This window comes from Dioscorea cayenensis, unplaced genomic scaffold, assembly GCF_009730915.1.
Source record: "Dioscorea cayenensis subsp. rotundata cultivar TDr96_F1 unplaced genomic scaffold, TDr96_F1_v2_PseudoChromosome.rev07_lg8_w22 25.fasta BLBR01000893.1, whole genome shotgun sequence".
NCBI classification, from domain to species: Eukaryota; Viridiplantae; Streptophyta; class Magnoliopsida; order Dioscoreales; family Dioscoreaceae; genus Dioscorea; species Dioscorea cayenensis.
Genome location: NW_024087284.1, coordinates 1 through 72089, shown reverse-complemented (window position 1 = coordinate 72089; position 72089 = coordinate 1). Strand labels below are relative to the sequence as shown.

Sequence of the window (72089 nt, the reverse complement as noted above, 5' to 3'; positions counted from 1 at the left end):
ATGAATTAATAGAAGGAATTAATCAATGCCCTATCAATGGGCGCATGCAATCCCAGACTTTGAGATGTTAGAAACACATTTGCTTTGGTCTTTTGTTCGACAGTGCTGGTTTTAAGTAAGTTGAGGTTGACCATAAGATAATTGTTATGGCTAATCATATAACATCATATGACATTAAAATATATATCTTCTTATTTTTTATTTAAAAAATAATGTTGATAAGGAGATGGAGCATCCTCACGGAGGGCTCTTTAGCGGCAGTATGGGCGGAGCTCAGGGCGGCGTGCCCGGGGAAGGCAAGGACAGCGCCTTTTAAATAATTTTTGGTTTATGATTTAATATATACTAAGAAATTTGGACATTTTAAATAATTTTAATTTTGTATGTCACTTTTACTATTATGCCCAATGACTATATTTTATTATCTATAAAGTCCTCAATAATCAAATTGAATCATTTCAAGCGGACCTACTCTCATAATCATTCTGTAAATCATGAAAAGTGGAAGGATTTTAGTACAATTTTCTTGAACTAATGAAAATTTAAAAAAAAAAGGCATAAATTAATTCAATCACTTGAATTGAATAAAATAAAAAGCATTTTGAGATTGAGTCATGATATCCGGAGACAGTGGGCCTCATGAGAACCATGATATATTCTATTAATTTTAGAAAAATTTAAAACCAAATTTATAACACAAATACATTCTTATCATAATTTCTTTTCAAGTTAATAAATTTTATTAACTTTAAATAATCTAGAAAATTTGCATATACACCCTGTGAAGTATATATTTACATTGCTATAAAAAAATGCTATTTGTTTATAGTGAAAATTGCCAAAAAAACCCTTTAAGTTTGCAATATTACCAAAAACACCCTGTTAGTTTTGCAATCCCTAAAAACCCCTTCTTTTTAAACTCTATATTTTTCAAACCCTGGGAGAATGGTGGTCGTTTGGATCAACAGGTGGTTACTACCAAGCTTGCAGAGGAAAAAGAGAAGTGGGAGACGGTGCCAAAAAAGGGGTAGGAAGGAAGCTCGTAAATCGGAGAGAATCATGATACCAAACCATGCTGCTTTGACTGGGAGGAAGAGATCCAGGGGTTCACCGGTGTTGGCGAAGCAATGCTTGAAGTGTCTCCGTCATACCCACCGAACAGAGGAGTGTCGTCATCTCTTGACTTGTAGGAGATGTGAAGGTGCGGGGCACTTGGCGGCTTCATGTCCAATGCCACGACCTGAACTCCATTGTAGAAGGAAAACACGTTCAAGGACGACATTGCAGCGAACCCAGGTGACGGAAGAAGGGCAAGGAATGATGGAACTTGATGGATTTCACAATGGGAATAACCCCTATGAAAAGCCAGGATCTTTTTCTTGATTGGAAATTATTTAGGAACAACATAAATTTAGCGGAAGCGTACCTACACTTGAATCCATTAATGATGATGATTGGGCCTTGTGATTCTTCTAACTGCTTAACGCAGTGAGGGGAGATGGGAACCCTAATTCAGAAAAACCTAATTCTGAATCTCAGATCATTACGTGCTCAGTCAGGACCACACCTTGTTTATAAGAAATCTATATGGGGCTAATTACAAGTCTGCCCATCATGGACTTGACAATTTTGCCCTCAGGAATTCTACACAACATATGATTAATATGTAAATCCACACATTTAAAAATAGATAATTAGGATCCTATCCAAACTTTAATTAGATCACCACAATTGGGTCCATTCAAAATTAAATATGATAAGATATATACAATTATAAATGTTAGTTATGTACGTCTACACAACTTGTGCACATATATCCTTATATCCCTATATGATATGTGGTCCACATCCCAACAATCTCCCACTTGGACCATACAATCATATACCTTCGGGAATTCAAAATCGTGTATAAATTACCATCAACAACCAAAATGTGATCACAACTGAAAAATTACCTAAATCAATCTCGTCCATCAGCCTCATCTATACATGGAACAAAAGGGGCAGTCGTCGCTAGTATAATGTAACTAAACCCACACTGATCACATATACCGACTTAACTAACGACATAGATCAAGTGTGGATGTAGCATGGAAATGACAAGCCAATGTGATCTATGCTTGTCTATTTCCAACTGGTCCAACTTTAAAAACTTTATGAGATCATAGTTCAGAGTAAAACAATGAATAATCTAGAAATTCCATAAAATCTGTTAGAAATGTCATGACATTAATACAAATATTAAGCTAACTAAATATAAACTCCCACTAATTAAAGCATCTTTACTAATACCAACCATATAAGCAACATGCTTGTTGAAAACTATAGGCGCTAATGCAAGTGGATCCACAATAATGGAGTTTATCCCTATAAGCTAAATATTCACAGAACCACTCTAAACTCTCTCTTCTTTGGTGGCTCGATTTTCAAGCCCTTTAATTTCTCAGCTAGATGACACATATAGAGGACTACTCATGTATATTCCTCACCCTTAAACCTCATAGGGACTAGCTTCCTTAGGGTAGTATTTGTTTTCGCCTTATCACTTCTTACAAAGCGCTCTTTCAGGGTGTCAAGGAATTACTATGTTTTTTTTTTCTTCAGACGTAGTGTCCTGAAAAACCCCTGGGATTGTATTCTTCATGATCATTAGACTGATACGGTTAGACTTCTCCCACCTCTCAAAGGCTCTCTTGTAATGAATGGAGCTTTGATCTATTAGAGGTGCAGGACATGATTAGCTTAACGCATGTCGAGATCCACACATCCCAAAACGAGTGTTACTTTATTTTTCCAAACTTTGAAATTTGTATCATTAAGCATGGGAATGCCATTGAGTGGCAAACACATTATTAACACTCATGATGTCAACTATAAAGAGAGCAATAATTGATAATTAGCTCATAATTAATTGACTAGAGGTCTAATAATCAAAACATACAAATAACAACAACCCATCTTCAAGTTAATCGAGTGACATCAAATCTAGTCTTTGGACAGAGATTCAATTCACTAGTGATTAGCTTGTTGTAGTAATCAAGTTTTATAGTAAAATCTAGTCAAGTACAAAGTCTTCCTTTGGGCCGACTAAATACTCACAATAGACACTTTATAACTATAAACAACTTATTACTACATGTGCAAACAAATCTCTGCCAGATAACAGTCTTTCTTTGGGCCGACGTGTTGTCTGCATGAGAATAAGTATGTACTAACACCATGGTTATTCACAAACAAAAAGTTTCCACAACAGAGGTCACTTTGGTGACGATGCTGTTTCTACCAATTGCAGTAAATATCCAAGAAATTTAATAAAAGCATCTTTAAGTTGTTATTTTTTCTAATGATTATTAAAACAACTTTATAATTATGAACAAAAATTAAATTCATAATAATCTAAAATAAACTTTAACAATTAAATTAGAATCCAAATATTATCCTAATCCAAATCAAAGTAAAATTTAAATTAATATTAAATTATTAATTGTCCTCCTGCACCTTGATTTTGGTAATAATGGATATTAACTTTATAAAATTAAATATAAGCATGTATTGAAATCCGTGAATAGCATGATCTATTAAGGAATTCATGATATTCTATATATATATATATATATAGAAAACACATTAACATGATTTCTCATAGAACTCAACTCAACAGAAACAATATACATTAATTAAATATGTATATATATAGCTTTATCTAACAGATTCTCAAAAAACTTGAAGATTTCTCTGGAGAATAAAAATTAAATCCAGTATATATGTATATAAATGAATATTAAATTCATCACACACATCACATATAGATGTTAATGGAGTCAAACGATTTCTACATTGAGATCGCCATATATATATATATATATATATATTATTTAATTTAATTTTATATTAGCATGCAAACCAGTCCAAACATCCGAACCAAATTATATATATATATATATAAATATAAATCAATAAATTCAAGTATTAAGATTTAATCCAAAAGATCTAATTAATCCTAAATCCCAAATAATTCCAAAGCAAGATGGCTCTTGTGCCACTTGATGGAACTTGATAGATTTCACAATGGAAATAACCCCTATGAAAAACCAGGATCTTCTCCTTGATTGGAAATTATTTAGGAACAACATAAATTTAGCGGAAGCGTACCTGCACTTGAATCCATTGATGATGATGATTGGGCCTTGTGATTCTTCTAACTGATCACATGCAGTGAGGGGAGATGGGAACCCTAATTCAGAAAAACCTAATTCTGAATCTTATATCATTACGTGCTCAGTCAGGGACCACACCTTATTTATAAGAAATATTTATGGGGCTAATTACAAGTCTGTCCATTATGGACTTGACAATTTTGCCCCCAGGAATTCTACACAACATATAATTAATATGTAAATCCACACATTTAAAAATAGATAATTAGGACCTTATCCAAACTTTAATTAGATCACCACAATTGGGTCCATTCAAAATTAAATATGATAAGATATACACAATTATAAATGTTATTTGTGTACGTCTCTACACTACTTGTGCACATATATCCTTATATCCCTATATGATGTGTGGTCCACATCCCAACAAAGAAACCAAGATAGGGGGTAGATTCGATGTTTTGTCATCTCTACCTCAATAACACCAGCGGTGCTAAAGCTAAAGGATGAGCTCGAAAAACTCCTGGTTGTCTCCATTAACAGAGGATACATCTCCCAAAGTGCACTCCAAGAGGAATTGGAGATCATGTTCGGCGCGGATAAGGTGGGTTCTCTATCTTGTTTCAGAGGGGATGAATACGTAGTTACAATGGCATCAGAGATTGAGGTGGAGAAGGCTTGCAACATAGGAGAGGTTGATATCTCTTCGAGGTGTGGACGTTGCTAGGTGGGCTTCACACAATGGCCTAGCGATTTTGGTTCCATTGGTGCAGCTAGAGGACGGGAAAGTGGGTGAATCTTTGGAACTTACCACTACATTGCTGGAGTTGGGAAATTGTTGCCGATGTCCTCCGGCCCGTCGGAGAGCTGGTGGCTATCTCCAAAAGTGTGCAGACGAACAAAAGGTATCTTGGCGCTCTTGTACGGCTAAGGATGAGAGCTGTGTTGCCGCACGAGGTTGAACTCAACATAGGTATGAGAAGGTATGTTGTGCTGTTAACCGACGGTAAGGAGCCATGGCCGGTCTTTTGAAGAGATTTACAGAGTTTTGTAGTGACTAAACAAGGTCCGGCAATGAGCACGGTGGAGGCTAATAACTCCCGTGTCCAGACCTCGATCTTTCACTCATAAGTTTCCCTCCTCCGCCAAAGGCAAGGGGATGCAAGGAGAGCCATCTGAAGAGGGAAATCTCGAGGTTTGGTGATGTCTACATGCCATGCTGCGCAAGATCGCCGGGAAGAAAAGGTACCAAAAATCATTACAGTGGTAGAGGCTAATAATTAACTCCCACAAAACACCGCGAACAGCCGAGCAAGTCTCGCTGGCGTCAGTTCCAAGTTGTTCCACAAAGTAAGCCTGCGATTTGTCCGATGGTTGCTAGCCGACAGACCATTAGTTCATGCAATGACGAGGCAAGAGTCCAAGATGAGGGTGCAACAGGTGTTGTCGATCGGGCATTGGAAGGACAAACTGCACAAACAATGCAGGCGAATCAAGAGGCGCCACATGTTACTACTATTACTTCTATAGGCAGTGCTACGAACTCGTTGCTGCATGATTCTCATCCCACTTTGGTTGAAGATATGGGGGCCCACTTGGTTGGCAAGAATGGAAGGTTGTCTCATTTGGTGGAGAACGAGAAACTAGTGGCCACTTCTCTTGATAAGAGAGAAAATTTAAATGAAGTGGGCCCCATAGCCCAATCAGTTAATGTTCTTTGTGAGTTAGCTAAAGGAAGGGATGAGAAGATTTCCATAGCCCAAAACTCAAAAGCCCATGAAAGTGATCCAATACTTATTTGCTCTAGGCCCTGACACATGAATGATGGCCCAATATTAATCTCACCAACTCATGTGTTGGATAAAGAAAGTGAAATTTTGCCGGAGGCTTGCTTTGATGCCACTAAACCTCCCTTGATAGGACCCTTAATCTCAGGATACACTTGGTATTTTCCTTGTGGGGCATGGTGTTTGATTCTGAAGAATCATTCCTTGCATTCGGATGATAATCAACATATTGGAGATGCATCAGATGATTTGGAAGATGAGGAGGTTGGAGACAAAAATTTAGAGGAAGTTTTGGGAGGAGATGATTTTGTTCCAAATTCTCAATTAAATCTAGATATTCTAAGCTCTAATAAAGATGGGTCGAATGACTCAAGTTCAGGTTTCGAGGAAAAAATTAGGAGGATGTTCCTAGACTCTAACAGTGAGGCGGCAACCACTGAACACACAAAGTATGGAAAGACTCCAAGTGAAGGCACCAGAAGAAGTGAAAGACAAAAGAAGCAGTCTTCGAGATGGACGGAGGAAGCAGGGTACCTAGCACAGCCACACAAATCAGCAAGGAAAAAAGGAACAGGGTCAAACACCCTTTCACCTGAAGGTATGGCCAATGCCCCTCTTTACATTTTTGATTGGTCAAATGTTCAATTCGATAAATTCTGCAATGCATGTGGTGTTGAACTAGTTGATCAAAATGGCCATAAGGTGGCATGTTTTGAACATATTAAAAACTTAGAAAACAGTCGTGTGGCTCCAGCTGTGAGCCCAGCTGAGACAACTTAGGTGGTTGTCTCATTAGGTTTCTCTCTGTTGTCATGAATTTGAACATCATATCGTTTAACGTTAGGGGGCTCGGGAGACCGGCCAAGAAATTTTTAGTTAAGGATTTTTTTGGACTTACACTTTGCGGATGTAGTTTGCATCCAAGAATCAAAAGTCGAGGATATTAACCAAGCTTGTTGGAGAGCCATTGGTGGCGCGAGGTTAGATCAATTTGCTTTTGTGCCTAAAATTGCCTCTTCTAATGGGATTATAATAGGGTGGAATGGGACACTTAGAAAGGAGAAGGTGCTCTTCACTGGGTATTTTTGCCTTTTTGTGGAATTTACCAATGTCTCTGATAAATCCCATTAGGTGTGCACAACGGCGTACGAACCCAACTATAGACACCTGAAGGAAGTTTTTTGGGAAGAAATAAGATTATGCCAAACTGATTTACCTTGGGTTATTTGTGACAACTTTAACACTATTTTTTCAGTTAGTGACAAGAATGGGGGTGTCCCCAACCTAGTAGATATTAACTCCGCATAGAACCTTCTAAATGATCTAAGTCTATGTGAACCACCTTTGGTTGGGAGAAAATCCACTTGGACCAACTGTCAAACTGACCCAACTTGGGTTCGCCTTGATCGTTTTCTTGTCAATCTGGCTTGGATCTCTCTTTTTCCTAGAGTTCATCAAACAAGCCTGCCAAGATTAGGATCTGATCATGTTCCTTTAAGATTGGAAGCTGGTTTTTTCTTTCAAAGGTCAAGCGCTTCAGATTTGAGCAGGCGTGGTTCTTGGAAAATAATTTGGGGGAACTTATTCAAGAATGGTGGTTGGAGAATGCTCCGGAAGGTTGCGGGGATTTCATCCTAGCTAAAAAACTCAAGAGACTCAAAGGAAAACTAAGGGAGTGGGCCAAAGTTAGCTTTAGTTCAATAAAATTGAAAAAGCTTGGCATTCTTAATGAACTGGACGGTTTTGATCTCACAAAGGAACTTAGGAGTCTAACTCTTGAGGAGAAACGAAGAGAAAACGAGTTGCTTACTTCTCTTAACACCTTGCTCAAACAAGAGGAGATATACTGGCGTCAAAGATCTAGAGTCAAATGGGTCAAAGAAAGAGATGAAAACACTAAATTCTTCCATGCTTTTGTGAATGGAAGCCGCAACAGGAATTACATCCCATGACTACTAGTTAACAACAATTTGGTAGAAGGAACAAAGGAGTTAGGGCAAACCTTTGCTAATCATTTTCGATCCTATTTTGGAACAAACAAGGGGTTCCGCTTCATATTCTCTTGGAACACAATCTTAAGAGGAAAACAGAGGGTAGACCTCACACCCCTAGAATTTCCATTCTCAAGAGAAGAGATCAAACAAGCCACATTCGATCTAAGAGCAGACAAAGCTCTGGGACCAGATGGTTTCCCGATTTTTTCTTCCAAAAATATTGGTCCATCATAGAAAGCGACATTCTCAATCTTTGTGCTGGGTTTTACAATGGAACGGCTAACCTGGAAAGAATCAATTGGGTGAGCATTACGCTAATCCCTAAACTTGATAACCCGGAAAGCCCAAGTGATTTTCTTCCGATTAATCTTATAAATTCTGTTCTTAAAATCCTCTCCAAAATTTTGGCAACTAGACTAAGCAATATCATCGACTCCATCATTGATTGTTCCCAGTCCGCTTTCATCAAAGGAAGATGCATTCTTGACAACATCATGGCAGCGGAAGAGCTCATCTTTAGCCTACAAAAGCGACGCAGCAAAGGGCATATAGTTAAAGTTAACTTTGCTAAAGCTTTTGACATGGTAAATTGTGAATTTTTAATGAAACTTTTACATGCTTACAGTTTTGGATCAAAGTGGATTGGGTGGGTCAAAGCAATTCTCCTGTCCTCGAAAGCTAACTTTATTATAAATGGAGAACATAATGGGTATGTAAGGTACCTTCGGGGGCTGAGACAGGGAGATCCGCTTTCACCTCTTCTTTTTGCCCTAGTTACTGACATCCTAAGCCTTATGTTCAATCATGCTTTAAACTCAGGGGTTCTGTATGGAGTACCTATCGGGAATTAGGGCAAAATGTGCAATTTGCAATACGCAGATGACCTGCTAATTGTGACAGCAGGTGGTGTCGAGGACTTGAGAATCATTAAACTCATTCTGTTGCTTTTTCAAGGCATGTCTGGGCTGGCGAAGACTTCCATAAAACATGTTTATTTGACTCTACAGGTTTTCAATTACCTGATGACCATCTGGCAATGACACTCAACTGTACAAGGGGTACTCTCCCGGTATTTTACCTCGGTGTGCCCATCTCTGGCAAAAGACCTCATAGGCAAGACTGGGAGATTCTAATTACAAAAATTCATTCTAAATTAACTTCCTGGAAATCCAAGTTTTTATCTCTAGGAGGACGACTAACACTTGTCAAACTCTGTTCTCTCTGCAATCCCGACCTATTGGATGTCCATTTTTAGACTTCCTTCTTGGGTTATCAGAGCGATTGATAGGATCAGGAGGGATTTCCTTTAGTCAGGTTCAGAAATTGATAAACCCAAGATGCGATTAGTCAGTTGGAAACATATCTGCAGATCCAGAGAACATAGGGGTTGGGGAATTCTAAATTTAGATGACTTCAATCTTGCACTCTTAGGGAAATGGTGGTGAAAAGTTACCACCGGAGTACCATGGTATGGAAGGGAGATAATTCTTTATAATTATATCCAAAATTCCCCACATTGGAATCTCCATAATCGCCCCCCCCCCCACAAAGAAGGTCGTTTATCTGGAATGGCCTTTAACAATGTCTTCCTACCTTTAGAAATTATATTTCTTCAATTGTGCACAATGGGGACTCCACTCATTTTTGGCTTGATAAATGGGTGGAGAATTGTGCGCCAATATACCTTTGGCCAGAGCAGTTCACCATCTCCAATCGCCCCTTTGATACAGTTCAAAATCTGGCTCATTTGTTACAATCTCCTTGGTTCATAGATAGGACTCACTCTACAATTGTTCTCTCAAGTAGCAGTGTCCCAAACACACATGGTTTGAGAGATAGCAAAAAGTGGAATCTTACGGCAAATGGAAAATACACAGTCAAATCGCTCTACGGTTTTCTTAGACATGGGGGGGCCATGTGTAAGACCACCAATTTGATTTGGAAGAGCCCCTATCCAAAAAAAAAATATGTGTGTTTAGTTGGCTAGCTTAGGAAAATAGTATCTTTACACTAGATAAGTTGGCAGCACGAGGATGTAACAGACTCCCCACTGCAACATGTGTCATGTGTAACGCAGGCATTGAAACTGTTGATCACTTATTCTTTTCCTACCCATTTGCCATGATTATTTGGAATTCTCTCATTCCAATTTTTCGATTACCGACACCTCCACAGTCGGTTCATGCTCTTTGGGGATCATGGAGGCCCAAATTCTCTTCTCATGTGAGAGATGCGGGGGACCTCATTAGCCGTGCTTTAATGTGGAACATTTGGCTAGAAATAAATGCACACATTTTTAAAGATACATACTCTGCATGTAACTCTATCCTATGCAAATGTATTCATATGTTTCTACTTTGGTTGAATGCAGTACCAGACAAAAAGAAGCCAAGATTGGAGGATTCAGCTGTGTCTGCTAAACGCAGTCTGGACTTCTTGAATGACTAGCCAGGATCCGGCGAAGAAGACAAAGCTGAGTAGTCAGTGTTTATTTCGACCCTAACCTTCGTGTGGGTTATCCACTTTTTTTAAAAAAAAAATAATAATGTTGGTGATGCAAGTAAGATGTGCCACATCAGCTAGTCATGATATTGTGTATGTTCTCAACTACGCTCCTTAACCCTTGGTAATTTTATAATGTTTTTAAACTAGCCACCTGTATTTAAGTATTGTGTAATTCCTTAGGCAAAATAAAAATAGTAATAATAAATAAGAACAAAAAATTTAGCGATAACTTCATAAATAGAAATGTAAATATAACAATTTTATAAATTTACATGCTAGAAAAAAAAATATAGTACTTGATTTTCAAATATGCAAAGAAAAATCTCCTTTAGAACTCTTTGAAATTTTCTTGAAAAAATACTTTTTTAATCTACAATAATTATAATTTAATTTTTGCTTATAATTATTGATTTATACTATGCAAAATTTTTAAAAGATAAAAAACACTAGAAATAGAAGCAATTCATTTTAAAAAAAAAGGCCTTTTATTATCATAAATAGAATAACTTATTTAAATTAGTACATCAGATTGCTCATATAATAAAAAAGCTCACTAAATCTTAAGGATCAAAATTTCACTAAGGGTCCATTTGGATCACGGAATAGGAATGGTAATGGTAATGAGAAAAGTAATGATAATAGTAATGGGAAGAGTAATGGTAATGGTAATGGAAAAGGTGTTTGGTTGAAAAGAATAAATATTGGGAATGGGAATAGTGGGATAGAAAATTGTATGTAAATTATTTTAATGCCCTTAATATAAGTAATGATATGTTAATATATAAAGTAATTACATATAAATAAATATCTAGTCTTTGTAATTATTATAATTAAATCTTTAGAATAAATAATTTCTTCTTACTATCAACCAATTAAATAATTTACATTAATTATCCTCTTTAATTTATTTGGAAGATAGTAAATTTGTTCTAATCATTTAAATTAATAATTTTATTTAATTAAATATCTACTGGGTAAAAGTGGCATTTCACTTTAATTACCATAATTAAAAACTTTTATTAACTATTTTATTTAATTAAATCTATGTAGAGGCAAAAATATCATTTCACTTTAATTATTATAATATAATATGTATATTAAACAGTTCTTATTAATTATTATTTATTTTAAATATTATAATATTTAAATGACTCAATTTTCATTCAATATAATTTACTTTAATTATTATAATTAGTTATTTCAATTAATGATTATTATTTAATTAAATCTCAACTAGGGGAATAATTATCATTTCACTATCAATAGTTTATTTAATTAAATATCTACAAGGTAATCATGTCATTTCACTTTAATTGCCATAATGAAGTATTTTTATTAACTATTTTATTTAATTAAATCTACATAGGGCAAAATTATCATTTCACTTTAATTATTATAATGTAATATGTCTATTAAATAATTCTTGTTAGTTATTATTTATTTTAATTATTATAATATTTAAATGACTCAATTTATGTTTATTATAATTTACTTTAATTATTATAATTAATTATTTAAATTAATAATTATAATTTAATTAATTCTTAACTAGGGGCAAAAATGTCAATTCAATGTCAACAGTTTTTATGAGTGGTTTTATAAAGTGACACGACAATTATGTCATGTCAATTATTAGTTGCTTAGGGGTTAAGTCTTAGAGCCTATATAAAGCCCCTTAGTTTGTAAGGAGTGGGCATCCTTATCACTCACCCACATCCTAATTCCATATCCCTCATCCCTCATCCTTTATCTGTCATCCCTTGTACTCTTATCTTCATGAAATAAAGAGGTCCTTTTGTGAATATATATATATATATATATATATATATATATATATATATATATATATATATATATATATATATCTTTTGTTTATGAATCACTCTCCTCCTACTACTCTCTCATCTTAGGTAGCTTCCACCCTAACCTTTACTTCACTCAGATGACCCCGGCGTCAAATTAAGTTGAAAGACATCCCCAACCTCCTCGTCGTCATCCCCGGCCCGACTATGTGGATCTAGTGGTATCAGGGGTAAAACCCTTAACGGGGTGAGTGATAGGGATATGTATATGATACCACTAGATCCACACCGTCGGGCCAGGGATGACGACGAGGACGTTGGGGGCGTTGGGGATGCCTTTCAACTTACTTGGACGCCGGGGTCATTCGAGTGAAGTAAAGGTTAGGGCGGAAGCTACCTAAGATGAGAGAGTAGTAGGAGGAGAGGGATTCATAATCAAAGGAGATATATATATATATATATTCACAAAAGGACCTCTTTATTTCATGAAGATAAGAGTACAAGGGAGGGATATGGAATTAAGATGTGGGTGAGTGATAGGGATGCCCACTCGTTACAAACTAAGGGGCCTTATATAGGCTCCAAGACTTAACCCCTAAGCAACTAATAATTAGCATGACATAATTGTCATGTCATTTTACAAAACCACTCATAAAACCATGGGCAAGCCCAAGGTTTTGCAACAGCAAAATCACTATTGCTACAGTAACATTGAGTCTATATTACTATTCCCAATTAAAAAAAAACTAACACAAGTTTGTTTTGCAGATGATCAAACCAAAAACCTCTTCAGTTCACGAAAAAATCCCATTAAAGTTTTCCTGTCTCCCAGTCTTTCCACCAAAATCCAATACTAAATCCTGCACCACTAATATCCTAGACCACCAGCAACAAACTATCCTTGATAATCTTTGGGTCAAAAGAAACAATTCTCATTTCCTCCAGACAATGAAAACACTTAGCCAATATTTCCAAGACCAAAATGAATCCACTAAAATCATTCCATATAACTCTACATCATATCAACCACAATCAAAAGTTTATTCACCACCAGCTGTTGAACTCAAGACCGAAAGATCAAATTATTAGAAACAGAAATTAAAGTCAAGAAAAAAGAAATAGAATAGCTCAATAAAAAATTTCAAAAAATGACTGAAGATTACAAAGAGATGTCCCAACATGTGATCTAAGATCAAAAACAAAAAGAAGAAAAGCTTGAAAGGTTCCCTTCAACTGTTAGTGAAATACAACAAATTATCTTACAGAAGGTTTTGAAGACATCATATGAAGACTTTGTTCAGAGTCAGATACTTCTTAGAGAAATGGCTAAAGATAATATACATCCTCATGGTATGGCACTCTTTGTTGACTTATATCAAGATGTTGCACACCGCCATCAAGACTGCCAATGTGAAAAAGGTTTCTTCATCGTTAAAGCATCATTCGAACTATCTTCCTAGACTGATAAAGAAGTAAAAGTTATTAGTGTTGAAAAATTACTACAATATGGCATGATTAGCAGATTAGTACTCACAAGACCAAAACAAGTCAAGTTCCTTCAGAAGCATTGGAAACTCTCATATTTATTAGCCAAAATATTCAAGAAACTGAAGTTACATGTAGTTATAAATTTATCAATCAGATCTATTCCACCAACCTATGAAGAAGGATACTTACAAGACGCAAGACATCAAATTACTATGGAACTATTCATGAAGTTTGTTCCTTATCAGATACATGTTCCCACTGAAGTATTCACAGAAGAACTACAATTATTCACTACTCCAATTACCGAACAACTTTCCTTATGGTGAGCATTCACCTTCATCTCCATCAGACAATCTTATTATTATCCCTTAGCAATGAAGGATTCTACCATGAAAGTCTATGCAAGAAAAGAGGTACTTCCTATAGATATTCCATTTGCAAATCTCAAGTACAATAATCCCCCAGCAGTACAACACTTCAAAGACATCAATGCTACTATTTCACTCCAACGCTTGGGAGATTATTCTTCAAGCTACCTCCCAATAATTGAAGATCCAGGTGAAGACCTTCCTTTGGGTGTTCCTCGAGGCCAACCATCCAATCTTTATGATTCAGATGAATCCAATCAAAGAGATGATATAACCATTGCTCATCTTTTGGTGAACTGAAGCAGTATTGTTTGTTTTTAATATTTAAAAAGTCAGTAGTTGGTTTTTTAGTGTGTAAAATAAGTTTGTCACTGTAGCAACAGTGATTTTACTGTTGCAAAACATTTGGCTTGCCCATGGTTTTATGAGTGGCTTTGTAAAGTGACATGACAATTACGTCATGTCAATTATTAGTTGCTTAGGGGTTAAGTCTTGGAGACTATATAAGGCCCCTTAGTTTGTAAGGAGTGGGCATCCCTATCACTCACCCACATCCTAATTCCATATCCTTCATCCCTCATCCTTTATTCCTCATCACTTGTTCTCTTATCTTCATGAAATAAAGAGGTCCCTTTGTGAATATATATCTCTCTCCTTTGTTTATGAGTCCCTCTCTTAATACTACTCTCTCATCTTAGGAAGCTCCCGCCCTAACCTTTACTTCACTCGGATGACCCCAGCGTTCAAGTAAGTTGAAAGGCATCCCCAACATCCTCATCATCGTCCCCGGCCCGACGGTGTGGATCTAGATGGTACCAATTCCAAGTTAATAGTAATATACCCAAACATGGTTATATATTACTACTTATAATCAATCCCATTCCAACAATGTTCTAACCCTCAATCTAAAAGCCTCCTAAATGCAACTTGATAGACTGTATAATATATCTAATAGAATTTTAATTTAAAAAAAAAAGAGTTACAAGCTAGCATTATTAAGTAACGGAGAAAGAAAATTTAAGCTACAGTAGAAGAGATACACAAAAGGAAGAAAAAAGCTTAACAAATTACAAACTCATTGTAAATCCATATATATATTGAGAAATGTGGATAAACCAAAACTTTATTTAAAAAGAAAGAGGAAGGTACATGACAAATACACAAAAGAGTACAGACGTTACAAAGAAAGAAAGAAGAACAGTTTGAGGCTCTCACCAGCGGTGAGGCACTTAATAAGAAAAAGTGCAAGAAGAAAAGAAAGAGGAGACAGAATAAAAGAGAGATAGTTGGACCGAAGAAGACTACTATCTGGAATCACAAGCCTGCCCGAAATGCTAGGAGGAGATGACTACTCCTGAGTTTTAGTAGGATCTTAATTGTCAGTACTGTTCACAACTCTTGAGCTCATGAAGTTGAGGGAGCGCTTTATCTTCTAAGAAGCTTCATTGAGATTTTGCTGTTGAGGATCAAAAGCTGTGGAAAACCAAGAAAGAAGCATATTAGCAATTTTAAAAATAGTATGAAAAGTAAATCAAGCAATTGTAAAATGTGATTATTTCATTCCAGCCATATATTCCAAACAATGGCTCTGGAGATAAGATCCCACAAAGTCCTTTGATTAGAATTTAATGAGGGTAGCCAGGATGTCCAAATTCTAGTAACTAAAAGAGTGAGTAATTGTAATTCGAGAAGTTGGTTAAAAAAGGACCAAATTAGCTCTAAGTATTCACATTCGATAAAAGGGTGTTCCACTGTTTTAGAAACTTTGTGGCATAGTACGCATGTATTTGTTGTGTTTTGATTACAACCTTTTTTAAACAGGTTTGAGAGAGTTAAAATTTTGTCATCCCAAACCAGCCAACAGAATAAAGTGATTTTACTTGGGCAATGGGTTTTCCAAAATTTGGAGTATAACAGACTGTGCATGCCCCCATCTTTTAGAAATTTATAGAAGGACTTAACAGAGAAGGTTCCACTTTTTCTAGTGCCCAACTATTGAAGTTTTCTTGGTAATTAGAGCAATCTGGAATTAAATTCAGGAGTAGGGTTAAGTCTTCTATTATTGCAGTATGGAATAGGTTCTTTGGGGAATTGAGAGGTTGAATGTATTGTCTTAGAGAAATCTAGGGATAAGTGCAATCATTGAAGATGGTTGGCTAGATATCTTTAAGAGTTCGCTCCTTATTCCATTTATCAAGCCAAAAGATAATATTATTGCCACTTCTAACAGATTTATAGATGCAAGTTTGGAAAGGTGGTAAAGTGGTAATGATTCCTACCTAGAAGAATGATTTATTTCTTGGAGGGTTTTGAAACAGGGCCCCAGGCGGAGATCTTGTGGAGTAGTTGGCATTGATTATTTTGGCCCAGCAACTATTAGGATTGGTGGAAATCTTCCACCACCATTTCCCTAGTAAGGCTTTATTGAACACCTGGAGGTTAAGAATTCCCTAGCTTCCCATAGTACGAGGCCGACAGAAACTTTTCCATGTAACTAGTCAGATACCTTTAGATCCTAGATCTAGTCCTTTCCAAAGGAAGTCTCTTCTAATCTTACCAATTTAATGTATTACCCAGGCTGGTAGTTTGAATACCGACATCCAATAGACTGGGATTATAGATAAGACTGAGTTTATTAGAGTTAGGCGACCTCCTAGGGATAGGTAAATTGTTTTCCAAGGTGAAAGTCGAGATCAGACCATTCCAATAGGTTTCGTTTAGTCTTGACATCTTGGACGCCTTCCAGAGAGTGGAACTCCTAAGTAAGTAATAGGAAGGTAATTTCTGAGGCAGTTCAAGGTCACTAAAGAGGTAAAATTTGGTTGGTATCCATAATTTGTGGAATACAGGAAGCTCTTCAAGAAGTTGATAGATAAACCGGAAGACCCTTCAAAGAGGTAGAGAGTTGGTTTGATTATTTGAAGGTCTTCTTGTCCTCCTACTAAGAAGATGATGAGATCATCTGCGTACTAAAAGTGACAAATGCTTTCATTTGATTCATTTGAATACATATCAAGGTTTTGGATCTTAGAGCATGATGGAACATTGCACTCAGAATGTCTGCTGATAGAGCAAAAAGGATAGGTGAAAATGGATCTCCTTGTCTTAGACCTTTTTTGCAGCGAATATAAACCTAGGTTATTCTATTGATGAGAATCTGGGTCATAGCGGTTTTGAGGATGGTGTGCACTGAGGTTAACCATCGATGGCTAAAACCCCTAGAAGCTAAGATCTCAAGAAGAAAGTTCCAATCTAAAGAATCAAATGCTTTTGCAAAATTGATGGACTCCTAATGAGTGTGTAAATTATGCAAATATATAAACATGTAAGTATGCAATTAATACTACAATTGGTCCGCAATACCGCAAGTGTACAGGTCATCAAGTAATACCTCATTGGTAAACACGAAGGTCGTGTTTCCCCAGGAATGGTGAGAGGTTTCTATTAGTTCCTTTTCACTTAATCAATAGCCTAATTGTTTACGCTCTTTTTTTAGTTTACTTATACAACACTATTGAATAATGCAATTGGAGATGTCGTTAAACACACTTGGAAGGAGTTGGGAATATATATGATAGTTATCTTGATTATCAATTATGATAGGCTTTAAGTATCAATTGTCTTCTAGGATCGAAGAGGGAGAATTCAAAGGCCTACTAGCCCCAAAACCCTTGGCGACTAGGTCTAAACCACTAGGAACTTAATATGGAATCTCTTCTACCCCAATCTCTTATATTTGCCTTAAGTGCGGGAATCCTACGAGAAGAGATCAGTCAAACCCTAAGCCTAAGGGGCAATCAATCTTTAATCCGGAAATCTAGTTATGCCTAACCTCTTAGAACATGCATGGATCCATCATGGCATGGGTGTCATCAACATTGGGGCATAACCTCCTCATCCACATTAACAAGTAATAATCGATTAAGGACATGCAATAATTAAGAAAACTAGAATGATATATATATATATATATATATATATATATATATATATATATATATATATATTAATCAATCAAGATTCATAAATAATAACCTAGGGACCTAGACATACAATTCCCTTTGAATTAGGTTCTTATGGATCATAAAAAGCAAAACATCAAAAACAAGAGAGCCACAAGACCAAATAAAGAATAAATAAGCATTCAATGTATTCCTAAACTAACTTCCTCCAATAGATCTCTGAAGGATGGGGATTAGAGGATCCCAAGACTGTCTGGATGATGTGTATCACTCGCACCACTTTGATGATGATCCTTGAAGATGCCTGTCACGCGTGATCTTCTCCAATAATGCTCATTGATATACTTTTGAGAAATCTGCCATAATCCACTGGAATATGGAAGAAAACCCATCTCTCGCAGCTTAGATCTTCGGAAACTTAGTCACCCTATCTTATTATGCAAAAGTGTCTCCCCTTGATAAAAAAAACCCTAGGGTATTTATAATATCTGGTCTACCATGGCCTCACCATAGGCGTTATGATGCCCGTGGTGAGTAAGTTGTTGCTTAGGCTCCAAGTAATGTCTTGGTATGGTCTTTCCGGGTGTTCTAACAAGCTGTTGTGATCACCACGGCCATTGTAAGCTTTTGAATCTCCAAATCTCTGGCATATGCTTCCAATGAGTGTAGTTTCATGCCTGTTGTGTTCACAACAGCCTCACCACGGCCGTGGTGATGCTCATTGTGAAGCTAATTACTCTCTGCCACGATCGGAACACATTCATTGTGACTGAAATTTACTATTACAGTAATTTGTTATAGTACTCTCGTTGCAGTTTCATCGCTACAGTGATTGGTAACTTGAAAGGCTCATATGTGTGTGAGCTTCGACAAATCTTCTGAATATTGCCAAAATAGAGCTCACTCGCACTGTATGCGATTCTCTGCTGTCCAGCGAGGTTCTAAAACTTGTATTTTGGTCCGATCAAATCACCTTAATATTTGTTTTTTTTTCCTGAAACATAATTTGACCCATTATAAACAAAAGAATGAAATTATGTACTAATTTATTACTAAACATGTCAAATTCCATGCTGAATGCAGTGTAAATGATATGAAAAATATGAACTTTTTAGCACTTATCAGAAATCCACTTTGAAAGCATGTCCAGGTAGTTTCCAATTTTGGAGATTAAAAATTACTTCTTATGCTGTAATGATATCATTAGCAATACATCTTCCCTTGATGAAGACTGACTGAGATTCATCAACTAAGTCATTGTTGACTTGACTTAGCCTAGTAGCAAGAATCTTAGAAATAATTTTGCAGGCTTAGTTGATTAGGCTAATTGGGCGAAAGTTAGAAACTTCTATCAGTGGATTTTTCTTCGTTATAAGTGCAATATGAACCCAGTTTAAACGTTTATAATTGATCGATCATTCATAAAAATCTTGACAAAGTTTCACGAATGTTTCTTGCAAAGGGCTCCAACGTTTTTGAAAAAAAGAATATTGGGAAACAATTTGGGCCTGGAGATTTATCTGCGTTTAGATCAAAGACTGCTTGTTTTATCTCCTTAGTAGAGAATGGCAGTTCTAGAGTTGAAAGATCAATTTGAGCCTTATAATTAAATAAATTTTGCTAATCTAGAAGGAATCTATGAGAAATGGGTGTTCCCAGTTGAAGTTGGAAGTTATTAGTAAAAATTCTACCGATTTCTTGATCTCTCTCAACCCATTGTCCATTATTTCGAATTCGAGGTATGTAGTTTTTGTTTCTTCTTCCATTCACCAGTAAGTGAAAGAACTTTGTATTTGAGTCACCTTCTTTCAGCTAGGTGATCCTAGATCTTTGTTTCTAGTAAAATTTTCTTGTTTTAGAATGGAGTAGTGTTCGAGACAAATTTGAGAGATGCGATTGGTTTCAACTTCTGAAAAAGGTCTTTTTTCACTTGCCAAATCCAGGGATTTTAATTCCACAAGTAAGCTTTTGTTATGAAGATTAGAAGCTCCAAAGGTATCTTTGGCCCAGCTGCAAAGTTTAGCTTTCACATTTGCTACTTTTTTTGGAAAGAATATAAGCTCCACATCCTTCGTGATTTGGCTCAAACCACCAGTCTTGGATTAGATTTCCTAGCTGATCATTGGAATACCAGGATTTTTCTAACCTAAAGATTTGGGGTTGTAGGTAGTGATCCTTGAATTCTTGATAGATAGGAGAGTGAACAAATCCAAATATAGGAAGAGCATATTAATAAGATCTGAGATTTAACAAAGACCAGTTATGGGAATATAGAAAGTGGTCTAAATGAAGCCAAATCAAATCATATTGTCAATTTGTCCAGGTAAATCAGCGTCCATATAAAGGAGGATCTAAAAGATTAAGCTCATCGAGGAGAATTTGAGCGGTGATTAAGTCTCTTGAATTTATATCTCTTTTGTTTTTATCTTCTAGGTTGAATGTGGTGTTGAAATCTCCACAGATCACCTAGGGTATGGAAAGAAGGTTTCTTATTGTTCGAAGTTTGTTCCAGAACTCAATTTTGATGGATCGAGCATTAGGGCCATAGATACTGGTACATGCCCACTCTGAGTTATTTTCTTTATTTGTGAATTTTATTGTAATTGAAAAGGTTCCTTTGAAAATTAACTTGAAATTGATCCCATGCAATAATGATACCCCAGCTTTGCCTACAGCTAGTAGAAGATCAAAGGTATCAAGGTGTGGACGCCCTATCAATCTCCAAATTGAGCTGTGGAGATCTTAAAGTTTGGATTCTTGTAGGCAAACTATATTTGTCTACAAATAAAGAATGACATCTTTAACTAAATGGCATTTTGGAAGGTTTTCCAAGACCTCTAACACTCCAACTTAGTATTTTCATGACAACAATAGGGGCATCTAGCTATCGGATCTAGTAGAAGATCATGGCTTTTTAGAGAAGTTTGCATCTCTATAAGATTCTATATTGTAAATCAAATCTAGAATTTTATTCTTATGATTAGGGGAACCCAGAAATTTAACACCACATGCTTTGCTATAATTAAAGAATTGAGCATCTGACCTGGTAGTAAAAACAGTATTAAGAAGGATTGGCATACCTTATCTCGGATCCTCAGTATTTTATTCTTTTTAAATCAAGGAGGGTGTGGAAAAACCTCGCTTCTATGTTCCATCAACTTGATGGTTTCTTGGGTCTTTCACTCCTTCTAATTTGATTTTGAGCTTTGAATTGCATTAAAGGATCGGGTTATTGCATTTCTATCTGAGGTAAATCAAGGTTGGTCTCCTCAACACTTGCCTCTTCCCTAGGTAGACTAGGGGTAGGATTAATTGATTAATCATCAATCAAATCAGCTAATTGTTAATCAATCTCCATTTGTGAGAAATTCTCATCGATAAGAAATTGATCATTCTCTACTAGCTCATCAGCAAAATAATCATCCTCTTCTTCCTAGTAGACAAGTTCTTCGTTAGTGGGATCTTCTAGGGGAGTACCTTGAGGAGAAAGCTCTTGTGAGAAAATTTTTCAAAATTATTGCTTGGGATTAAGGTCCATCCACTATGAGTAAAGATCCATTTATATCCTTTAGGGATTGCAATTGTCGGGGGAAGTAATTGTAGATGAGTAGGTAAAGTTCCTTTTTTGGAGAAGTTGTCAAATTATTTGAAGGGTGCTCCTTACTGATGGAGTGATGATCAAGGCCTGTTGAATGAGTATCAAGATTAATAGCCAGCTTATAGGAATTATTTTGATTAGGAATTGAGTCTATTAAGTAAATTTGGTTTGCATCAAGGGAAATTTGCTTATCTTGAAGCATTATCTCTTCACTGGAAAAAGATAGATAGATATCAAGAGTGACCTCATCCCAAGGTAGGGTTGGATTTTGAAAGTAGTTTTGGATTCCACTTCTGTAGTCTAATCTCGAGGAAAAAGGATCAAAGGATTATAATTGTCATCAATTAGTTTGTCTCTTGGTAAGATAAAGGGTTCAGATTGAGTTAAAGATTTTGATTTGAATTATTGAGAGAATTTTGTGAATGTGAATTGCGAGGCAGAGTGGACGTCTACATGGTTCCAAGATGATCGTCTGAAGACTTATTTCGAGGAAAGGCAATGGTTGTTGTGGGATTGGCAGTCATGCTGTGCTGTTGCCGGGGGACCTCAACCATGCTGTGTCACCATTCACTAGAGATTTGGTTCTCTTCGGTTGTGAGATTATTGCCATGGATCTTTAACATCTTTGAAGAGGTATTGCTCATCAGAGAGTTTCTATTCCCCATCGAACGCCATGACTGGAGCTTGGCTCAACAGTCTTGCCATGAGAATTGATGGGAGGATTCTGAAGAAGATGATCTTTGCCTTTGGCTTCTCAGGATATTTGGTGAATGTTGCAATTCGGAGGCTTAGGTGGATGTTGCACTTGAGGTCTCTAAGAGTCCACACCTATTGAAGTCTTTTGTGTTGAGGCTTGCATTACCGGTCCTTGCACTATTTTGGATCTTAAAACCGAAATGCCGCCATCTTCTAAATGGACTTTGAAGCTTCTGAAGCCCATATCAACGATCATCTCTATCAGAAATACTGTTTGAGATTTAAGTCTTACTAGAGCCCTGAGATTTTCCAATGAGATGTTTTCCTTCTTCTGCATATAAATGAGCTCCCCTAGCGGCCGGAGAACCTCGACAATGGAATCCCAATTCTAGTAGTGTAGAGGGAGGTTAGACATCCTTACTCAGTTGTAGTTCCCCGCCGCAATGGAGTGAGATCCGAATTTTGGTGTCTAGTGAGAGAAAGCATTGGAATACTGGCCCAGCGATGTGTTAAGGGTCATCAGGCTCTTCTTTACCACTACTACTGTTGCTCTCACAGATGACATTTATAAGATAAAATCATTAGCAAATGGAGTTATGTTTTGACACTGATTGGAGTGTAGGTATTGTGGAAGAGCTGCGTGGAGGGATCTGGCGTTGTCAGAAAGAACTCTGATTATGACCATCTTTTTGGATACAAGGATTGATCCCCAAGGATTGGGGATCAATCCTTGTGGCATGTGCATGCCCATGTTTGGGCATGCACCAAGGGATATGGGAAGGGATTGAGGGGGGATTGCATGCCCCTCAACTCCTTCATGCTCATCCCCCTCATTTTGGGGGGATTGAGCATGTCTTCACCTTATTGTTGCCACTGTCACCACGATCTCTATCTCTACAGCTTCCACCACGATCTCTACCGTTGCCGTTGCGATCTCTACCACTGCCGCCACAGTCACCAGAGGATCAAGTCTTCCTGGTTAGTTAGGATTCTGGCTAAATTTTTTTTTTTTAATTATTTTTTAAGAATCGTGGAGATCTGAAAGGGATAATCGGCTGGATCCTTGGTCAAGAGGATTTTTCTCAACGATTTAGTTTTATTTCTTATTTTGGATAATTATGAATTATGTTTATTTTTTTAAAATAAAATTCGGAGAAATTTTTGAAAGATCTGAATTTATATTTAGTATTTTATATGCATTCTTTTTAATTTCTTATGAATTGTGGTTATCATTGTTGTAGTCTTAGGATATAAATTTTTTTGAAATTCTTTAAAGATCCCTGACTTAAGCTTTTTTTTATTTTTATATATTTTTATTTTTTTTATGAGCAATTAAATCAAATTTTAAATCAAAATTTTTTTTTTGTATCATTTTTTTTAATCCATTTTGTTATATGACTTGTGTGAATTTTAATACACTTTTTTTAATATCACGGGATGATTAAAAGAATGTATTATAATTATGTTTAATAAAATGTCCATTATGCTCAAGGATGAATGACAAACTTTACCTAGCCTTAAATATGAGGATTTTTAGTTAACAAATAAAAATTATGTTTTAATTTAATTTAAATTCTTATGAAGATTCTCCTGATTAATAGTAATTCAAACACACACACACACACACATATTCCTCATTCGAGTTATATACTTATATTAGGTCGAGTAAATAGTCTAATTAATTTAGTGGTAATCCTTTTTAATAAATTATAAAAAATATATGAAATTTAAAAATATTCATATTTAAAAGTTTCCATAATACCAGTGAAAGTTGGATAATTTAGAATAATTTGGGACACCTCAAACTTATCCAATGTTATCCCCATAGAAGAATAATGCGAACTTTAGGTAAAATGACCAATATATATGAGGTACAAAGAACAAGAAATAACCACAGAACCAAACATCAAACATGCAAAGTTGAACAACTCTATGATTTCCTCCCATTTATTCTGTAATCCTCCAAACAAATACAAATATATGAGAAGTAAATTGGAGCAATTGGATGTAAAATAAAAAAGATGGAAAGAAAATCAATGACTTTTGTAATGGCCTAAAACAATGAGATACTTCTTGCCAGTAAGAGGCAAGTTGCTTCTAATGGATGTAAAATAATATGTATCTTTTGATTTTGATCATGCCTTTAGATCTCATTGTTTATTCTTCAGGACTGTGTAAAATTTAATGCATTATTTATTCTTGTTTTTCCTATATTATGAATTAGTCATGCTTTTACACAATGTTTACTCTTGCTCAATTTAATGCAATGTTAAATTTCATTTTAGAAATGGACATCAATGAAATGGACGAGTTGGAAGAGCTTCAACTATATGCAATGTATATGTGCTACTTTTTTGTAGTGAACGTTATAATCATGGCATGTGCGATAAGGCACCGTGCTCTTAGAAATGGTGTGATTGAACATGTGATTGACTCAACATCTACTAGGTGACATAAACAACTTGACTATCTCCAACGTGTAATTTATGAAAGTGATGTAAAATGCATTGATAAACTACACATGGATTGACATAGTTTTCATCATTATGTCAACTACTAAGTACAACTGGTGAGCTACGAGGCACGAAAAATGTCATGGTGGAAGAAATGGTTGCAATGTTTCTGAACATTCTAGCATACCATATAAAAAATAGGATAATCAAATTTGATTTCATCAGATCTGGTGAGACAATTAGCAGACATTTTCATGCCATCTTGAAGTCAACCATACTCTTCCATAGTGTCTTGTTAAAAAAACCAGAACCCATCCTAGAAAATTCAACTAATCATACATGGAAGTGGTTTAAGGTATTTATTGAAGTCCAATATTTTTTTAAATAAATAATAATTATTTTTTTAGATGGTAACATTTTATTTTTTATTTAATATAGAATTGCTTTGGAGCATTGGATGGAACTCATATCAGAGTAAATGTGCCAAAAGCTGATTAAGCAAGATATCGATCTAGAAAATCTAAAATAACTACTAATGTACTTGTTATCTATAGTCAAGATATGCAATTTATATATGTCTTATCTAGCAAGGAGGGTTCAACTCATGATGGCCGAGTTCTTAGGGATGCGATAACAAAGCATAAATGATTAAAGGTTCCAAATGGTAAATAAATTATAATTACATTGTTCTTTAGATGCTAATAGTTAGTCCTTAAAACAAATTTCTGATAATAATTATTTGTTTGTTAGGATTTTACTATTTGGTGGATTCTGAATATGCAAATTGCCCTGGATTTCTTGCGTCTTTTCGAGGACAACGGTATCATTTGAGTTCTTAGGATGATGGACGTCAACCACATACACCTCAAGAGTTCTTTAATATGAAACATGTAAGTGCTAAGAATGTAATTAAGAGGACCTTCGGTCCTCTCAAAATTCGTTGGAAAATTCTATCGAGCCCAAGTTTTTATAATATAGCAACCTAGCGACGTATCATTAATGCATGTTGCTTATTGCATAACTTTATTAAAAAAAAGATGACTGAAGATCCTGCAGAAAATGAACTTGAGCTTATACATTCAGAGGAGGACATGCAAGATGATATTGAGAATATTACAGTTGTTGATCCAACAGATGAGTGGACCCAATTTAGAGTTGACATGGCTACAAATATGTTTAATAGTTGGAGATCAAACTAATTAATTGATAGTTTGTTAGGCATGTGAGTGTTTCTATAACCAAACATTTTAATGTTGGTGTTGTGAACATGTGTTTAACTCAGTTTGTTTTTTGTGGTCCTATTTGAAGGATGATATGTGGAAGCACTTTTCTTATCATATTATGATGTGTGGTGTGTTATTTGATTGTCTTTTTGTGTATATCTGTGTTATTTAAATTTCTTGGTGTTATGCGAATTCTCAAAAGTATGTTATGTGAATTCTAAATACTAGTTTTGCATCCAAAGTTTATATGTACTATATGCAAAGTTTATATTTTGCAGCTTTCTACTGATGTCTAAATGCTAGTTTTATTGATATGATTTTTCTCAAAGAAAGTAACCCTTTTGAAATGGTTGTTTTTCCATGTCTTGATTTAAACTTGGCTGATGGTTATTTATTTATTTTTTTTATTTAGTATGGATTCAGATTCACAAGTAAGCCATAGAGTACAAAGCAAACACTATTGGACAACAGATGAAGATAAGGCACTTATTGATGCTTTAGTGGAACTATCAACAAATCCAATGTGGTAGGCAGAGAATGGATTTCGCAATGGCTACCTCGTTCAATAAGAAAGAATGATAAAAGAAAAACTTCCACAAAGCATGATAAAAGCTTCACCTAATATCAAGTCTAGTGTGAAGCTGTTAAGGAAACAGACTACTGCAATAAGTGATATCTTACAAATTAGTGGGTTCATTTGGAACTATGAAAGATGCATTATTGAGTGTGAGAAAAGTTCATATGATGAATATGTTAAGGTACGTATCTCTGCATTTCGTGGTTAATTGATAATTTAATGGATATATTTTACTTATGTCACTGATTTTCTTATTTGATGCAATGTAGAACCATAAAGAAGCAGCTGGTCTTTACGGGGAGTGTTTTCCATTTTTCAATGATCTTGCTCCAGTGTTTACAAAAGATAGAGTACAGGGAACTGCACAGGGTGACATTGGAGATGATGCAGAACAATATGCTCAGGGAAACATTAGTTTGGATGAGGATATGGGTTTCTCTTAGTTACCAACTGATGAGTTTTCCACGCCTATGCAAGAACCTGCATCACATCAATCACCTGTGGCTTCAGTAGGTACTAGTACCGTCAAATCCCGCCGAAAATGAAAAAATATTGGTCGGGACCCTTCCATGGACACACTGAATGAATATTTCCGCAACTTTGTGGAAACAGTTGGACTAGGATTTAGGTCAATGGCCGATGCAGGTGCTAAAAAGGATGCTAATCGTGAAGAGCATAAAAAAAAGGAGGAAATTACTATAGTTTATTAAAAGCCTACCTATAAACTATAGTTTGTAGGTAGGATGTTAATAAGAAAAACTATAGTTTTAAAATTCTCCCCTCTGAAACTTAATAGAATGCCGTCCAAATGACATGAAAATCTCATACACCAAGCTATGACATAAACTAGTTGTATCTTGAGAATATATTTGACTTGGATGCCTGATAACTCCTTTGATTGATTAAATAATATTTTCACAGAATGTTACAATTACAATAGATTAGCAATCACAATCAGTTACTGATACCATACTAAGCATTAGGAATTGAAACAGAGAAAGCGATTTAATTTATAAGAAAAATTATTGGTGTAAAATTATCAATAAATATTGATTAAAACTTGCATTTGAAAATTCAATAGTCCAAAAAGTTAACTGCTACCAACTCACCTAATCTAGATCTGGCTAGGTTCCTCCACTATATAAATACTTAATTCCCATGCAAAAACAACTCATTTATCAACACTATCTTTAACATCAAGTGATTAACAACCTTAAGCTTTTGTTCTCAATTATATATACACATATACACACAATCAAATTTAGGAACATGCTTCCTTTCTTAACCATATATATATATATATACAATTAGGTTTTTAAAACAAAGGAAGGGTTTGTCTTGACCTTCTTTAACCATCTTTTTACTTTACTTTCTCTCCTTAAATTTGAACACATTATTTAGATGAGGTGTAGTAAGAGTTCATAAAGCAAGGTAAGGAAGAGAAATAAAGGGTTCAACCCACACTTTATTTGGGACATAGGTGAAGTAAAGAAATATTATAACCTTTTTGTGCTTGTTTGAATTAGGGATGGCAATGAGTCAGATCGGAGGCGAGTTTTGCTTAATTTTCCAGTGCCCCACCTCCGCCTCACCCCCAGCTGCCCCACACCCGAACTCTCACAGGGAGTTGAGTAACCACCGGGATGCCGCCCCTGCCTCCACCTAAAATAATAATAAAAATAATGTTATAAAGCCATTATAATTATATATTTTTTTTATAAAGCACCTACATATAAAAAATAAAAATTGAAAAGTCAAAGAAACCCTAAAACAATGTGTATATGTGGGTGTATTTAACTATATATATATATATATGAACATACACATATTTTATAATTTCACTTTTCGGGACAAGTTCAGGATGGGTTTTGGTCAAGTATCAAGATCCCCATATCTGCCCCTGCCCCACCCCAGCTTCATGGTTATCAGGTTATGCTTGAACCCAACCCAAAACTTGGTCAAAGCGAATTTTCCCTGTTAAACTCTTATAGTAAATTTGAAGGTTAAAGAAAGTAAAGTTATGCACTAATATAATTATCGAAATACCCTTATAGTGTCAAATATTATAAAATGAAGTTTATGTTTGAAAATGTGACAATGCATATAAAAGATGTCTTAGGTTATTGCAATATTAGAGCCGGATAGATTTCGATATAATAGTGATGATATGCATGCTTGATCTGCTTTTCAAAACTAACAAATTAAGCTAAAACTTTAATCATCTGTTGCTCCAAAACCAAAATGAAAACCAAACCAAAAAGCAAAAAATCAAGAAAACAAATTGCGGATGCATCAAAGAAGAGAAGAGCAAAGAGATAAAACATGAAATAAGAAACGATTAACTCACCAAAAGTTTGACGGCCGAAGAAAAGTTTGTGGTTTATATCAGTAGATGTGAGGAGGAGAGGAAGCTCAAAGACTAGAGTTTGTTTTTTCATTCACTCTCATCTATAAAAAGATATCTTTAGGTCATTGCAATATTAGAACAAAAATATTTTTGTCAAATAAAGTTATCAACTCTCATAGAGGGTGATCAGCAGAGGTACCTCCCTAAACCCTTTTGCTCAACCCTCAAACTTTCTCCCCAAGCAATGGGTTGAGAAAAACAAAAACCCTTCTGAACTCTTTTTTCCCCCCAAAGCAAGTTCGCCATTGTTCGTCCTAAATTTTGGTAGATAAACCCCTCTTCATCCCACTTTTCGCAAAACCCTCACTTCTCTTCACTGATGTTGAGCCCCTCCACACTGCAAAAGGCCTCGCTTTTCTCATTCCCCTTTGCGAGACTCCTCCTTCCTTCTCTCTTCTTCTCCTCCTCCTTCTCTACCTGCAAGCGCCGAACATCGTCCCCTCTCAAACCCCCGGTCCCCAAGAAGACCCCTTCCACCATCTCCATCCATGGCTTTTCCTGGGATGATCCCTTCCACTGGATGTCCAAAACTTCTGACCCTGATCTCCTCCGTTATCTTCATCAGGAGAACTCTTATGCTCAAACTTTCATGTCTGATACCCAAGAACTCCAGAGAACCCTCTTTGAGGAGATGAAGAACCGCATTCCTCCAAAGATGTCCACCCCGCCAAAACGCTCGGGCAAATGGTTTCCTCTCTACGCTTTCTCGTTTATTTTCTTTGTATGAGTATTGGATTGAAGCCATTCCTTCATTTGCTCTTCCTAGTAAAGCCCAAAATCCATTTCAATATTTTCATTTCAGCCACGTCCATCATTTGAGTATGTTACTTCTTAATCACTTAAAGGTTAATACTTTGACCTGTGCATCATATCTGAACTAATAACTGTTTTATAAAACTTACTTTTCAATCTAAGAGGTATTTTAATCTCGCGTAAAACTCTGGGTGTTTGTGACTTTTTGGATAATTTTTCCATCCTCTTGTATCATAGAGCCTAGATATCGAAAACTTGTACTTCTACAAATCTCACTATCATTCACCTTGACACCTATCTTATTTTTACTTGCCTTATAAGTACTGAAACTACATTCTAAATATTCAGTTCTCATTCTGCTCAACTTGAAACTTTTGGCTTCTAAAGTATCTCTCCATGTCACCACCTTCATATTGACACCTTCTGTATTTTCATCAATTAACACATCATCGGCAAAGTCGGTTAATTGTCACATGAATAACACCCAGAGTAGTTATGGTTCATGATGCCAAAGCTCCTTTTCTTTTCCTTATCAATCTTGTTGATATCCTTGTCTTGCGTATGGTAAGCCTCTATTTTTCTGCATCTGTCTAATATTCCTTCTTTTTTTTCCCTACAATTCTTTGCTAGACTGGAAAGTATGAAAATAGCCCTGAGAAACTGAAGATGCATATCTACCCTTTTGGTTTTACCAGAAACAACTTGATACTGATTTCCACTATTGATGTCCTATGTAAGAAACAATTATTTCCTGTTTGGCATTTTGCTGTAGTTTTCAGTTTATAGATTTTTTTTTTCCTGGATCATCCCACAGAAGGGCACACTGTTTGCTGAGTAATAGCTCCTTGAATTGGGGCCTCTCTCTACAAGTAAAAACTAAACATCCTCTTGCTGTTTGAAGTCTTATTTGGTTTAAACACCAGCTTGTAAAAGTTTCTTAAATGGTGCTATCATATGGCGAGGCCTTTTAACTACAACTGTCTGACTTTGTATGTTTCAGGGTGCTAGTGGTGTTTTGAATAATTTTTTAGCTTTGCTTTTGAGATTTAATAGTAACCTTTGCTATTTTTGGTACACACACACACACAAATATATATATATATATATATATATCTTTTTTTGCTATCTTAGTTCTGATATGATCTCATGCAACAGGTTATATTATGAACATATTCCTGAGGGAAAGGAATATCCAGTTTTTTGTCGGAAGCTGAGTTGTCGTGAAGGTTTTTTTGCAGCATTTCTTAATTTTATGAGAGGCCCTCAGGAGGAAACGCTGTTAGACTGGAATGAAATTGCTGAACAATATGGCATGCATCCCTCATTTTTTTCCTTTTTTTTTTTCAATTGTAACTTCCTTCTCTGCTGTCATGGATCTTTTTTTGATGAATTTGAAGTATGGAAAGCATTTTATATTATCTTAATGTTGTTGCCGTGTAATTCTTTGATGCATCTGTTCTGGCCTTGATTTAAGATGCCCAGCCTTTTAACCTGCTTTACTGCCCCTTATGGAGCATTCATTGTGCATTTGTTTTTGGGCAGTTCGACATCAATTTGCTTATTTTCTGTAGCATGTAATGAAATGAAATTTTATTAAAAGTGCACTGGAAGTGCCATTGATTGCATATGTTTTCAACTTAAGCTGGATTTCTTTGGAATGACAACTGCAATACAATATGTTGTCTGTGTGAGAACCACTTTCTTCATATAATTTTGGGATTATTATATTTATATGCAGAGACGGGATGATGATTGGCAATGCTATTCTGATATGTTGAATTACTCATGTTTTGTATTTTTAGCATGTTTATGTCTCTTTCTGAAGTAATTTGGTGTGTCTGCAAAAATATCATTTTCTTTTCTTGTGTGTTTTATTTGTGGGTGTATTCTGGTAAGAGAAAACATCTCATTGGCATTCTTGGCTCACATGCAAGTTATGTTAATATAATTTTGGGATTATTGTATTTATATGCAGAGACTGTGGATGCTGATTGGCAATACTATTCTGATTTGTTGAATAACTCATGTTTTGTATTTTTAGCATGTTTATGTCTGTTTCTGAATTAATTTGGTGTGTCCATAAGATATTACTTTCTTTTCTTGTGTGTTTTATTTGTCACTTTTGTTTGTCACAGTGTATTCTTCAAAGGGTGAACATCTCACTGGCATTCCTGGCTCACATGCAGGTTATGTTAATATAGGCACTTGCCAAATTTCTCCTGATCACAATTTCCTTGCATATACATTGGATACAAGAGGTAGCGAGCTGTTTGTGCTTCAACTTAAAGACCTTAGAACTGGATCCATGATTTTAGGATCAGAGGTTGAGGGGGTTCTTAGGCTAATGACAGTGATTATTTGTTCTACACACGTCGTGATGAAAATCAATGCCCTAACAGGTTCTTCTTTCTGCTTCAATATTGTTTGGTTTGTCACTTTTTGACCAAGGCGATGCACTTCCCTTCTGATTTTGACTTGGTTGTTTTGAAGAGTTTTTGGTAGAAAACTGGGAACAGATGTGGCGGATGATTTACTTTTTACTGAAAATGATTTGAGTTGCTATGTTGATATTACAAGCACAAAAGATAGAAAGTTTATCACTATTTACTCTAATTCGAGGACCTCATCCGAGGAAGGTCTTTTTCCTATTTCGTTTCATTTTTTAAGTTTTATTGTTACTAATCAAAGAAAAGCCAAACTCGCATCTTCTTGATTAACATTGTTTTTTAACATTTTCCAGGTTTATGTGATGGATGCAACAAATTATAAAAACGGCTTAATGCTAGTTCGAAAACGTGTGCCTGGGGTGCAATATTTTCTAGAGCATCACTATGGCTTTTTCTATATTCTTACAAATGCTCCCTCGGAAAACATCACTTTCACTGCTGAAGGCTGCCATTTAGTTAGATGTAGAGCTGAAAAGTCATCATTGTCCACCTGGCAGGTTAGTTTTCTTGCTATAGAATTGGTTCTGGGAATAATCTGAGTGTGAATTTCATATATGGCCAAAACAATTCCTTTCCTAATTACCTTCTGTGCATAAGCCAGTATTTAGTTCACTGTGCTCTATTCGAGTTTGTACGTAAATTGAACTGAATGTAGTGGAACTCTTGCCTTTAAAAATATATATTGAGCACTATGTGGATTCACTTACGCCCTGAAATAGAGTGGTTAACATTGGAATATTCAGCTAACCAATCTAGCAGAATTTTTTTTTTTTTTTGTTTGTGTATCCAGTTCATGTGGAAAGGCTTCTTGGTTATTGGTGAAGCAAGAAATAAATAAGAAACCTGTAAGTTCTTTAGAAATGATTTCAAGAAAAGCAGATGAAAGATAACATTTTTAATGATCTCCATTATTGGATGTGTTCTTTGTAGATTGTGGAGGTCAAAACATCTTTGTTTGAATTCACCTCCTGATTTCTTTTGGTTGACATTAATTTCAAATTAGTTTTCTACTTTTCTGAATGAGATGACATGGGAACATGCAACCTTAATTATTTGAGGCGTAGGAATCTGATGTTTTTTTTTTGTTTACTGGGCATCTAGTTATGATTTCTATTCTTGAGGAAACTGTCAAGCATCGCCTACTCAGTGATGCTAAAATGATTAATCTTTTCGTGCGCTATGATGTTTTAAAGTATAGCAAATTAAACTATAGGCGGACAGTCTATGGTGATTTGATGGTCATCGATCAGCAATTTTATATCAAACATCAAATAAAAAATATAGTATCCTGATAAATCCTGGTGTTTCGAAGCAACACAAACTAAAAATTTCCTAGTTTTAACCGTGGAATGCAAATTAAATGTTTCCTTCCTGGTTGTTCATAGATTTGTTAGATTATAAATATCCAGAATATGGTGAGCTTTTGCTGAATGCCAAGTTGATTATAATGTGCTCTCTTTCTTGATAACTAAATTTTCAGACAGTGAAAAGTTGAGGGAAAAACCTCCCATTTCATGTGACTATAAATTATCTAAAGGAAATGAGGGTGAAATATGATTTATTTCATTTTTTTCCAATTGAATTTATATTTATTTTACAATTTTAAAAATAAAAGTTGTTGAGCAATATGATCTTCTGATCATGCATATAGTTTTACTGCTATGTGTTGCAGGATATTGTCCTACCTGGTCCAGATGTCACATTTCAGGCTATGGATATGTTTCATGGACATTTGGTGCTTTCTCTTGAAAAAGAAGGCCTTCCAATGCTTTGTTCTATAAATATGCCTATTAACGTTGATAATGAGGTACCTTTGATTATTTCCTTATTCTTTTGTTCGAGATATACTAATGTAAGCACCAAAGTTTAGTTTCCAAAGTATGTTGCCCTTTCTTTTGGTCTTACTTGGGTTTTCATTGCTTACATTTTCTTCTGAAAGTTAATTATCATTGTGCTTGTACTTTTCTTCCTGAAGATGTTTTCTGTAGTCTTGAGTTTGTTTAGTAGTATGTACTAATTGTCATTCCATGAGTTAAAGGTAAAATGCATATTCTTTATCTAAATCTTCTGAAATAGTATTTACTGGATTAGTTAAATTTTCAGTATAAGAATAGATACTATTTCCCAGCTTCTCGGCAGGAATTTGGGTAATAATTGAAAATGTACACTATTATGCAATTGCATACCCTCATTATTGTCATTTCCTATTATTATTTATATTATTATTTTTGTCATTGGAATCTTGTCCGTGGATTGCCCCTGAGTGATGTATAATAATAAGACTAATATCAACTGATTCCCAAATGCTTTGAAAGCATATTGATTAGAGGTCAGCTTATTTGGTTTCTTTTTCTTGTTTTCCATCAAAATTTCAAATTTTGTATTGTGTTTTGATCATGTACATAATTTAATGATAATTTACCTGCATAAATTTTGTAATTCATGTTTCCTTGAATATTTAGGGTCCATTTGACACAGGAAAATTTTAAATACAGCATAGGACAATTTTTTGTAGTCACCTATTTGATTTGCAAAGAGGGTAGGAATATAATAACATGAAAAGCAATTAAGTACATGACAACTACAACAAAAACCATAGTACAACAATTTTATCAAGTTACAACACAACTAAAAGAGATTACTATTCTTAGTAAAAAATAACTTTATTATTCTTAACATATTTGATCTTAACATATCATGAACTAATATTTATTGTTTTACTTTAAGAATTTTAATTTTGGTGAATTATTTATGAAAATCTAATTTCTTACCTTAAATTTTTTTGGTAATTAATTATTAATTAATATGTTTTGAAATTTTAAAAATGTAATTATAAACTAATAATTTTTATTAATTATCGAAAAATTCAGTGGCGAATATTGAAAAGGGGAAAAAGTTTCATAAAACATTGTTTTGTGAGTTTCTTTATTGCAAAAATTTGAATAGTACAAAGGCATCACAATAATTTTACAATTTTGTGTTTAGTACCTGTGTTAATCAAATGACGAACATCATAAGAAATTTTTATGGAGACCATTGAGCATCAAATATGAAACATTAGCGACGCTTATGCTCTAACTCAATCACTTGCACTTAGCTATATTGTTTGCTTGTTTAAATGCATGGTATGCCAGCAAAACTTCTGCATGCATCAGAATTTTTAAGTTGTAGCTTCAATTGCCGGCCACCTGTGCTCACTTCAGTTAGCTTCTTGTTGTGACTGAGCGAGGAATGACACATAAGCAATTACCAATTGGAGCGGAATTCAGTTGGTTTACTTTCATTTGACTGACTTTACCTTTCTTGATTTTGTTCTCATCAAGTTATATTACTGGTCTATGATGTCTCTCATTTGATGGAAATTGTCATTTGCTGAACAAATGGCTGTCAGAAGCACTTCATATGTAAATAACTGTTCATACTGTTTTTATTAATTGATCAGTTATTCATTTTGAAGTTCTCAGTTTGCTTTTATAGTTGCCTGATTATTAACAGTACTGGTGGAGGTGTGATGCCAGATGTATATGCCATAATTTGGCTTCTAAATCATGTGTCACAACATTTATGGGCTCTAGTACAATTTCTTTTGTAATTACCTGACTCTTTCCTTAATTTTTCTACAGCAAGCAAAGTATATTGAGGATCTCAACCCATGGTTTTTCCCTCTGCCATCTGCCTCGTGCAGTTTCCTACCTGCTCCAAATCAAGCTTTTGCTTCGTCTGTTTTCCAGCTTCTTGTTTCATCACCAATGGTATGATGCTTTTAGTTGAAAAAAGTTGGTTGCTAGACATTTGTGTCTTTGGAATTTCTTTTTGAAGGAATTGGTTCTCTTCCTGCTTGTCCCAGTGTGCATATCACTTTGATTACACAACCATGAAGAATGCTACTGTTTGATTGTTCAAGACCTGAAAACAAAGTCGGTAGGCATGCACATGTAAATGAGGTTATGGGTTCTTGGCAATGACAAACCACTTATATGTGACTTGGATATTGAATGCAACGATTTCTCACTATAGTTGATCATCATTGAGTTTTATATAATTATTGAAACTTCTACTTTTTATGCATTCACTAAAATCTCGAGGTTTTAGCTTAAGTAGAGATAAGGCTGAATATGTATTTTGCAAGTATAATAGGCATTCCAGACTATTGATGGATAAGGTATAATGAAACCTGAAAGGATTGTTTTACATAGTGGTGTCAACTGGGCGGCCCGGGGGTCCTATATGTGCCTCACTCTTATCATTTGGCCCAAAGCCACGGACCGCCCTAAGGCCGGCTTAAGCCTGATCCAAACATAATCCAAAGTTAATGTTTGACGGGTCAATCCAAGTCCGACCCAAACAAACCTTGGATTGGATATGGATATCGCAGGCTGGCTCTTTTGGACTTTTTTGGGTTAATTCAACGGGTTGGCCCATGAGCTGGCCCATTGGATTTATTATTAAATATTAATAATAAAATTTTTTAAAAAATATCACAAAGAATATACAATAATAGAATGAGTAGGTGCCAACTTAGTTGGAATTTACTCATTTTAGTGATGTAATATTGTTCTCAAGTGAAAATGTAATAATATTAAGCAATTAATAAAATTATTCATTTTTAATTTTATTTTATTATTTTTAAATCATTACAAAGATTAATTAAGTAAAGTTAAAAAAGAAAATAACAACGGGCCAATTCGAGCTGAATCCAATGGGCTCATATTTAAAATTTGATCCAAAAAACCAAGCACTTGAACTGGGCCATGGGTTTCATATATAAAATTTGGGCTGGCCCGGCCGGCCCAAACTATTCACAAAGCTTGTCGGATTTGGGCTTGGGTTGGGCCGTCCCGGCTTAGCTCAATGATGAGAGTGATATGTGCCCGGGGCCCGTATGGATGTCATGCTGGATCGGCATGGCCCGCCTACCACCAAAGCAGGCCCAGCACGTGGCCTGGCCATGCCACATTATATTTTTATTTTTATTTAAAACCCCCAAAAATATAAAAAAAATCTTAACTTTTATAGAAAATAAGAAAAAGGGGAAAATTTTAAAAGCATAAAAATGAAGGTCTTATTGATTAAAAAACTGAAAATATACACACAAAAAAAAAAAAAGCCTGCATGGGGTGTGCTGGCCCGAATAGGCCGCGGGCCGTTCAGCCCGTGAGCTACAACCCCCTGGACTAGCTCGGCCCGAGGGATTGTATTGTGCCAGGTCCAAATACATTACTATAGCACCATGCCCGGGCTAGGCACAACCCATCTCTTGCCGGGCCCAGGCCCGCCACAGCCCGTTTGACACCACAAGTTTTACATATTTAAATTACAATTGAAAATGAGGCTGCTTCACAGAGCTGATTAATTAAAATCAGTCTAGGTTTGGCTATTGGAAGCCTTGAAAGGGCAACTGTGAAAAAGGAATCACTAAAAACTTAGAGTTGGATGTGTTTAATAATAAGACGAATGTGTAGAATATGACAATATAGCATGATGGATATGGATTAGGAGAGAGGGAATCCATGTGATTGATTTTAAAATTCTTTCCTGAAGTATCTGCATGGGCAATTTATTTTAATGTCTTAAGAAGCACTAATACATATGTGGCACTGTGGCAGTAAAATAGGAAGTAGAGGCTTCAAGTATTGACTTTTAAAGTTTCTCTAGATTGCACTCTAATATTACTTTTTTCTGTGTATCTGGAGAAAAGTTGATGAACTGATGCACCCCTGGATGGCTATTAATTTAGCTAAGATTTATGCGTTGCAATACCAAACAAGGCTTACAAATTGAGAACTCTTAATTTATAAAAAATGAAGATCAAGCATCTGGCCTTGTTTGGTGATTGTTAAGTCCCCTTTGTGTGGTAAATCCTGCTTAGTGACAAATGTTGGCCCAAACTTATACTAAAAAGATGAAACATGTAAGATACAGTTGTATGTTATTGCTTAAGCACTGTCAAGATGTGCAGATCAAGATCAATAATGTTTTTCCCTTTGGTAGCATTGTCATAACAATTGTTCTTTACGAGTCAATCAACATTTTTAGCATGTAATTGTGCATGGATGCATTTGTGCTTATATTGATACTTCTTCCTTCGGTGCATGCCAGTAAAGATATATCCATATTTCTTTTGATAGTTAAGCAACAATTGCATTTATACATGATCAAGAAATACGGGGGAAAAATCTGCTAATAGTTCATCAATAAGACCTCTGATTACAAGAGTGTTGAATACCATCTGGTTTTAATCCAAGAATGCTATCTTGCGGATGCAGATTTTAGAATGGGTAATTTTATGCCAAGATATTTTTCTATTCACTTATCTAACAATGTGGTGTGCCTGTTGATTTTTGATGATCGTTTATATTATAATGCAATGTAGCTTTGATGTAGCATTGAATATCTGACTTTGCATTTGCATTGAATCAATTGATTATTGCATTCTGGTTGTTTATTTTCTATCAAATCTGGACCTTGGGTGCTGCTTCTTGTTCTTATCTCCTTTGAAAAATGCAGGTACCTGATTTGATAGTTAACTATGATATGATTAATCAGAAGTTCACATTCTTGCATCAAGAAGAAGTTATAGGCCTAACAGCCAGTACTAATCCTTGTAGAATTCAATCGAATGTTGAGCGTCATTTGGAAAAATTAGAAACCTCTCAACAGTGGACTGACCTTTCTGAAACATACTCCTGTGAAAGGCGGGAAGTTATTTCCCATGATGGTGTTGTGATTCCCCTAACCATTTCATATTCTCGGAAAGTACATTCCAGTGGCAACTCTCCTGGGCTTCTATATGGATATGGTGCTTATGGCATGGTCTTAGAGAAGGGTTGGTCTGCAGAGCATATCAGCTTGCTTGATCGAGGTTGGGTTATTGCATATGCAGATGTAAGGTAGGCTGCCCCTCATCAATTTCTCATAAATGCCAATACTTTCACTGCAAATGACATAACCTATTGCTGGAGAATTTGTTGTTATTGCACTGGTTGACAATTTTTAAAAAAACTTGTGGACTTGTCATGATTATGATATCATAAGTTGCAATGTCTTGTGAATACCTGAAAATTTTATGACATACAATCTAAAAAAATTATGAGGAATTTTCTTTAAATGAAAATGTACCTGTCTAGACAAATTAGGTTTTAGTATTAAGGAGTTTCTTCTTCCAGGACTGAGGGTCATTCATTGATGTTTAATTGTATAACTTGAAGTGTTCGATGGGTTATATCAATAAGTTATGATTGGAAGAGGATTGAAGTCAATTTAAAATTTTTATCAAAATGAATAATCAATGATTATAGCAGAATAAAGAGATAAGAATACGTCTGAAAGTTCCCTATATAAGATCCACCACATCATGCTATTAATTTATTTATTTTAATAAATGCCCCTTCCCTTTTGTCTACTGCTAATGTTGTAATAATTTCTTAGTGCTATATTTCTTGTAGGGGTGGAGGTGATAGAGCATGGCATCAGGCTGGAAACAAAATGAACAAGCCGAATTCATTTCATGATTTTGCTGCATGTGCCACTTATCTTATTACTAATGGTTATGTTCACAAAAATCAGCTGGCGGCAATTGGTGGCAGTGCAGGAGGCCTTCTTGTTGGTGCAACTATCAACAAGTACCCCGATTTATTTTGTGCTGCCATTTTGAAGGTTAGCTTTTGGGTTTTCTTTATGGTCAATATTATGGCTGGTAGACTTGCTCTATTTCTATTTATTGAACGATTTATATTGTGTCTTTTCTCGGATATTTGATTTGACAAGGATTGCTTTAACTTCAATCATATTTTATGATTTTTTTTAACCAACCAAACGTAGAAAACCCATTTGCATAGATGAGAATCCTTGAAGTGTACAATTGTAGTGAAAAGATAAATAGGATAAACCATAATAGATGAGTTACATCTAAAAGTGGTTTGATGAGTTGTAAATAATGTGCTGTACTAACCACCTTACTTGGACTGCATGGGGTTGTGACATGTTTTAAGAGACAATCATTGCTGTGTAGGGTACTTAGTCAATTCTTGTGGTGAAAACTTACTAATATGATATTTGTTCTGATTTTTCCATGTTTTTACTCAACAATTGACTCTGTGAGATCCCTTATGAAGTCTCACCCTGATTATGAGTTAAATACATGGTTATAATGTGCAAGATTTAATTCATTATCAAATTGAGCCGCAATTGTGTTGTGTGAAGCTAAAAGATGTTTACTTTACTGCATATTAATGAATGGACGACTATCTTCTCATGTTTTGATTTATCAAAATTGATCTTTTTTAAGATTTTCTTATCAACTTTTGTTAGCATTTTGATCAAATTCAAGCTCAAGGCTCTAGAACTTTGGCAAAATAAAGGATGATGCACATTGACACTCTTTTAACTTTTAAGTTAATATTTAATAAAGTAAAGCTATAGCTGGAGTATTTGTTACATCAACACAAAAACTCTATAACATTAAACCAATTTCTCATTTTGACTCAATAATTATTTTAGTGTTGATGTTGAATCCTCTTGACTTGTGATTTTAATCACAACATAATTTTAGCCTTTATTTTGGGTGAACTATTATCATTTTTTATGGTCCATGCAGAATCAGGACACTATTGGCCATGCCCTATTAAACCCGCCATACATTAGTTTTAGTATTTTACTATTCTTTTTATGGTTTTGGGTGACATTGGGGTGCCTCTGTATATGGTTTTTTGGGCTGAAATTGTCATCCTTAAAAGGAATAAAATACGAGTAAATTGAAGCAGGAAGAACCAACTCTTTATTAGTACAGATGCATTTTCCTTCGTAGTGGCTGATATATAAATGGCCATGCACATTTATCTATCAGCCGCTGCAAACTGTAAATATGATCAAATAAGTGAAATCTTTCGCATCCTTTGAACAATAATAGTTGGGTGATGTGGTGGTTATTAGTTTACTCACAAAGTGTCTGCATGTGAACTTGAATTCTGTTGTACATGTTTCGATGCAGAGATCGATCGCATGGACTAAGTTGGATGCAAGGCACTTTGTCTATTAACCCTAGTTTATCTTTTATGCCGATAATTGCTATTTTTGACTCCAAACAGGTTCCATTTCTTGATGTTTCCAACACAATGTTGGACCCTAGTTTGCCTCTGACCATTATGGACTATGATGAGTTTGGTGATCCGAATGTCCAAGAAGAATTTGAGATTATTCACAGTTATTCTCCATATGATAACATTGTTCCAGGAGTTTGTTATCCTTCAACACTGGTTACAGCATTGTTTCATGATTATAGGTTTGTTATACTAGATCTTTTGGTGCTCTTACTTATGCATATATGTCTTTAGTTTTTTTTTTTAAATATATTTTTTCTCATGGGATTAACTCAGGGTTGGAGTATGGGAAGCTGCTAAATGGGTGGCAAAAGTGAGAGAAAAGACATGCCCAAGCTGTTCTCCCTCTGTCATTCTCAAAACCAATATGAATGGGGGACATCTTAGTGCAGCAGGACGCTTAAAACATTGCAAGGATACTGCTTTTCAGTATGCCTTTCTAATCAAAGCTATGGGATGTCTTAATGATGCAAAACAGTGAGCTAGCTATTCAAAGGCCCTGTTTATTCTAAAACTAAAGAAGCCATCAGCCATGGGCACTATCATTTGGCTGAAAATGAGGTTTGGTGTAACTCATCATTGGATTTTTTATACTTGTTCCAAAGATGAGTAATTTAATGGAAATGGTAAGGGTATGATGGAAAAGTTGTTATATTTTGATATATTTTTAAAATGTCATGTTAAATTTCACCAATGGCACTTCACCTAAGTCAGCCCCATCATTTTTAGTGCCCAATGCTCTCTTAATTCAAAGGTCTATTTAAAAATACATAGATATTTGAGGAATTTTGCTAAAGTATCATGTGGTTTTAACCTTTATAAATTGGAGGCTTGTGGTTTGAATGATGTTATTTAGTGTTATATAGTTTAAATTGTTTGCAGGTAAGTTCCAATACACTGAACTTTTCAAGTTAAAAATTAACCTGAATTTATTTCTTTTACTTTATTTACATTATTAAAAATATATTATTTTAAAACTATTTAGGCTTATTTATATAATATTTAAAACCATTCAAGTTATAATTAGAATAGACTTCAAGTGTTTTTAAATAATATATTTTTAGTAATTTAAATAAAGATAAAAAAAGTAAATTATTAGTTATAGAGGTGGTTATAACCACCTCTGAAACTATTAAGTAGAGATAATAAATTATTAGGTATAGATGCGGCCTCTAAAACTATGGAGGAGTGATAAAACTTATCAGCTATAGAAATGGTTATAATTTTTTTTGCCATTTATAATTTTTAGAGGCGGTTAAAACCATTTCTACGTTTGCTATTAAAAACCAACGGTGGGTACAAACAGTTCTAAAGTGTAGAGCCAGCTTGGGTGAAAAAACCAATGTTATAGCTATATATAGAGACGGTTAAAACCGCCTCTATAAGGTTTGAAAACTACCTCAAAAGCCCTCTTTTGATGTAGTATATTAAGCGAATAAAAACATATACACGACCCTCTCCTTCTCTTGCCCATGCGTGCACACACATTGGAAATATATACATACAATGGGTGAACCACAATTCCCCACCTATAAGAACATAAATGCAATATATATTTATATATATATCAACATGATAGGTACTCAAAGCCAACTACTCTCAACTTTATTATAATCATACATGTGAACAAGAGGGCTATCGTCCTTACATTTGAGTAAAAATTAAGTTTGTTAATAGTGGTCATTTAATTTAATAATATAAATAATATTAATAGTAAATAGAAGGGTTCATTTCACTCATGGCAATAAATATTTGCACTTTATAATGTTATGGTCAAAAAACTTTTTTTTTAACACAAAAGCCAATTAACTGTTCTCCGGTTACACGTGTGGCTATAATTGCATGTTTTAAGACGGTTTCCGGTGCCATGTCAGTGCCATGTCGTCTGAAACTGCCTTAAAATAGGGTATTATGGCTATACGTGCAACCGGAGAAAAGTTAAGTGGCTTTTATGTTACAAAAAAAAATTTGTAGCCACAGTAATATAAATTACAAACATTTGTGGTCATGAGTGAAATAACCCAATAGAACAAACTTGGGAATACGAGCATGCATATACCGAATAACTATATGAGTATGGTGTGCTCAATAATAGCCATAAAGACAGATATGAAAACTAGTAAAATCTGCAATTAGCATGGCAAGCATTTCAAGAATAATTCAAAACAATAAGCTGTCTTGTATACTTAATCCAAACAACACCATTCATACCTTAATAACTAATAACTGCTAAATAATAATTGATAATTGAGTCACATGAGCATGTTTGCTCTCAACCAGTAGGACACCCAGTACCATACTTCCAAAAAAATATAGGTATGAGATTTAAATAAATACTACAATTTTGCAAGTTCTCCTCTCCCAAATGTAATATAAAATGCAGTTTAAAACACCTAAACACTCATACATCAAGCCGTAGCATAACTAGTTGTATCTTGAGTAGGTATATATTCACCTAGATACCCCAATAACCCCTTTGATTGATTGAATAATATTTTCTCATAATATTACCATCACGATATTTTTTTTTTTGAAAAAAGTGGATAAATCACTAATTTATTAAAAAAAAAAAATACAGAGAGGTACAACGGAGAAGAAACAACAAGCGGGTCTAAAGATAACAACATTCTAAATCCTCACCAGAGATGGGGAAAACAGAGAAAGAAATAGTACAAAAGCAAAAAAGAAACAAGAGTAAAGGAGATAGGCTGGGTCGGCGAAGGCTACAGTCTGGAGACACAGGCCTGCCCAGCAGCAAGTAGAGTAGGACTACTCTGTATCAGTAATGTGCGCCTAATCGCCAATAAGATCAGAATTTCTGGTGCTCAGGAAGTTAAGGGAGAGTTTAATCCTCAGTGAGACCTCTGTAGTATCATGCTGATGAGACTCGAAATCTGTTGAAAGTCAAGAAAGCAGCATATTAGCAGACTTGTACAATATTGAAGAGATAGGTGAACAATTAAGATTAAAGATGTGATTGTTTCGTTCTAGCCAAATATTCCAGATGATGACTCTAGAACAAAGATCCTATAGGTTCCTAGGAGAAGTTAAAGAGGGTATACAATTGGACCAGATATTGGAAACAGAGGGTGGAGAAGATCCAATATCAAGAATTTGTCTGAAAAAGGACCAGATACGCTCCGAGAAATTACACTCCAGGAAAAAGTGTTCCACTATTTCCGAGTTATTGTAACATAGAACGCAAGTGTCGGTGGCGTTAGGGTTGCAGTCTTTTTTGAATAGATTATCAAGGGTGAGAATTTTGTTTTCCTTGACCAGCCAATAGAATAAAGTTATTTTACTTGGTGATTTGAGTTTCCAGAAGTGAGAATAAAGCTAGCTGCGAAGACCACCATCAATTAAGAAATTGTAGAAAGATTTAACTGTGAAGATACCATTTTTTTTAAAAGGCCAAGAATAAGATCCCTCCTGGTATTTGATACATGAACGAAAAGGAGGAAGAACGGTATTAATCCCTACCTAGAAGAAGGATTTTTTTCTTGGTGGTTGTTGAAATAAGAATCCAGATGACTCACTAGAAGAGTAGTTTGCGTAGATTATCTTGGACCAACAGGAATTTGGTATAGTAGTGATCTTCCACCACCAATTTCCAAGTAAAGCTTTGTTGAATTCCTTAAGATCTAGAATTCCCCAGCCGCCCATTAAACGGGGACGGCAAATTTTTTTTCCAAGCAACCAATATGATTCCCTTTGGTCCAAGATCTGGTCTTTTCCACAAAAAATCCCTCATGATCTTATCAATCTCATGGATGACCCAAGCTGGTAATTTGAAGACTGACATCTAGTAGACTAGGATAGTTGATAAAACAGAGTTAATAAGATCACGATACATTAGCAATAACAATCTATTTGCTAATAATATATTAAGCTTTGGAAATTAAGATGGAGAAAGTGATTTAATTTATATTGAATATAACTGGTAATATAATTATCGATAAAATACTAATTAAATATGCATTTGAAAAATCAATTGTTCAAAAAATTAATCACTATCAACTCCCCTAGTCTAGATTTGGCTAGGTTCCTTATCTATACAAATCCTTGATTCCCATGCAAAAAGGACTCATTCATCACCACCATCATTAACCTCAAGTTATCAACAAGCTCAAGCTTTTGTTCTCAATTATTCACACACATATATATACACACACAATCAAATTTAGGAACAAGCTTCTTTTTCTCAACCATAAATGCATACAGTCATTTTTAAAACTATAAAACAATACTCAAGCTTCACTTGTGTTTAATGTTCGGTCTCCATGTGTTTTTGCAATGAACTAGTGGTTTATCCACTAAAACTAACCATTATGTTTAACAAAGCTTCCAAAATCTCTTCTCCTTCTCTCCGTTTTCTCCTCTCCTTCCACTTATTCTACTCCTCTTCTCATAACTTCTTATTTTTTACTCTTTGTTCTATTTCAAACATTCAATTATTATTTACAACTTTTTCCTTGTTCTAGTTTAACCCAATTTATCTTTTCTTCTCATTTTTGGTAAAATTCTCGTCTAGTGTCTCTCCTAAAAATCTTACGAAAAGGTCCTAGGAAGTTCACAAGTGGTCCCTAAAAATGTTGGGATATTATAGCGGAGCCATAGATCTTCTAGATACTAATCTTAAGCCAAGACAAAAAGAAGTGTGGAGCTTGATAATAGGGGTGATTTTTTGCAATATTTAGTTGGAAAGGAATAGTTATATTTTCAATCAATGGTCTCTTTTCTTTAATCATGAATATTATAAAAATTGATCATATGTTTCTTTTCTAGTTATCTATAGTCGAGGAATAATAAAATAATTGTTACCCCTTCTCACTCTAGTTAATTCATGGTTAATTGGCCCCACATGGATGTCATCACTTGGATTAAGAGTCTTCAAGCTATTTGCTAGCTTCTTATCTCAAGGATCTCAATGTAGGGTACCCCATTTTGTGTAGTTGTTATTTTATTCACTTTCTTGTACTACCCCTTAGACCTGTCCATGGTCTGGGCGGGGCTTGGTTCAGGGCAGGTTAAGTTTATAATTACTAAAATTCAAACAAGCGCAAGCACAACTCAACTCAATAATACGAGCCTTAACTATTGTTAGAACTCGCTCGAATTTGATGACGTTTAGCCACAGTCTTCCCAAACCCACCAAAATAGGTATTTCATCAAATAATAAATAAACTATAAAAAAAAATTAACAATAACATTAATTTGTGAAAATAACCAAATATTATTATAAAAACACATTACAATTAAAATATCAAATGCACATTTTTATTCAATGAAAAAAACTAAAATGCAAAACCATTATAATCAGTGGCAATCAACAATAAATATATATTATATAAATATATATAAAACTGATTAATAAATAATCAATGACAATTCAAACAATTATATATATATAACTAATTGAAAACTATATTTTATAACTCGCCGGCTCAAACTCTTAACAATGAAACTAAACCGAGCAAGTATGAAGTACTATGAAGTATACAAAATCCCAGTTATATTTATTATAACTGGGATTTTGTTTTTACACTCAGAAAGAATTCAGGGATTTATTGGTAATTTAATTCTATGAAGTATGAAATCTAAAAATTCAAAAGCCATTGTTCGTCCTAAACTTTTGCAAGTAAACCCTCACTTCTCTTCTCCGATGTTGAGCTCCTCCGCACTGCGAAAACCCTCTCTTTTATCTTTCCCCTTCGCGAGACGAGACTCCTCCTCCTCCCTTCTCCCTTCTTCTTCTCCTCCTCCTCCTCCTTCTTTCTCTTCGTGCAAGCGCCAATCATGGTCTCCATTCCTCTCGTCTCCTCTCAAACCTTCGGTCCCCAAGAAGATCTATTCCACCATCTCCGTCCATGGCTTTTCCTGGGATGACCTCTTCCGCTGGATGTCCAACACTTCCGACCTTGATCTCCTCTGCTATCTTCAGCACGCGAACTCTTAGTCACCCAAGAACTTCAGAGATGAAGAACTACATGCCTCCAAAGGTCTCAACCCCGCCAGAATGCTGGGACAAACGGTTTCCTCTCTTCTCTTTCTCGTTTATTTTCTTTGTATGAATATTGGATAGAAGATGGGTTTTATTTCGCGGTATGGACTGCATGGATTGCATGGATTTCATTCTGGTTTGAAATTTGACAGGATATGTTAGACTGAGTACTTGTTAACAGTTGAGTTGAATTAGTTTGATTCATGTCGTGGGCGTGTAAATTTGGAAAATTACAATCTTATGCGATTTTAGTTGTAGGAAGTTTGATAGCACTAGTGTCTGATAGTGATGCAAGCAAATTTGAAATTTTTTATTCTTCATTGATTAGTTACACTTGTATCGTGATAAAATGACTGCTTGAAGTATTTCATTTAGTTGCATACATCCATTATTATTGTGTTAGTCTATGCATGAGGTAACTCGGTACACTTAGAATGTTTTTACATTTTTGAAAATTCTTCAAAGAAAGTTCAGATTGTTACAAATTAGTGCATCTTACTTGGTTTTTTTGTTGTTTTGTCAGTGTCTTACTTGGTCTGTTGGTCAAAATTCAGTTCCTATCATTTTGGAAGATGGTTATGAGTTGTCAATAAAGGAGCATATTGCTCTTGTAAGACTCTCATGATTAGTTAAGTAGTTGAGCTTTTTTATGATAAATTTGTTAAGGTTAAGTCTATAAATTAGAATCTGATGATGTAATGTTATATATACCTCTGATTTGCAATATAGAGTTTCATTTTCCAAGAATATTCAGCTTATTCATGTGTTAGCTATACAATTTTTCTCTTCTCTGTCTTATGTATCACAGATATGGCCAAGCTTAGGCATTGGCTGCTTCTTTGGCATCCTTAATGCTGAGATGGATCATCGTACAGAAAGGCACATGGTTTGCCGAGTAATAGCTCTTTGAAATGTGTCCTCTCTCCATAGAAAAAGTAAACATCCTCTTGCTGCTGGAAATCTTATTTGGTTTAAATATCAACTTGTAAAATTTTCTTGAATGGTGCTATCATACAGTGAGGTCTTTTAACTAGAATGGTCCGACTTTGTATGGTTATGGGTGCTAGTGGTATTCTAAATAATTTGTTAGTTTTCTTTTTGAGATTGGAGAGCAACCTACCTTGATTTTGCATTTGTTGATATATGTATGTCTGTATGTTTTTCTGTTTGTGTGTGTAACTAGAACAGTCTGACTTTGTACGTTTATGGGTGCTAGTGGTATTCTGAATAATTTGTTAGTTTTCCTTTTGAGATTTGAGAGTAACCTATATTGATTTTGCATTTGTTGATGGATGGATGGATGAATGGATGGATGTGTGTTCTTACCTCTGACATGACCTCATGCAACAGCAATATTTTCGACTATAACTTCTCTTCTGTCGTTGATCTTTTTAGATGAATTTAAAGTATGGAAAGCACTTTCTATTATCATAATGTTGTTGCCATGTAATTCTTTGATACATTTGTTCTGGCCTTGATTTAACATGTCTAGCCTTCAATTTTGCTTTGCTGCCCCTTATGGAGCGTTCTTTGTGCAATTGCTTTTTGTAAGTTCAATATCAATTTGCTTATTTTCTGGAGGATGTAAAGAAATGAAATTTTATTAAAAGTTGATGAGGGGAAGTACCATTGATCACATATGTTTTCAACTTAAGATGGATATCTTTGTAATGGTAACTGCAATATTTTGTCCTTGTGAGAACCAGTTTCTTCATATAATTTAGAGATTATTATATTTATATGCAGAGTTTGGGGATGATGATGGGCAATGCTATTCTGATACGTTAAATAAATCATGTTTTGTTGTTTTTATAACATGCCTGTGTCTCATTCTGTAGTAATTTGGTGCGTCTGTGTGTATTCTTCTGAGAGAGAGCGTCTCATTGGCATTCTTGGTTCATAAGCAAGTTATGTTAATATATTTTTGGGATTATTTTATTTATATGCAGAGACTGTGAATGATGATCGGCAATGGGATTCTAATATGTTGAATAACTCATGGTTTGTTGTTTTTTTAGCATGTCCATGTCTCTTTCTGAAGTAATTTGGTGTGTTGCAAAATATTATTTTCTTTTCTTGTCTGTTTTATTTGTCAGTGTGTATTCTTCAAAGAGAGTATCTCACTGGCATTCCTGGCACACATGTTGGCTATGTTAATTTAGGCACTTGCTGAATTCCTCCAGATCACAATTTCCTTGCATATACATCGGATGCAAGAGGTAGAGAGCTGTTTGTGCTTTGACTTAAAGACCTTAGAACTGGATCCATGATTTTAGAATCAGAAGTTGAGGAGGCTCTTAGCATGGGCTAGTGATAGTGATTATATGTTCTACACACTTTGTGATGTATATCAACACCCTACTAGGTTCTTCTTTTTGCTTCAATATTATTTGGTTTGTCACTTTTTTTTACCAAGGCTATGTGCATCCCTCCTGAGTTGTTTTGCAGAGTTTTTTGCAGAAAACTGAGAGCAGATTTTGCATATGATTTGCTATTTACTGAAAATGATTTGAGTTGCTGTGTTGATATCACAAAGCTCAAAAGATGGCAAGTTTGTCACTATTAACTCTAATTCGAGGGCCTCATCGGAGGAAGGTCTCTTTCCTATTTCATTTCATTCTTAAAGTTTTATAGTGATTAATCAAAGAAAAGCTCAATTCACACCTTCTTGATTAACATTATCTTTTTGCATTTTTCAGGTTTATGTAATGGATGCAGCAAACTATAAAAATGGCTTAATGCCAGTTCGAAAATATGTGCCTGGTGTGCAATATTTTCTATTGCAACACTTTGGCTTTTTCTATATTCTTTCAAATGCTCCCTCAGAAAACATCACCTTAGTTGCTGAAGGCTACCATTTAGTTAAATGTAGAGCTGAAAGGTCATCATTGGCCACTTGGCAGGTTAGTTTTCTTGCTATAGCATTGGTTGTGGGAATAATCTGAGTGTGAATTTCATGGATGGCCAAAACAATTCATTCCCTAATTACCTTGCGAACTGAATGTGGTGGAACTCTTATCTTTGAAAACATATCTTGAGAACCATGTGGATTCACTATGTAGATGGTGGAGGCCAAACATATTTGTTTGAACTTCACCTGTTGACTTTTGGTACAGGAGCATTTTCATCAAATGTCAACTAGTGGATTCTTTTAGTTGACGTCAATTACAAATTAGTTTTCTATTTGGTGAGTACTTAAGAAAATTCAAATCATGCATCAGACATTAGATGAGATTCTGATCTTTATGTGAAAGTCTCATTCTCTGAAGCTGGCATGATTTTTTTTAAGGTCTTAAAACTCCTCTGACTGATGCCCATAGATGTCACACAAGTCTGTAACCACAAATGTATATATACATATATATGAATCTACTGTTTTTGACAGCAAAATATGCGGCCTCAATTTGTTTTAAGGAATCGGAGTCTGATGCTTTTATGTTATATTTGTCTAGGACTTGTTTTATTTTGTTTACTGGGAATCTGGTTATGATATCTATTCTTGAGGGAAGCATGGTCCACTCACTGATGCTAAAATGATTAATCTTTTGATATGCTATGAAGTATAGCAATATTAAATTAAACTATAGACAATACAATCTATGCTGATTTGTTGGTCATCAGATCAGCAATTTGATATCAAACATCAAATAAAAATACAGTATTCTTGATATGTCTTAGTGATTCCAATCAAGGCAAACCAAAAAGTTCCTAATTTTAACTGTAGAGTGCAAATCAAATTTTCCCTTCCTAATTGTTCCTAGATTTGTTAGATTGTAAATATCCAGAATATGGTGAGTTTTTGCTTATCCCAATTTCATATAATATGCTCTCATTTTTGCTAACTAAATTTTTAGGAAGTGAAAAGTCGAGGGAACAATCTCATTTTCTGTGATTATAAATTATCTGAAGAGAATGAGGGTCAAATCTGATTATATATATATACATATTTAACTTTTACTGAATTTTATGTTTATTAAATAAGATTTGTTGTGCATTATGATCCTCTTAACATGCCTGTAATTTTCATGCTGTGTGTTGCAGGATATTGTCCTACGTGGTCCAGATGTCACCTTTCAGGTTTTTTGGTGCTTTTTCTTCAAAAAAAAAGGCCTTCCAATGCGTTGTGCTATAAATATGCCTGTTAGTGTTGATAATGAGGTACATTTTATTACTTTCTTACTCTTTTGTTTGAGATATATTAATGTAAGCCCTAAGGTTTAGTTTCCAAAATATGTTCCCCTTCTTTTGGTCTTACAATTGGGTCTTGATTGCCTACATTTTCTTCTGCAAGTTATCTATTATTCGGCTAGTATATTAGTATATCTTAAGTCATTCCATAAGTTAAAGGTAAATTGCATGTCCTTTATCCAGATATTCTGGAATAACATTTATTGGAATAGTTAAATTTCAATATAAGATTTGATGCTATTTCCCATCCTTTAGGCAGGAATTCGGGTAATAATTGCACACTTGAACTTTCTTGCTATTGCATAATATTACTAATTTTATTTCCTGTTATTATTTAAATTACTTTTGATTTGGGAATCTTGTCCTTAACCTCTGAGTGATGTATAGTCATAAAACTAATATGAATGGATTCTCAAATGCTTTCAAAGCATATAGATTAGCAGTTATCTTATTTGGTTTCATTTTTTTGTTTTCCATCAAACTCTCAAATTCTGAATGGATGTTTTGATCATGTCCATAATTTCATGATAATTTAAGTGCGTAAACTTCACAGTTTATACTTTCCCCGAAATTTAGTCTTCTCAGATTAGTTATCTATATTCTGTGCAAAGTATGCCAGTAAAACTACCAGATGCAGCAGAATTTTTTTAGTTGTAGCTGCAAGTGCCACCCATGTTTAATTCAGTTAGCTTCCCATTGTGATTAAGAGAGGAATAATCTGGAAGCAATTACCAATTGGAGCAGAATTGGGTTGGCTTACTTTCATTTAGACTGACTTGACCTCTATTGATTTTGTTTTCATCAAGTTATATTTTTGGTCTATGATGTTGTATTTGATTGAAATTGTCATTTGCTGAAAAAATGGTTGCCAAAAGCACAATGATTTCATATATAACAAACTGCTCATAATGGTTTTATCATTGATCAGTTTTTCATTTTTAAGTTCTCAGTTCGTTTTTATAGTTTTGTGAATTGTTAACGTTAGTGGTGGAAGCGTGATGTCGGTTGCATATGCCATATATTGTCTTCTAAATCAGGTGTCACAACATCTTGGGGCTCTAGTACAATTTCTCAGTGTAACTGCGTGACTTTTTACTTAATTAGTCCTACAGCAAGCAAAGGATATTCAGGGTTTCAATCCATGGTTTTCCACTATGCCATCTGGCTTTTGCAGCTTCGTGCCATGCTCAAATCATGATTTTGCTTTGTCTGTTTACCGGCTTGTAGTTTCATCACCAAGTGGTATGATGCCTTCATTTGAAAAAAGTTAGTTATTCTGATTTTCTGTTTACTGGCTTGTTGTTTTATTATTTTTATTTCTATTTGAAATTTCATCAACAATCCAATATCCAAGTCAAGTTAGTTGTTATCTCAGTGTGCATACCACTTTGATTTCACAACCATGAAGAATGCTACCGTTAGATTGTTCAAGGTCTGAAAAAACAGAGTTAGTACTTGAATGCACTGACATGTGTATGTAATTGAGTTTGTGGGCTCTTGGCCATGACAAACCACTTATATTTGACTTGGATATTGGATTCAAGGATTTATCACTATCGTTGTTAATGATTGGGTTCATATAGTTATTGAAACTTCTAATTTTTATGCACACACTAAACTCTTAATTAAGGAGCAGAAATAGGACTCAAAATGTATGTTGTGAGTATAGTAAACATTCCTGAATATTGATAAATAAGGTATAACTAAACCTGAAAGGATTGTTTTATACATTTTTTCCTCGAATTATCTGCGTAGGCAATTTGTTCTTAATGTCTTGAGAAGCAATAATATATATGCGAGGGGCTTCAAATATTGGCTTTTAAAGTGTTTCTAGATGACACTCTAATAATACTTTTTTTAATGTATCTAGAGAAAAGTTGATGGTGAACTGATGCACCTGTGGCCATTAATTTAGCTAAGATTCACGTGTGGGTTTACAAATTGAAAACTCTTTGTAAAAGTGAAGGTCAAGCATGTGACCTTGTTTGGTGATTGTTAATTTTTCATTGGGAGGTTAATCCTGCTTAATGGCAAATGTTGCCCTACACCTATATCAGAAAAGATGAATCATGTCTAGATACAGTCAGTTTGTTGGTGCATAAGCACTGTTAAGATGGGCTCCGGAGTCCTTTCTTCATAATAATAGAGCTGATTGGACAGATGAGAGCACCCTTGATCAATGCATATTTTTTTTTCCCGAATATAGTGGAGAAACCGCGGATTTATTAAAAGCAAACAAGTCGGGTGCACCTTTTTTTATTTCTAATGCTCTTGAATTTTATTTTTTTATTTTTTCTGTTGTATTAAGACGTGTTTTCAAAGAAGGAAGAAGTTCAACATAGGATTGCCCCATTTCAAACATGCCTAAGATTTTTTTTTTTTTTGAACTTTTTAAATGTTTTTACATGGACTACAGAGTCTATTATTAGATAGAATACCTGATTTAGTCTCTCTGATATAGTCAAGCTGTCTCTTTGGTCCTTTGAATATAATTTGTCCATAAAAGATCTTTTAATTTTAATATTTGGAAAATGTAAACATCTCTTTAATATAATTTGTCTTTAGGAGATTTTTATAAAAATTTATATTTTTTAAATATTAAAATAGAGGAACCAAAGAGATAGATTAACTATATTAAAGTGATTAAATAAGATATTTTACCTAATAATAATAAAGGTAATTGGCCATATGGTGGCACACCTATGATCAAAATGCACCCCTTTTATTCCCCTTGCTTTTTAATGTTTTGCCTTGCAATTGAAGTCTTCATCAATTCTATTCCTTCTCAAATTCATGAGAAGAAAGACTCGCTTATTCCTCCACGCATTTAAATATTCTACCCCATCCCTTTACTCCTCCCTGTTTTTAAATATTGTGCCTTGCAATGAGAAGGCTTCATTAAAAGTATTCCTCCTCAAATTAATACAAAGAAATACTCATCTTCATCTCTTGCAATCAGTGAATCAAAGAGAGGGAGAGAGAAAGACAGAGAGAGAAAGATGGCTGAAACCGTTCTTTCACTGGTGGTAACCAAGCTTTCAGACCTGGTTACCCACGAGGTGCAATTGGTGCGTGGTGTGAGAGATAAGGTGAGCTGGTTGGAAAACGAGCTCCGTTGGATTAAAGGCTTTCTCAAGGACGCAGATGCAAGAGGAAAGACAGATAAAAACTTCAAGAACTGGGTGATTGAGGTAACTGAAGTTGCTTACCAAGCTGAAGCCACCATTGATACTTTCCTCATCAAGGTTCGTCAATCGGCAAACATCATCAACAGGTAAGACCAAAGTGATTGACTAAAACCGTTTCAATACTGTTGGATTTATGCGCGAAAAATAAAAAAATAAAAAAATAAAAAATATATATAGAGAGAGAGATGGGGCATGGGCCGTCATTTTGCCTGGCCTGCCAGAACCAGTGCGGTCAAACCCTAGTCAGCTGACACTGTAGAACAGGTTGAAAACCCATAATCGGACCGTATTGTAGAGGAATTGTAGGTGTTTATTTGATATAATCAATATGTAAATGTTGAATTTTGATCCAATGGACTTGGTTATATGATAACTACCACGAAACCAAGACGTGGTTCATTTTCTAAGCTATGACTTTATATATTTTATTATTTTTTATTATATAATATAGGGATAGATAAGTAATTATTTTAAAAGATCTATACTTTTTATTTTAGAAGTTATTAAATCGAGGTAACGAGTGAGGTCGAACCACATCTCTGTTCTATAGTAACTATCACGGAACCGGTTCCGTGGGATCATCTATCATTATAAGGAGTGATAGTCATCTTAAACTTTCTATGTTAGTTATTACTTTTTTTTTTAAAATTATTTTTTTAGTTATATTTCAAAAAAAATATTTAAAAAAAAAACGGCTCGGGAAGGCCCATGGACCAATGGCTTTTGGCCCTACCTGCCGGTTTTGGAGCGATTTGGACCAGTTTCATCACTATTGGATTGGCCAGTTCCGAGTCAAGCTCGGGGGCCCGGTTAATTGGCCCATGCCCCTTTAGATTAGAGTGATGTTGTTATAAGTGTTTTTTTTTAATTTTAAAATATTTAAGATAATTTCAAATAAATTGAAAAAAATTAAAACTAGTTATTAATTTATTTTGTTAAATACTTATTTTAGAATGTTTTTGATGATGTTTTCACAACGGTAGTAGTTGAAATGGGATTAAATTTAAATCTATTAGAGAACCATTGATTTAATTAAAGAGATAGAATCATTGGACAACGAGAGTTGTAGAAATTTTACAAATTTTACAAAATGAGAAATTTATTTTTATATTATAATATAGTTGAATATAAAATGATAAATTTAAAAAAAAATTAAAATATTAATGGTTCTTTTATAATGAGACACATGTTAAATATGAAAAATAATCCGGGACTCGATTTCATGGTAACTATCACAGAACCAAGACGTGGCTCATTCTTAACCAAGGGTTTATAAATTTTGTTTTTTATTTATTATATAATATAGAGATAGGTTGCTAATTATATTAAAAGATGGTTACTTTTAATTTAACAGGTGAAAATAAGCTATATCTCAGTTTCACAGTAACTACTACGGAATTGTGTCTGTGGGATCATGTCTCTCTTTTTATTGACAATTACTACATTATTCTTCATAAAATAGTCAATGTGGGTTAAATGTGAACAACATAATATGTATTATTTATATCTTTTAGTAAAACAGCAATAACATAAGTACTTATAGCTAGGTTGGTTAAAGTAGTGAGGTTAAAATTCTAACAATGCCAGTGTCTCAAGTTGAAGCCTTTTGCTGACCAAGTTTTTAACTTTTTTTACAAAAATCATATATAATTAAAAAATATCTAAGATAATTTCAAGTAAGTTGCGATACTAAAAACTCTAACAATTTTTTTTTGTTAAATACTCAAATATAATTAAAACAATATTTAAGATAATTTCAAATAACTTGCAATAATTAAATACTTTTAAAGTTACTTATTTACTCCCTCGTTCCTTTTTAGTTGTCATGTTTTGGAGCTCTTTTCTATTCTTTTTTACTTGTCACATTGGAAACTTTATGCATCATTAAATAAATTTTTCCAAACTTACCGAATATGTACAATTTTTAATAAAACAAAATCAACTAAGTATTAAATTATATTCTCCATTAATGGAGTTTTAAATAAAGGTAATATTGTAAAGTAATGGATTTTTTTATAAAATATAAATAATCAACTAATTTAACCAATTTTTCTTAATCAGTGTGAATTAGTTAAATGTAACAACTAAAAAGAAACGGAGAGAGTATTTTATTAAATAGTTATTATTAAATGTTGTTGGCAATGTTTTCAAAACGGTATAACTTGATGTGGGGTTAAATTTAAATTTCTTTGATAATCATTTGATTTAAAAATCATTTGATTGTGCGGAAGCGATTATTAAATAAAAAATTTATTTTCTATAAAAAAAGTTAAATATGGAAATGATATATCTAGAATTTTTTTTAAATATCAATGCTATTTTTGAATGAGACAATTATTAAAGTTAACTAATAATGAATATTTTATCATAATAATGAATATTTTAACATAATTTAATTTTTTTCTATAAAATATATTGTTAACATGAAAATGAATACAAAGTTATAACTAATTTTTTTATAAATTACATTGGAGTAAAAAATTTTTTTTTATCAATTTAACAAAGTTTTAAACTACTTATTTATTAATCAAAAATTTATAAAATAATATGATTTTAAGTTAAAAATATTTATAGAAATACTCAAGATTTTAAAGATTTCACAGAAAAAAAATGCACAAAATTTTATAGAAAGGATTATGATTTTATATTAATAACTTGTTATACTACTACACATCAATTTAATTATGTTGTTTTATTTAACAATATTTTTTATATATAAATAATTTGATATAAATTTTATTCCGTTTAAGTAATTTTAATAAAGTAGATGATTAATAAATATAAAACCAATGGATTTTGATGTTGAATGATCAACATTTTCTCTATGATGTTTGCTAATAACAATTAAAGTAAATAAAATAATCCTAAATACAAAATAATTGGATGAAGATGGGTATATATATATAGATTGTAAAGAAGATTGAAAATTTGTTTTTTGTTTTGTTGTGGAAGATGTTTTTATATTTTAATTTTTATTATTTTTCAGGGAAGAAGGGACTGTTGAGTGTTTAGCTCGTTGCCTAAGGTTGAATGAGGTCATCCGATTGATTCTTGGGTAAGTTTGATTTGATTCAATTTATTTCTCTTCTGCTTTAAAAAAAATGGATGGAAAAGTGGAGCAACCAGGGTGACCCGCGGGATTGATCCACTAGGTTAGGTGTTGGGAATAGCTCAACCCATAATTGGGCCCGTTACAGTGTGGGCCGGTTATAGGTTTCCAACCTTCTGAATTTGAACGTGTTGGGCCAAAATTGACCTGTACCCCCCTCTACTCCAACCAAAACATCAATAATTTTTTAATTGACAATATTAGTTTACTAAAAGATATAATTAATAAATAAGATTTACATTACTTACATTTAGTTTCACATCGGCTAAGATAAGAAAAAGTACATATCAACCTGGTAATCAAGCCAATTTCTTTTATTTTTTTCCACCAATTTTTTTTATTTTAAATTATATTTTATAATTTATTTAGAAAAATAAATAAAACCTAATGGGCCAACCTATGAACAGGTAAGTTTTGGCCTGGTCGACTGGGTTTGGGGCATCGTGACCTATCAGGGTCATCGAGCCAACCTGGCTTAGCAGGCTGGCATCATTGATTGGGCTAGTTAAGGGTGGGCCTTTGGCCGACCTGGACCCATAGGCTCAGGCCTGGCGGACTCGGTTAATCGACCTATACCCCATTTCTATATATATGTAAAAAGACACCGTTTGACTTCTTCAATAAAAAAAAATAAAAAGAAAAAGAATGCCCTTTGTGATTCACTTTTGGTGAAGCCCATTTTTCCTGGTTTTCTTTAATATTGTAGCTATAGTCCTCTTTTTTTTTTGTGTCTTGTATGTGGTTTCCCCTTTTTTTTACGAAAATGACAAGCGCCATGTACATCAGGGGGTGTGCATAGGTTATGAACTAATCGTCCAACTAGCGCACCATCAGCAGGGGGTAAGCGATTTGAATTGCGAGCCCACACCCACAACCACAACTGATGACCCGTTACCATTATTTTTTCCAACAATTTTTAAACTTGAGAGTGTTGATTGTCTCACCCTTGTTTTCAGCAATAAGGCCATATACCGCTAGACTATGAGCCTTTGGTTATTTTCTAGTTTTAATAAATTAATGGTTTACCTTCTTTTCTCAATATATGTAAAAAAGAAAGAAAAAGACAATAATTTAAAAACTAGATCGGACTAGCCAGCTCAACAAGTTCAACTGAGAACCGAATATCTATTCATTTCAATAAGATACATAGAACTAGTATTTTATTGAACTGCGGTTGAACCATGTTTGGATTAGGAACCAGTGAACTGGTTATACCAGATTTTTTGATAATCATTAATTGTCTGCTTTAGTTCAGAATCTATAAATGGATGTCTTTTTTTTTATATAATCATTAAAAGTCGTCAGTCAGTCGAGCGGCATTATAGACAGGTAGGACGAAGTGATTGATTAACAACATTTTAGATACTGTTGGATCATAGGCCGAAAAAAAAATCATATATATATATATATATATATATATATATATATAAAGATTTTATTGGTTAGTTGAGTTTTTTCATCTTTTGTTGTGTTTCGTATTGTTGTTTTTATCTTTGCATTGTTTTGTTTAGTGTGGAGTTTCTTTGTTTTAATTAATTATGAATTAATGACGTTTATAATTTTTTTTAATTTATCACTAACAACTGAGATAGAGGAAGATAATTATTCAAAAATATTAATTTTATGAATATATATTTTTTCTGAAAATATTACTGTATATGTTGCTTTGAGTACATATAATATTTAGATAAGAATAAACTCTTAGAAAAATATTATAATATAAATAATCTCAAAGAATAATGTTATTTCTTTTGGATATTAAAGACAGTAATCCTCATAGATACATAGAGCCTTATTTAAAAATGGTTCGAAAATATTTAACTAGAAATAATATAAAAATTGAAGATCAAATAAGATATAGATTTGTTGTATGGTTGTTGAATACAGAAGATTATTTAGAAATAAAATATAGATATTTAAAAGAGGCAGAAGAAACTATCCCTATTATTAAAAACACTACAGATAGAAAAGGAAATATTATTACACATATTAGATGGGTAAAAAGAAAACTCTATCTTCCAGAAGAACATAAAATTAGATTTGAAACACTAGCCACTATGAAAGATAACTTAACTTCTGAATATAATAGTATTAATGTCTGCTTTAGCTAAATGGATGTAAAATATCTAGACTTAGCTCTCCCTTTTACAACAAAGAGGATAGTAGAAAAAGGAGATTTTATATTAAAATGTTATTTTCCAAATAATTTTACTCATGAAATGCATGGTAATAATTCCTGTCAAAATAGCTTGATAGATATGATAATTTCTCAAGGACAAAGCTTAGGTATGCTAGAACAAAAAATAGACAATATGAATAAGAAATTAGTTCCAAAAATCCAAGATTTATTAGTAAATAACGATTATATTAAAAATCAAAATAATAAAGTTATTGAATTATTCCATAAATTAGAAATCTTAAACATAAATCATATTTTAGGAATTATACAAAATGAATATAAACAAATAATAGATCAATATCAAAATATAGAAAAATTACTAAAAGAATTAAGACACTTGAGTACTACATAATGGGGAATTTTGGTAAAGAATCCTATTTAAAAGCTCTAGAAGAAACTAAGATATATCAACCTAGTGGTAGTAAAGGTTTAAGTTCATATATAGCCTCTGGTATAGCAGATCAGGAAATAATAAAACAAAATAATACCATAATTAGCTTATTAATACAATTATTAGAAAAATTAGAACAAATAGATCATAGGCTAAAAATAATAGATGAGGAAAATAATAAAAAAGAGACTACATCTAAGATAGAATCTTTAATCATGCAAATCAAATAACTTAAAAATAGATGATAAACCAAACAAAATTACGAAAAAGGAAAATAATAGTATATTATTTGGAAGAAAATGAACAGAATAACAACTTTTAAAGGACATGGTCATACCTTAGGAAGTAATATAGCTAGTACTTCAAGAAATATAACTACTGAAAGTAGTAGTATAGGAAAATCCTTCTTAAGTAAATACTTAAATAAAAATAAAAATAACAGTCCTACATTAGAAGAAATAATAGATATAGAAAAAGATATAGAAATATATAATAATCACCAAATAGAATTATTAAACCCAAAAATCCTTTATAAAACAGGAAATTTAAATTTTAATACTCAGTTAATAAGAATAAATAGAGAAGAAGAAATATTTGTGTCAACAAATGAAGTAAATATTCCTCTGGTTAGCAAGGAGAGTACTAGAAAAATAAAAGAATCTGGTAAAAGATTGGTTCACCTAGGATTAATTGTAATAGGAATTAAAGGATTAATTAGAAAAGAAATTCCAGGTAAAGTACTAATTACACTAGCAGATAGAGGATGGCAAACTGATGCCCGCAATGCTTTGATAGCAGCTATAGAAGTAGATATGAGTAATAATAATGGTTTATTTTATTGTAGTCCAGACTTTTCAGTAAGCATCAAAGACCTAGACTTAATAGAAATTGGAATACAATCAAAAGGATATGATGATTTAGTAAAAAATAGTAATTTTTTTGTAAATATAGGATTTTTAGGAAAATTAACAGATAATAGCACTACTAAATATAAATTAGATATTAGTGGAATCATAAGTGCTATAACTAGTAGAGGTGTCAAAATGATAAAACCAATGGTTAGTGATTCTAGTAGATTTGATGGATTAGAATGGAATATATTTAAAAATTCACCAAAACCAATCACAACTCCTGAAACTTCTGTAATTTATAAGGATATACATAATAATTATAGTATTCGATTTGGAAACTATAAGCCGATTCAAATTAAAGAAGATCAATATGATGAACAAAATGATGAATAGACTCCCTGACCAAACCATAATAATTCAAAAGGGAATATGTTTATCAACAGAAGAAATATTAAAGCTAGAAATAGAAATGATAGAAAAAGGACATTTAGACATTAATGATATATTAGAATATGATAAAAATGAAAATCTAGTTGTTTCTTACAACCAACAAGAAGTAGAAAAAGAGAATAATGATAATCCATTCTTTAGTCTTATGGAATCTGGAGTAGGAAGCCATAACCCCTCCTCTTCATATCCCACAGGAAGTAGCAGCAGTACACCACTTTATGGAACATCAGTATCAATCCCAAGTGGACAACCTAGCCGAATTCCCTACAATACATATAACCCTAAGAATGATATCTCTGACAGAAATAGACCCAGAGGAAGAAGGTTAGATTTAGAAACAATAGATAAAAAGTTACTAATAGATGATGGAAGATTATTAAATTTAACAGCCCATGACCCCCAAAAATGGACCACTGTTATTGAAATATGGAGCCAAATGGTGTGCAGAAAATATGATGAATTAGATTATACAAAAACACCAGTAGAAATGTATAGTTATTTAGAGAAATTTTTAGGAGAATCAGCTAGAGCAGCATGGGAAGCCTATAAACAAAATCATCCCCAAGATTTTGCTAGAGACTTAGAATTAGGGGATAATCCATATAATTTTGTCAATAAGATAAGATTATTACTCTTAGGAGACTCACCAAATGCAAATTATGGTCGACAGCAAGTAGAAGCTATTAAGAAACTAGAACAAATACAAATAAAAAATTGGGCCTTTATCAAACCATTCCTACTAGATTTTATGTATTACAGTTGTATAGCTGGATGTTTCTATGACAAGACAATAGGAGATAAATTGTTTATGAAATTACCTGAGCCATTAGGAACAATAATCCATAAAAAATATAAAGAGACCCCAGTTTTACCTCAATTAGATAATATTTCAACCAGAATAAAATTCATTATAGAACAATTAGTAGAAAAATGCACTGAAATCCAAATAACTAAACAATTTAAAGGAAAAGGTGAATATAGTTTCTGTAAACATATATATATCCCCCAAAGATATGACTCTAGTGATAAGAAAAAATTTAGAAAAGATAATTATAATTATAAACCTAAAAAGAAATACCATCTTAGAAGAAGTAGCTCTAGAAAACCTTACCTAAACAAAGAAAAGCATGTTAGAAAGTTTGACAAAACAAGAGAATATAAAAATAAATTAAGCTGTTTCACATGTGGTAGTACTAACCATTTAGTCCGAGATTGTACTAAAAGAAAGAATTATCATAACAAAGAATCTAGATTAATAGAATGCGTGAATGAAGATTTATTACACATAGATGAAAAATGTAAGTGATACTAGAAAGTATATATAGTATAGTTAGTTATGCAGATCCTAACGATATAAAACAAGATACTAGTGATGATGAAGATGAAGGTGTTTTTGTTAATAGAATATTAGGAGGATTAGAATCAAATAAGAAATATCAAGACTGGTATAATAGTGATTTAGACCAATTAGACCAAATAGAAACTATGTTAGCAGCATTAGAATGAGAAAACCTCCCTCTTATTATAGAGGAAAATATAAAACACTCAGTAAGAAAGACCCCTGAGCTTGATGTAAAATAAGCATACTTATATATATGCTAGAAAAATTTAAAAATATAATTAAAAAGAATAATCAATTAAAAAAACTAGAAGTTATATTTTAGATAGAATAACGTGATGACATGGATTGTCTTAGGAAACATAGAAAAGGAACAAAGAAAAACTCCTAGCAAAGAGATAGAGATAATTTCTCCAGCTTATAAATCCAATTATTTGATCCCTTTCGATATAGACCCCTTAGAATTTCTACCTCGTCGAATTAGATAAACTTAGAAATGAGTCTTGGTACACTTTCTATGACATTAGGAAAAATTCATGTACTCATAATCGATCCCCTCGCGGCAGTGAGTGATAAACCCCGTCCACTTTGTAATAAATATCCCTCCTTAAAAAGTACGATATAGATGTAATAGTTGCTTATATGAAAGTTGTAGATTTTTGCTTAATAGATAAATCATCGCCACCTCCCGAAAACTTCTACGCAAATGAACCCTCCTCCTAGAATAAATAGAAATGAAACTTTGAACTTTCAATTCTGTATTTAGAAACTCTTGTAGAATCACTACACAAACTTATACAAACAATACAAGAAACCCTGGCAAAATTAGAAAATGGAAATAAATAACTTTGATTTATTCAATCATCCTTGTATAAGTAATGAGATTAAAAATCATTATAAAACTATGAGGACTAACCAAGAACAACTTTGGGAAAATCACAATAACTTTCTAAATAAAATAACACAAAAACTACAAAAGACTAGAGAAGTAGTTTACCAAGAACAACTAGATCAACTAGCAAACCTAGAAGAAGAATCTACGATAAAAGAAAACTTAGGTGAAGTAACTGGGGAACATTTTGAAACAAACCCAACCTTAGAAATTACACCTATCTATAGTATAAAAATTCCTTGTAGAATTCAAATTAATGACTGGATTCTAGATATATTAGGACTTATTGACACTGGATGCTCTAATTCTGTCATAGATGAAAGTCTGATTCCATCACAGTATAAACAAAAAATTCCTTTAGAAAAATAGTATAAAGCAGAACAAATGGATGGTCAATTATTTACATACACTCAACAATTAGCACCATGTAAGATCAGTTTCTTTCCAAGGAAAACACCCTAACAAAATTATTTATATTTTCAATGGTAATATTAGTTTAAAAGAACATTTCAGCACTCAGAAGGAACCCGCGATTTATTATAGGACTTAATATAATAATTAATTTCTTTCATGGATGCACTATAACCTCCTCTGGAATTAGTTTTTATAGGAGTACCTTTTATTATCATATGCTGTGAATATTTTGACGCAAAAACCAATCCTGTTGTGAAAGTTGCAAAAATCCAAAAAATCTACCTTCTCCAAAACATCAAGAAAGAACTCATGAAACTCTTTTAGAATTTAGTAAATGTAGTTTATTTGATGAATTAACCCTTGAACCTCCCTTAGAAAAAATGGTAAATCCAGACTTCCTATATAACCTAATTTCTTCTGGTCATATTGACATTGACGATATATTAAGTAAACTAGAAAAGGAGGAAATAATAGGCGATAACCCTTGGAAGCACTGGGATAAGAATAAAATTTTTTGTAAATTAGAATTAAATGACCCAGATTTTAGAATCCAAAATAAAAAGATAGAATCCACTAATGAAAACATCCAAGAATATAAAATGCATATAAATGACTTATTAAAACTAGGCGTAATAAGAAGAAGTACTAGTAGACATAGAAGTCCAGCCTTCATTGTTAACAAACACAGTGAGCAAGTTAGAGGAAAAAGTAGAATGGTTATAGATTATAGAAGACTAAATGACAACACTATAGAAGATGCTTATGATATTCCAGATAAGACTGAACTAATTAATTCCATTCAAACAAGCACAATTTTTAGTAAGATTTGATTGTAAAGTCGATTTTGGCAAGTTAAAATGGATCCTTCTAGTATAGAATGGACTCCGCATTTACTTGTCCTCTAGGGATCATTTTTGAATGGCTCGTAGAATGCCATTTGGATTATGCACTGAGTATATTCCAAAAGAGAAAAATGCATGATATATTTGGGAAAATATAAAAATTTTTGTGTGTGTTTATATAGATGATATTCTGTACATAGTAAAAACTAAACAAGAACATATAAGCTCATTTGAAATTAGTTCTCGTATGAATTTTTAAAACATGGGATCATCATTAGTGGTAAAAAGCCCGATAGAAAAAAATATTGAATTTCTAGGAGTAGAAATAGGAAATGGGAAAATTAAGTTACAACCACATATAGCTAAGAAAATATTAGATACACCATTAATTAGAGATGTTAAAACACTACAACAATTTTTAGGACTAGTAAATTATGCTAGACCCTTTATTAAAAACTTAAGTAAATTTATAGGACCCCTGTATAGTAAAAGTTCTTTAACAGGTGTTAAAATATTTAATGTAGAAGATGATAAACAAATAAATAAGATCAAGGAATTAGTACAGACACTACCAGATCTTAGGTTACCATTAGATTCAGACTATATGATTGTAGAATCAGATGGTTGTGAGTTAGGATGGGGTGCAGTATTAAAAGCAAAACCCCATAAATATAGTTCGAAAAATGAAGAATTAATTTGTAGATATAATAGTGGAAAATACAAAGAAAAAGGACCTACTCATAGTATAGATCAAGAGGTATTAGCAGTTTGTTATGCATTAGATAGCTTTAGGTTATTTCTTATAAATAAAAAAGAAATTCTAGTAAGAACAGATTGTGAGGCCATAGTAAAATTTTTTGAGAATAAAAATAGTAAAAGAATTAGTCAGAGAAGATGGCTAGCTTTTAAAGATAGAATTATAAATGAAAATTATAAAATTATTTTTGAACATATAAAGGGGAAAGATAATGATCTTGCAGATAGACTTTCCAGACTAATGTTTCTCCAACAAATATCTGAAAAGCCTCCTTAACATTTATTTGTAAGTATAAAACCTTTACTTGTCCATACGCTTAGTAAAAGGTGGGGATTACCAAACAAGTAAGCTCCTCTGTACCTTTACTAATGTGGGAGTAAAGCTACATTACCAAACCTTAGCTAGTTCATACGCTTAGCTATAACGGGGATTATAAAACCAATAAGTTCCTCTGAGTTATATGCTAATGTGATAGCTAAGCTTTCTTTCCCAGTATTTTAGATTCCTTTCTTCACTCTCTAATCATCACTTTACTTTTACAGGAAATGGAGCCTGCTCTCAGCAAAAACAACACTTTTCCGCTTACAAAGCAACAATTTCTCAAACATCCCTATACAGGCCTTAATAATTATCCTTTAGATTCCCCATTTTCTTTCCAAATTCCCCCTCACCTGTCACTAGATCCTCAAGAAAGAAATTATATTGATAATATTTGGGCAAATAACCGTAATCAACATTTTCCAAAAATTCTCAGCGCTTTTAGTGATTATCTCCACAATAAAAACCTTAGGATCCAGTTAAATGAACCCTCCTTTACACCCAAATCTCTAGATGCTTTCTTAGAACTCGACAAACAAACAAAAATCCTTTCCGTGAAGTACTTTTCGATCTTAAGCAACAACTAGCAATGTAAAGACTAAGTACGAACAAGAGAAAACTGAAAAAGCATTACTCAAAGAAGAATGGGAACAAGAGATGAAAAAGAAAGTTCAAGTTTTTGAAAAGTTTCCTCCACAACTTTCCCCTCTCCAAAAAGAAATTATGAGAATAGTTTATCAAGAAAAGCATCAACAATTGATCCAAATGGTACAACTCTTAGAAACAATGGCAACTTCTCCTCTACAAATTGATGGGCTTAGTTTCTACATGCTTAAAATTCAGAGGACGACATCATTCGAGAATCCAAGCTCGCATATGCCAAGAGGGGTTTTCTATAATTCAAGCTACTATCAGCCTTGTTGAATGGGATGAAACTCTTACTGACTTTACTATTCAACAACTTTTTGAGCTCGGATTATTGAAAAAACTTATCATCACCAAGGAAGGACAGATGAAGATTTTACCCCAATTCCCTGAAAGACTTAAGAAAATCATCTCCTCTATGATGAATTATTACCCTAAACATTTTGTCGTGTTGGAAATTTTCAGTGTTCCTCCTTCATACAGAGGATACCCAGTTTATACCCAACATTATGTCCGAATCGACATGGTCCGCCATGGAAGCCTTACTATTTACCAATGGGACCACCATTCTTTCCTATCAAATCATATTGAACTCCCTACGGAAGAGCGCCTCAGAAGATGGAGAGCTTATGCTCTTGGAACAGTAGACAAAAAACACAAGACAAATTTTCTTATTGGAGAACAACAAAATTTAAAAATATTTTCTTCAGTAAATTCTAGATACTGCCGTTCTCCTATGGTTGGAACTTTGGTAACTTCCCCAGAACTTACTGATCATCTGAAAACATCAAATGCAAACTGGTTTGAAACTACTTATGGGGATGACAAAATCTTTGTCAGTATGTTAGATGAAAACATTTTTAACTTTTCAGTAGGAGTTTATGAATCGGCTCAAAATGTTCCAACAGCCCTTGAAGACATTATTGATGAAGTTGGTGAGGCAAATCTCTTAAACGCCATGGAAGGATAACTATCCAGAAGGACAACCCTCTAGGCTAGTAGCTTGCTACAAATGTAATTGTTTCCTTTTTAGCCTAAATAAAATAAGGCTTGCTTGTTTCTTAAGTAAGAAGAAGTATAGTTTAAAATAGGCTATGATGCCTATTACTTATACTTTTTCCTACTTTTTCCTATATTACCCCCTGTTGTGATAAGAATGAAGGGGTACTTTATCTACTTTCCTATATTACCCCCTGTTGTGATAAGAATGAAGGGGTACTTTAGTATTTGTAAAGGTTTTGCTTGCCTATATAAGCAGCCCTTCTCTATGTAACAAGGTGTGCTAAGTCTGAAATAAGAGTTTGATTTCAAAAACATCTTCCTTTGCAAAGTTCTCTTCCAAGTTTCCTTCTCAAAGTTAGTTCTTCTCTTAGTAGAAATTCTTAGTAATAGATATTATCTTTAGATTCATTTTTTCTGTCTTAATGATAGCTTAAACCCCTTCCCGAAAGGGAAAGGGAGGTTCTGTCAAAATAATCCTTGTCTGGGCTGGATCAGATATGGGTTTCCTCTAACCATTCAGATATTATGGTGAAGATACATACTCCGTCGCAGTGAAGAGCAAATATGCCTTATACCTTGTCATGATCACTATAAGGTATGAAATCTTTATTATATATATCCTTTTGGCTAAAGGACCGGCGAAGAAGTACCCGTTGAAGGCAAGGAAGCCGTGTGAAGGGTAAAAGTAGCGTAGGTATGATGCCAAAGGGATATTATAATAATTATTTCTTAAGAAAGATAGGAGAAAGGCTGATGCTTGGTAACATGAGGTGTATTTATCAGAGGAAGGAATGATCAATGAAATGATATGGAAGATAAGGATTATATTGACAAGAATTCTCCTGAGTACTGAGTACGGAAATTTTTTTATGATATCTCAAATCAGTGATTTACTTTATATGGTAGTCATAATTCTTTTAAATTTAGTTTCTTTCATAACAGCTTCTATTATAGTTAATATAGTAAGATATTTAGCTATTATTTTACGTTCCCTTGGGTTTCGCTACGGCAATAATCCATGGAACTAGTAGATATAACAATAGATTTAAATACTGAAAAATTTAAATTTAGCTTCTACTATATTTTATATAGTAAGCTATGTAGCTATTATTTTACGTTCCCTTGGGTTTCGCTACGGCAATAATCCATGGAGCTAGTAAACGTACTTATAATTTTATTTTTCTGCTTTTCTTACATTCTAGCAAGATTATTATTGGCAAATAGTATCTGCATATCTTATCTTTAAATATCTTATATGAATGACTCTGGTAGAATTATATAATTTCATTAGAAATATCTATCTGTACAAATATTCTCAATATATTTTAGAAGTAAACTCATATAATAGTTTAAATCTATGTCAACAATTAGAATTATTATATCTTATTTTAAAAGAAATTAGAGATAGATATGAAGATTATGGACCGTACACTAGTACGGAACCACTAAATTACAGTTTAGAATGATCCTAGGCTCCTCATCTATGGTATTTCATTGACCTTAGGTCGGTAGAACTGGTATCCCAGTAAATGGGCTGGATCAGATATGGGTTTCCTCTAACCATTCAGATATTATGGTGAAGATACATACTCCGTCGCAGTGAAGAGCAAATATGCCTTATACCTTGTCATGATCACTATAAGGTATGAAATCTTTATTATATATATCCTTTTGGCTAAAGGACCGGCGAAGAAGTACCCGTTGAAGGCAAGGAAGCCGTGTGAAGGGTAAAAGTAGCGTAGGTATGATGCCAAAGGGATATTATAATAATTATTTCTTAAGAAAGATAGGAGAAAGGCTGATGCTTGGTAACATGAGGTGTATTTATCAGAGGAAGGAATGATCAATGAAATGATATGGAAGATAAGGATTATATTGACAAAAATTCTCTGAGTCTTGAGTACGGAAATATGATATCTCAAATCAGTGATTTACTTTATATGGTAGTCATAATTCTTTTAAATTTAGTTTCTTTCATAACAGCTTCTATTATAGTTAATATAGTAAGATATTTAGCTATTATTTTACGTTCCCTTGGGTTTCGCTACGGCAATAATCCATGGAACTAGTAGATATAACAATAGATTTAAATACTGAAAAATTTAAATTTAGCTTCTACTATATTTTATATAGTAAGCTATGTAGCTATTATTTTTACGTTCCTTGAGGTTTCGCTCTGGCAATAATCCATGGAGCTAGTAAGCGTACTTATAATTTTTATTTTTACCTTTTTCTTACATTCTAGCAAGATTATTATTGGCAAATAGTATCACGCATATCTTATCTTTAAATATCTTATATGAATGACTACGGTAGAATTATATAATTTCATTAGAAATATCTATACAGTACAAATATTCTCAATATATTTTTAGAAGTAAAACTCATATAATAGTTTAAATCTATGTCAACAATTAGAATTATTATATCTTATTTTTAAAAAGAAATTAGAGATAGATATGAAGATTATGGACCCGTACACTGAAATGCGGAACCACTAAATTACGATTTAGAATGATCCTAGGCTCCTCATCTATGGTATTTCATTGACCTTAGGTCGGTAGAACTGGTATCCCAGTAATTTTGTCATCCCCATAAGTAGTTTCAAACCAGTTTGCATTTGATGTCTTGGATGATCGGTAAGTTCGGGGAAGTCACCCGAAAGTTCCAACCATGGGAGAGCAGCGAGTATCTAAATTTACTGAAAGAAAATATTTTTAAATTTTGTTGTTCTCCAATAAGAAAATTTGTCTTGTGTTTTTTGTCTACTGTTCCAAGAGCATAAGCTCTCCATCTTCTGAGGCGCTCTTCCGTAGGGAGTTCAATATGATTTGATAGGAAAGAATGGTGGTCCCATTGGTAAAATAGTAAAGGCTTCCATGGCGGACCATGTCGATTAGGACATAATGTTGGGTATAAAGCTGGGTATCCCTCGTATGAAGGAGGAACCGAAAATTTCCAACCACGACAAAAATGTTTAGGGGTAATAATTCATCATAGAGGAGATGATTTTTCTTCAAGTCTTTCGGGGGAATTGGGGTGAAAATCTTCATCTCGTCCTTCCTTGGTGATGATAAGTTTTTCAATAATCGAGCTCAAAAAGTTGTTGAATAGTAAAGTCGATAGAGTTTCATCCCATTCAACGAAAGGTGATAGTAGCTTGAATTATAGAAAACCCCCTCTTAGCATATACAAGCTTGGATTCTGAGATGGTCTTTGTCACTTGAATTTAAGCATGTAAAAACTAAGCCCATCAATTTGTAGAGGAGAAGTTGCCATTGTTTCTAAGAGTTGTACCATTTGGATTAAAAATAATTTATTTTTTTATTGAATTATATGGTTATGTATTTTCTTGGGTGTGACTTAAATTGTTTATATAATTCTTTTAGTTTATAACAAAATTACCATTAAATTATTTATTTGTCACTACTGATGTTTACTTAAAACTTAGTTTTACTCTCTAACTTTTAAAAACTATTATTTTTATACTCATTTAGTCAGTGAAGAACAAGTTACTAGTTTTAGGAGTTTCTATTTTTATTTTTTTAATCAAATTTAAGTACACTTCTAATCATTTATGCAAATTTGTATTTCAATGTTTGGTAGTGATAATTAAGAACTTGATATGTTCAACATATTTTCACTTAACACTAAATATTTACTTACACTATATTACAAATGTATGACTAATTAAATAAAATATTATATAATTTATAAGTTTTCATTATATTGTCATTATTCAACAACATTAAGATCGTCATAAGGAGGTTGGTGTTGTTAAATTCAATAATTATTTATATATATATCTATATTTATTATTATCCACAAAAGATAAGTTAGTGTAATAGGCAAATTATTTTTGAATGGATTAGGCCGAGTGACACGCCAGTCACGGGTTGAGAAAAGCATAATCAGTAGCTCGGGTCCACTATAATCTCGAGTGAATTACGGGTTTTGGCCCGGCCGGTCTAGGTCAGTGAACGAGTAATTTGGACGGCTCGGGCCAAAGGCGACCGATGCCCGATATATGTAGAAAAATATAATATTATATATATATATGTATTGAATATTCCTCCACCCATCACACCAACTGTTATTACTTATTATCAACGTTATTTAAAAATTACAAGCAGTGGGTGATGGATTCTGTAAATTAATAAAATCAATTCTAGACTTAAAATATTGGGTCCATTAGCAATACGTAACTG

The 72089-nt window shown here is 33.7% G+C and overlaps 3 protein-coding genes across 4 annotated transcripts; all 3 read left to right on the top strand.

The window, feature by feature from the left end:
* Positions 1-29068: 29068 nt before the first annotated feature.
* Positions 29069-41937, top strand: LOC120255213 (protease 2-like). Its single transcript, XM_039263094.1, is given in 12 exon segments — positions 29069-29704; positions 30926-31080; positions 31957-32106; positions 32109-32169; positions 32261-32400; positions 32509-32714; positions 33890-34024; positions 35841-35969; positions 38725-39107; positions 39663-39873; positions 41304-41497; positions 41592-41937. Coding segments are annotated over 12 exon segments (2337 nt in total). The 5' UTR covers positions 29069-29336; the 3' UTR covers positions 41797-41937.
* A 5009-nt stretch (positions 41938-46946) lies between these two features.
* LOC120255221 lies at positions 46947-53138 on the top strand. 2 transcript variants are annotated; one of them, XM_039263100.1, is made up of 7 exons: positions 46947-47346; positions 48125-48251; positions 49500-49681; positions 49777-49911; positions 50016-50219; positions 51358-51474; positions 52542-53138. In XM_039263100.1, exons 4-7 carry the CDS (start codon positions 49861-49863, stop codon positions 52590-52592), a joined length of 423 nt encoding a protein of 140 aa, XP_039119034.1. In that variant the 5' UTR covers positions 46947-47346; positions 48125-48251; positions 49500-49681; positions 49777-49860; the 3' UTR covers positions 52593-53138. The 2 variants fall into 2 exon arrangements, 1 of the variants encoding a protein (XP_039119034.1); XR_005534928.1 differs by lacking the exon at positions 49500-49681 and having other exon boundaries at positions 51358-53138.
* Positions 53139-54482: 1344 nt separating this feature from the next.
* On the top strand, positions 54483-55099 carry LOC120255222 (putative disease resistance protein At1g58400). The gene is made up of 2 exons (XM_039263101.1): positions 54483-54778; positions 54870-55099. Exons 1-2 carry the CDS (start codon positions 54504-54506, stop codon positions 54949-54951), a joined length of 357 nt encoding a protein of 118 aa, XP_039119035.1. The 5' UTR covers positions 54483-54503; the 3' UTR covers positions 54952-55099.
* The last annotated feature ends 16990 nt before the right edge of the window (positions 55100-72089 follow it).

Excerpts from the sequence above, each read along its gene's own strand:
- LOC120255221 (XM_039263100.1), top strand. The coding sequence starts at position 49,861 with ATGGCAAGTTTGTCACTATTAACTCTAATTCGAGGGCCTCATCGGAGG. Across the intron at positions 49,912-50,015 it reads GAGGGCCTCATCGGAGGAAG|GTTTATGTAATGGATGCAGC; the intron begins GTCTCTTTCCTA and ends TGCATTTTTCAG. Across the intron at positions 51,475-52,541 it reads CTGTTAGTGTTGATAATGAG|GTGTCACAACATCTTGGGGC; the intron begins GTACATTTTATT and ends CTTCTAAATCAG.
- LOC120255222 (XM_039263101.1), top strand. The coding sequence starts at position 54,504 with ATGGCTGAAACCGTTCTTTCACTGGTGGTAACCAAGCTTTCAGACCTG. Across the intron at positions 54,779-54,869 it reads TCGGCAAACATCATCAACAG|AGAGAGAGATGGGGCATGGG; the intron begins GTAAGACCAAAG and ends AAATATATATAG.